The sequence below is a fragment of the Ascidiella aspersa genome, chromosome 4 (assembly GCF_963924565.1).
Source record: "Ascidiella aspersa chromosome 4, kaAscAspe10.2, whole genome shotgun sequence".
NCBI classification, from domain to species: domain Eukaryota; kingdom Metazoa; phylum Chordata; class Ascidiacea; order Phlebobranchia; family Ascidiidae; genus Ascidiella; species Ascidiella aspersa.
The window spans coordinates 21832095-21896080 of NC_139450.1; the positions used below are offsets into that span (position 1 = coordinate 21832095).

General features: G+C 36.7%; 1 protein-coding gene across 2 annotated transcripts; it reads left to right on the forward strand.

Moving 5' to 3' along the window:
* Positions 1 to 10851: 10851 nt before the first annotated feature.
* Positions 10852 to 45071, forward strand: LOC146148660 (uncharacterized). Of its 2 annotated transcripts, XM_083387143.1 has the most exons (38): positions 10852 to 12102; positions 12436 to 12570; positions 12780 to 12889; positions 15935 to 16039; positions 18788 to 18910; positions 21796 to 21918; positions 22305 to 22433; positions 23495 to 23617; positions 26204 to 26326; positions 26620 to 26757; positions 27255 to 27377; positions 28224 to 28343; positions 28855 to 29005; positions 29271 to 29398; positions 29528 to 29656; positions 31182 to 31307; positions 31552 to 31686; positions 31766 to 31900; positions 32264 to 32392; positions 32567 to 32695; positions 32765 to 32890; positions 33548 to 33676; positions 34553 to 34681; positions 35805 to 35933; positions 36275 to 36403; positions 36882 to 37010; positions 37153 to 37281; positions 37569 to 37709; positions 38042 to 38158; positions 38919 to 39047; positions 39315 to 39443; positions 39512 to 39652; positions 40086 to 40214; positions 40386 to 40514; positions 41552 to 41680; positions 41798 to 41929; positions 42032 to 42160; positions 43997 to 45071. In XM_083387143.1, the coding sequence occupies exons 1-38, from the start codon at positions 12011 to 12013 to the stop codon at positions 44179 to 44181; spliced, it is 4896 nt and encodes a 1631-aa protein (XP_083243269.1). In that variant the 5' UTR covers positions 10852 to 12010; the 3' UTR covers positions 44182 to 45071. The 2 variants fall into 2 exon arrangements, with proteins under 2 accessions (XP_083243269.1, XP_083243270.1); XM_083387144.1 differs by lacking the exons at positions 10852 to 12102; positions 12436 to 12570; positions 12780 to 12889; positions 15935 to 16039 and adding an exon at positions 12918 to 15728.
* Positions 45072 to 63986: the final 18915 nt, after the last annotated feature.

The following is a 63986-nucleotide window of genomic DNA, read 5'->3' on the forward strand; positions in this document are numbered from 1 at the left end:
TCGACAACTGTAGAGAATAATCTTTGAATTGTAAGTAATTTAATAAAAGTTACGTGACGTATTAAAAAAACAGCAACTTATTATTAAAATATCTAAAAAATCAAAAAAATTAACGTTTTATTTATTCAATATTTATATTTTTTCATGAAATTTCGAACATGGCGTAAGTTAACTCTGAAAAATACAAGTTGTCACGTCATGCTGGAGCGAACCGCTTTTATTTACAGGTTCGGGTTCGGTTAAGGTTCAGGTACTTTTAAAATATTCGGTTCATTTCCGGTTCGGCTCCTTAAGATCTTACAATAACCGGTTTGGTCCGGTTACGGTACGGAAAAAATTGAACCAAAACCAGTTCATAAAGTTCCGGTTCGGTTCCGGTTCGACTCCCTGGGAGCATGGGCTTAGATATTCAATTATTCATACTACAACTTCTAACCATTATGGTTCAAAATGAGAAATGATTGCTTGGAGTTTGAAACAGGGGGCAATATAGGGCTACATTTTAGGACGTTGTTTAAAATTCTGTTGCAAAGCTGTGAGTACAACAGACCGAAATAGAAGTTTTTCTCTTAGGTGTAATATTTATATGATATATGTTAGTGTAGTGTTGTGCAATCTTTAAGCCAGTGGTTCTACAACTTTCCTTAAAAAATTACGCAACGCCCCCCTAGAATTTTTTTAAATTGATCATAGCTTGTAATGACAAGTGCAAACACGTTGAATTACGTTAGCGTAATGTCACTTTGCGCGTATAGGTCGAGCCTGGATTTGGCTTTATTTTAACAAATTAGGCCTATGTACGGCATAGTTAATATTATTGTATTTGTTAAGCTTAGTTTAAAAAAGTAAGTTGAAAACGTTATTGCAAATTTATTTTTTCTTTAGAAGCGTCGTGTTGATTTTTGTTAGGTGCTTCGCGGTTCCAGAACTTTGTCTCGCGGACCCCAAAAAGACCGCGGACCCCAGTTTGAGAACCACTGCTTTATACTGACGGGCCAAGTATGTGTATCGTGATCAGACAATGGGCCAAATTCGACTACTGGGATTAGTGGGGTCACACGCTTCTTATCGACCAAGTTAACCTTAATTGGATAAATCCAAAAGTAATCCAAAGTCAATACTTCAGACATATATCCGGTAGTACTGATCGATAAAAAAGTTTCAAGAACCAACTAGTTTGCAAAAATAAATAGCTTACCAACGTACGTTAAACAAATGTAAATTGTACATCCACGATAGTTGGCATATACTTAACCAATAACAAAATAGTGTCAACATTGTCTAATGTGCCATAAACATGTTTTATTTAAATTGGGCATACAACTATACTCTTAAAAGTATTGTGTCGCGGGCCTAAAAGTAAACTGAATCGTGCCACGCGCAACTTATTTTCGATCTGTGTGGCACCGGTGGCAACAGGGGACGCGGCGTGTTTTGCACAATGTGCGCGAAAATTTGCACATTCAAGTGCACACATTTTTTGAGATGTACTCATACCAAGAAGTGCACGTTCAAATCATTTTTCTAGATGTTCTCAGGTCGAAATTCGAACTTTAAAAAAAAATATTTTCTCCTGTAACTATAATTGTTCTACAAAACTTTGAGATGTATGACATCATCGTTGCCATCAACAGTTCGTAATAAGGATTGATATTTAACTCTTAATTATTCACCAACACCAGCAATAATTTCTGGTTAAAAAATTCGGCCACCCCATGCCTTAAGGAATACGACGGTTTTTCGTTACAAGCATACCGTATTTGACAAAAATATCTTCCAACATAAAAATATGACTTTCCAACATAAATTTTTTTAGTGGAATCAGAATACGTCGTGCGCTTTGCACACGTATTGTGGGTGGTTAATTTATATAACAGTCCTATAAAAGTCGATTGTTGAGTTGGATTCGGCGCCGGACTCGGAACTCAACGGATTTGATTAACTTGTCTGGGGTTGGAACTAGGATTTTTGTTTCAAAGCCGATGTCGGACTTGACAATACTTTTTCGACCGAAGTGGTCGAATTCGAATTGATTTAAACTGATCAGTAATATTAGGGATTCTTAATCTTTTTTTCCTTCACGCCTTAAAAAATTTCCGACGACTTTCGACGCACCCAACAATAGGAATTTCAGTAATTTTTTAAACGATTAAAAGTTAAACGATTAAAAGTTTAATCTTACAGGTGGGCGTGGCAAACGTTTTACTGTGTGGAAAACGTTTAAGGCTGGAGAGATGAATTCCCCAAGTCTATTGTTAGAAGCTGTTTACGAAAAAAAATTGAAAAGCCTTTTAATCCGTCACCGACAACACAGTAATCAAAATAGCGTTCTGGTTAAAATGTAACGAGAATCCAATGACGGTGAACTTAACTTCATTATAACTCGGTCAAATTCTGTGGTATAATTGCTTGGAAAGGCCGTCCTCCAGGGAACATTAAGAGAGTCGGTCAATGCGCAGTTTCGATCGGTTTCTACAACTTGTTTTGTCTTTTACAATGCTTTACGTTTCAAATAGTATCCAAGGTTTACCAAGAAACAAAAACATATTTGTAAAATCAAATGGGTCATATGCATAAAAGTAATAAAAAAATAGTGGTACGATTTGTCATTATGATTTTCGTCGGTTTTGGATACTATAGTAAAGTTGTACCATAAAATATGCGTCTTACTGTAAATCTTATTGGCATTTTCGTAAACGCAAATGCGTTCAGTGAAGCGAATAACTAAGTACAAAAAACAATTTAATTTATAAAATTTGCACGTTAATGGGATGGATGCGCTTGACGATTTTTACATATGTCAAGCATTTGTGGCAAGTGCAGACTTTTTTCGATTAAGAACATGGCTGATTGGCCGGTTCATTTTCAGGTGCAATAGCCTTTGGATACTGCAACTTTTAAATAGCTACGAATATCTGAATGCATTACTCATCTTGTATATTTCGAATCATGGTCATTGCAAAGATTTGAAGAAAAATTGAGTTAAAAGCATTGCTTTTATAAAATTGAATATTTTGACAACGTCGCAAAGAACAATATTAAGCTCAGGTGATAATAATCGTTTTATAGATCGGAGGTCGGCAAACTGTGAGGCGCGGACCAAATGTGAGCCTTTTAACCATTTTGAGTGGGTCCGAGTTTTTTTTTTATTACTTTCGTTTTTTGTGTAGTTTTGGGTCTAGTGATAGCCGTACCGTACATTCATTGTACTGTATTTTTTGGTGTGGCTAAGAGTTTTCATTTTGGCTTCTTGTTGTTTCATGACCACTATAGGCTAAGGATTTACAATTTTTTCAGACAAGCAAAATAATATTACCCGCTTTTAAAGGTTATTCATCTTGTAGAAAAAGTTGCGTTGTAGTACCAGCTGTAACGGTCTAACAACTGGCAATGCTTGTTAGGTTTATCGGATAAGGGCAGTGCTGGATCAAAGGGAACGTAGCTATGCTCCCTACCAAACTGTATTTTTTTCATCTATTTCAACTACGTACATTTTTTTCGCGCTTGCACGAATCACATAATATGTTTCTAGTGCTTGTCTTTAGAAAACAGTTATAGCTTAAAAGCGTTGTTCGTCTCATCGCACCCTCGAAAATGATTTTTACAACTTAAACGACATAAATGCGATTTTGTCGATTTGCACGAAACAATAACATCTTTGCAATGTAGCTTTTGTAATAAAAGTAACACCTCTGTAACCCAACACTTTACCAAAATAAACGAATTATGTGGTGTTCTTGAAGTTTCTTAAGATGTAACTTTTTGAGGTTTCACTCTGGACGTCACGTTATGACGTAGCTTTTTGATGTAGTCTCTGAAAATTGAATAGCCATCTCTAAGCAACAAATCCTGTATTCGCGGGAGAAAGAAAATGGAGATAAATAGGGTTTAACGAAAGCTTGCGGAATATCACAGTGATTTGACAGGTTAGCAATTAAGGGCACCTTTTGTCTGCAAAGAAGCCCCCAAATTGCGTAAAACATTGGAGAAAGACAGATAAGCGTTACATATATATGTTTAAAACGAGTGATGTTCGTATATGTTTCAACCAAACATGTAAAAGGTCGCGTCTATTTTTACTTGTGTGCGTTACTGATTTCATAGTGAACATTTTTTTTAAACAATCGTACAGGGACAAACTTGGTTAAAGGCCTGTCGCTGTGGCGAAGCAATTACTGTTCTGCTTCATACGTAGCCATGTGCAGTGCGGCGTCAGCGGCCAATTATTATTTGCCGATACCCCTGCCTAATCATCAAATTTCCGACAAATCACCCCATTCGTCAGAAATTAGTGCAGTTATAAGCAAAAAGGTCTACGACAATTAGTTCATTCCAAGCATGAAAAAGTCCGACTTTTAGACTTTGAGGTCTTGGAAAATGTAACAATTTGACTTAACAAATGGGCAAAAGAAGCTTAAGTTTATTAATGCTTGACCCACCCTAACCCAAATAATTTGCGTTAATTTAATAACTATATGCTTCAGGTCCTAATACCTCAATTTGTGACGTAACAATCCTATATACAATGAACGAGAAACTATTTTATGCCCATCCAAGTTTGGGCTTTTTTTAGCGTTTCAATTAAATTAAAGCACATTATTTGGTTTAGGATTCGGGTTAGCGTTTGGGTTGAGGTGGGTCAAGTGTTAGTAATCCTATCTCACATTTTTGTTATCTTTTGTGAATTTTCAACAAATATTTTTAATTTATCTACGGCGGGAGTTTACCTAAAGGTCCAAATTAGTGCATTGCCACGACCTCAATGTCAAAAGTCAGACTTTTCTGTCTTGGGATGCCCTAATTGTCATAGACCTTTTTGCTTAGAAATGCACTAATTTTTAACGGATCGGGTGGACAAATGCTGTTAGGCGAGCCACTATAGTTAGCAATGCCACGGTACAACGGTTTTGCAATTTCCTTTAAGGGCGTTCTGTTGCAAAAGAAACTTTGCATCGTAAAACGCATAAAGTACGCTACAGGGTTATTCGAATATCCAAGGTCATTTTTAGGCCTACATTCAGCAGTTCATGCACAGCCTATTTGTCAAATAGGCTAATGGTATTAATAAAACGAAAATGGAGAAATCATCTCGATTGTAGTGACATCGCTTGGCTCAGTACAAAACAAAGCCGAATATAAAAAATACCTTGGCGGCGTCGAATATTTGTAATGACTAACTAAGTTATTTTAAATTAAAATGACTTATTTGCACAATTTTTAAAAGTAAGTGCATTTATTCGTTGATTAATGGCTGTTTTGTTATTAACGTGAAAGAAGTAAAACAAATAAAACACGTTAAACACAATGCTTGGTATTTTTATGAGCAGGGCTAAATCAGATTGTATGCTTCTCAATTTTCTAAGTTAAATGGTTGAACAACACCAACAAAAACTAAACAAGTAAAAAAAGTTAGTTTCTTACCTGAAATAAATGTTTTTGTCCACAACTTACGTTTGTACTGCACGTAGCCTGCTCAAACCTTCAATGGCGAAAATGAACCAAAAGACGCATGCGCATTATTTCCAGTGTGAGTTTTGTGCGTAAACTTGAAAATGCATGTAACAATTACAAAATAAAAAAATATAATAATACAAATAGAAAAAGGCAATGCAATAACAACGAGATAAAAAGATCACCGAGTGTTTCTTGGGTAATTGTTTGGAAAAATAAAAAGTAAAAATACCAAAATAAGCGTCGGGTTTATTTAGTTGAATTAAATATAACAGAAAAAACATTGGAAATAAAAACCGATCAAAAATCGGGGTTGTTGTAGATTATTTGCGATAAACGACGTTATGCCAAATTTTCGCGATACGTTTTTCGCGCATCGCCGCTCAACATCAGTTAACTTTAAGATTTTTCATGTTGCCCACACTACTTGACAAACACCCAATTGCTTTTTATGGTAATTACCTAATATCTGAGGGAGGTACAAGTCACAAAAAAGGTGCGATAGAAAAAGTTGTTAAAAAACACTGCTTTAGCATCTAAGGATAGTAAGGTTTGTAGTGGGTTGTTGCTTGTAGGAACCTTATTTCTCATTCCCTATATTCTTTTAATATTTTTAATCCTTAAAAATATATACCTTTAATTATCGTGAACTTGTTCTTTTCATTCGGAAATTGAATGTTATGTCTGATATCGAGCGTATTGAATTAAGCTATTGCTTTTTATAAATTATTTAAATAAGTTATATGCATCAAAAGTAGCAAAATTATACTTTATAAGGGGTAATATTTGTTAGAAATCGAAATAACTTTTAAATATAGTTGAAATTGGCAAAAAAAACAGGTTGTATCTGATCGGGCCGTGGCTATCGACATCGAGATAAGATAGGGAATTCTCAAGCCCGTGAAATGTTTATCAACATTTTTACTTTTTAAAACTTTGTGACGCTTCATCACGAAAAAATATCATTTGATACTGTTTTGTAACTATAATTATATAAAGCAGTGGTCGGCAACCGCCGGTTCGCGGACCGGTACCGTCCGCGAGGAGTTCCTTGTCGGTCCATAACAGGGTTGCCAAATAAAAGTTTTGATTTAAACTTGAACCGTACGTAAACTGGTCTTTTTGTGTCGGTGTATGCACGGATTATAGGTCAGCAGCAAACATCGTTTGTCTGTCTGGTTTGACAGTTGGACAAAGGAGGTCGCACTAGAGTACAAGGCCAATCATGGTGTCATACACAGAGAAATGCTTGCTAGCCGAAAATTATTACTGGAGCTTCATACTGTTTACGATGATATAGTTAAAATGCTCAACCTCAGCAAAGGACATGCACTTAACACCCGGCTGTTTGAGAAGCTATGTGAGGACAAAAATTAAAAACATACATATCATGCTACTAACACTTGCCTATTAAAGTTCTAACACTTGCCTATTAATGTGACATATTCTTTGCTCAACGAACTATAAATAGTTCACTTTAGGGCAAATACGACAACTGCATTTAAATTGACAGATAAAGTGTTTGCATTTTTTCATTTAAAGACAAACTTAAATTATGGCAGAAACGCGTAAACAAAGTGGTATTTGAAATGTTTCAAACTTTAGCAGTGACTTTGAAAGAAAACGAACCTGAGCAAGCGTTCTACGACCTTGTAAGCAGTCATGTGTTACATTAATAAAATTCAAGCGCTATTTCCCAAGGGCTAAAGACCCTATAGGACTGCCAATAAATGGATCCGTAATCCATTTATTTTCGAAACCGGTGAATCGACCCAAACTGTGCGACAAAAGGACCAAATGCTGGACTTGGACATTGCAAATAATGGTTGCCTGAAATGTACTTTTCATGCAACAACTCTACCAATGTTTTGGATTTCCTCCATTTCCAACATCTTACTTATGCGATTCTGGATTTTCTGTGCGGCAACAAAGACGAAACCGGGAAACAGATTGGATGTGAGGGACACATTCCGGGTTTCATTAGGTTCTCGGCCAAATTAAGCTCAAAGTTTTCTTAAAAAAATGTGCTAATAATTTCCTTTACTGTACATTTTTTTAAAGCCGTTCCGTGATAAAATCTTAGTTTTTGACTTGTTCGCATTGAAAAAACGGTTTCCGACCCCTCCTAAAAAGCATAGGCATAGAAGTTTATTCAACCAATCTATCAGTATTTTGTATCAAAATCTTAGTGTTTTCTTACAAATATACCGGTGTTGTTAGGGTTAACATTTGAAAACTGACGTACAGTAAGTAGTTTCTATGAGCAGGCTACTGTTTTTTTTTTTATAATTAATACCACCGTTGTTTGTCAAGAAAAATACTGGGGTCTTCCAATATTTCAGGAAAATAAATGAAAAAAAGGGTCCTTTTGATAGCACATCGATTAGTAGATATCAGGGTTTTAAGGCGTGTACGGCTAAAGTGACAGAACGCAACAAATGTAATCTAATTGCGAAATATTAAAACATATTCCGTTTAACGGCACCAATTTTGCACTTTTAATTCATCAGCATGAGCTATGCATATAGGTAAAAAATGAACACAACGGATAGTCATGCGATAGCTTAGAAATGTCTTTTGTTTTCAAGTACTAAAAACTAACGTTCACTACGGGTTTAAAATTAAAAAAAACACTGCCCAGAGCAAATTTATTATCGCAGACTCGACAACAGTTGGCATTGTATTTAAAATGGTAATTTAATGCCCTTCATTATAATTTCCTTAAAAAAACAAACAATTTATTCTGTTATGTATATCGTGATGTAAATTTGGCGGTAATAAATATCCTACGTTACCAAAAGACATAAACACCATTGTTTCAAACAAATGACCTGCTGTTCGTTTGACTTTGATCAGACGCGCTGTTCTTCGTGACGATCAACAATATTTACAAAAGAACACAGTAAACTAACGTGTCTGTGCGAATCTTTAACAAATCAGACGTTCAAATCCAATTCGTAGTAAACCTTTAACTGTTGTAAGATCTATAGGTAGAATTAGTCATGACGAGCATGGAAATTGTGGCAACACCTTGTGTTAATTAGGCAGTTAATATACAGCCTGCAGGCACAGAAGATTTCATAAAAGGCATATAGTTACTGTTTGTTTTCTTTATATAAAATAAGGGTCCATAATTTTTAGAGGGGGCTAAAAATCAGTAATGACGTTGCTAAGTTACGCAATGGCGTGACATAATGACACTAGTTAACTTAATAACTCATGCGCAAATATGTAACTAAAATCAAGTCTAAAAGCGGGGACGGTGGCAAAGCGAAAATTTTGCGTTTGTTTTGTAAAAATGGACCAAATTGAAGGAAATGAAGTACCTTACATAAAAATAGAAGCACAAAAAAATTTTGCACATTGTTGTATATATTGATTAAGATGTTAAGTTTGTGAGAACCACTGACTTAAAAACTGTATGGCTGCACTGCACAAAAAAGCCAAATGTTCGCGCAAAATAAGTACAATGGGTAAATATTTTTAAACTTCCACAAACATTTACAGCTGTATTGCTGAACTGCACAGAAAAAGTAAAAAGTTCAGGCAAAATAAATACATTACCTTAATCTTAATCTTCCTATACTTTAGTAAAGTTTTAAAAGTTTCGTTTGTCTTTGTTAAAGTCTGCACAACGTTGGGCTATGGACACATAAAGGACGAAGGTGCATAATTACATCAGACCTTTAGGCTGTAAAGATCCCTTAAAATTAAAATCGGGGAAAAATAATATAGAAAATCGAAAAAGATTTCAGCGAAACATAAACAATATTGCCTTTTAATAGTCGAAGTTGATAAAAAAAATGAGTGGTGAGCCATGGCCTCGGACCCTTTAATGGTTGTTTTGTGTCATTTTTTTGATTTACATGTCAAAAAGAATAATATGTTACATATCGAAAGGAAAAAACATTTATAGATGTTACAATTTTCGCTAATGTAGGCCTAACTTCTACCCACTGAATGGTCGCCACCAGCAGTTTTAAAGCCGCAATTACTGTTTCTCCTAGAATGTGTAATTCGTTTACAATGATATCGGAAGGCAACGCCAGGTTATGAAAATAAAACTTATAATCAAACAAAAGTTGAAAGTGGTATCCAACCCGGCAGATCTATGCGCTATAGCCAGAGCAATGTAGACGTCTCACCTTTTCTAAGGAGATAAAACATCGTCCAAAATAATAATAAAACATCGTCCGAGCCACACCGCAAGATAAACCAAACTAGATTGTTATCAACTTGCTGTTCTTGTGCGAATGTGCGTATCACACAAATGTTTAACGTTCGCTTACTGGAGTAAGCGTAAAAAGTTGTGCATGACGTAGCCTACAGAGTTATACCAGCCTACATGGCTAAACGATTGGTACATCATTACGTTCAAATTTTGCGTAGGTCGTCTTAAAATCTTAAACACTATAGGTGTCATTCTATGAGTCTGCGCTGGCAAACATGTTATTATTATGCTAAATGGGCTCATTTTTTCAAATAAACAAGGAGAATCAAGAAGTTGGATAGTGAAGATATATTACCTTTGCCTTAAAGAAACATGACTGCGTCAAAAATTAAAATTACAAGTGTTATTAAAAAATGTCGTTGAGTTTGTCCTAGTTATGGAAAAATATTGCTACAAACATAGATTTATAAATAGCTAGAAACGTGATAGTTTGTTGGACAATGTAACAACTTTACAATTTTTAATCAAAGTGGTAGGCTACAAATTTACTCTACGTGACAATTCTCACTTTGCAGTAGCCTACACAGTAAAAGAAGGTTATTTTAGATTTATTGTTTATCCTACGCGTTTATACCAGTGGTTCACAAATTGTTTTAGCTTATTCGCGGCACACTTTTTTACGAGTGCATAACTTTGAAATCGCCCTTAATACAAGTCAAGGCAATATGGTAATGCCTTAATATTATCAGTTTTCTGGTGGATAGTGTGTTTTCAGGTCTTGCAAGCTTTATGCTTACCTGCTTTGTAAAACACAGGTTATTTTCCAAATTGACAAAATACATTCATCATTTCCTTAAACTATAATGTCAAAGATAGCAAGGAATCGCGTTCTTTGCTATGTTAGCAACAGAACCTATACGAAATAGATCACGTGTTATTTTTACAAACAGACTCATTTTATAGAAGTTTCCAACAAAAACCTTTGCGAAAACACCAGCAGCCCACCAACCAGCATCCTAATAATGAAACACACGACGCACTCAGACAATGAAACCTGTTGAAATATTTTTGACCGGTGTGCCTTTTTCTTTGCGTTTTAACGGTTTAATACGTTTGCGAACTTTGTAGCTCGTATTGTCAGCAATAGGTGTCCATTTTAGTAAAAGTTCATGTTAGTAAGTTTAGTTAAAACGTGAATAGGTTTGTAAGGTATAGCTAATCCACACGATCGAAAGGGACGTACCAAGCTATTCAATGTGATTTGGATTCAATAATCACAAGATGTGGTGACGCGAAACTACGGATATATGTCTATTTACCGCAACTATGTCATTGCAGTAGATTTCAATTGACGCCACTGATTGAAAACACCTTTTGCACCAGTTCGGGCACCACGTGATAAATGTGTCAATATGTTTTTAAGGCAAGCTATTGCCCCAATATGAATACATTGGATGTTCGCGTTTAAAGGTTTTTGTTTGTCCAATGCACTAACCGCAAAACTGCGTTATACTATTATTTTACATACTTAGTGTTTGTTTAGAGAAACTGCAAGCTACATGTTTAAAGGCTAAAAGAAGTCTGGACAGTTTGCTATGCTTTAATTTGGCATAGCGTAACAAGTAAAAATGATTACACTACAGGTGATACTATTATCTTTGATAAGGGTTTGCTGAAGTCCCGATGGGACAAGAGGTGTTTCACAGTGTCAGGCAATTACAGCATAGGCGGGAAGTGCCAGACTCAATTATTGTGATCGTGATGAAGCACTTTATTTAAAATTGGCTTTATACTGTAACCTCTTTGCTAGATTTTTGTTTCGCCCAAAGTTTGGCTACAACAAAAAAGTGGAACGTCGTTCAGGTTTCGCAAACACGTATATGCGTTTAACAGAAATGGATTTTATTAAAGTATCTAGATTCGACATTGTTTTTTGTTGATAGCAATTTACAGACTAAAAAGAAAATTACTATTTTTTCTAAAGCTTGAGCGCTTCGATTTTTTGTTTGCCTAGCCAATATTTGTTTATAACCTTGCACTTACATTGACTGGTGAACACCAGTGTTAGTCTAATCCAGTGGTTCTTAACCTTTTTTACTTTTGCTTTCTTGAATTAATGGAGGGGCATCATTTTTTTAATACAAGGATAAAAAATCACTGTAGACTACTTAAAGTAACTGTCAAGTGATGTATTACAAATTTATCATGTATGTCAATAGTTAATGAATTTGAAAGAGGTTTTACAAACTCATTAAAGCTTTCATACGAACCTCCAGTTTCGCAGACCCATTTTAAGAACCACTAGTAAATTTGCTAGTTGAAAATCAACGGTTACCGGGCAAAGCGCCGTTTATTGAAAAAATCTGTCCAAAGACAACAAAAGGAACTATGCGGAATATAGACTGTAATACCCTGGGTATTTTGTTTTTTGTGTTTTTTACCGATTTTGCATCATCATCTTCTAACCTTCAAATGGGAATGTAAGTAAAGCATATTAATACCTATAATTTATTCCTAAAATCATGTATATATTGTAATTTATTTATTTTTTTCACTTCATTTTATTTTTTTAGTATAATACTTAGGCTGCTTTAACTGTTTTCTACGTTTTGTACGTCTAACATAAATATCGTTAGTTGTATTGTGCGACATTTTAACTTCTTATACGCAGTTAATGTGATAATTTGTAAAAGCCTTCCGACATTAAAACCCTTCGTTTTTGTTTATGAAAACGTTATTTTAATTGTACTGTTTTACATTAAACTTTATTAATAAGCAAGGCTTAGTTCTTTAGAAATATGTATACTTTCCAGGCCTCATGTTTGTGAGGAAGAAGCCGTCAGAGTGGTGCGCTCAGTGCAGCCATGCGTTAAATCGTTTACACGGCTTGTAAAAGTGTGGAAACAAAGTTGTGAGAACAAAAGGTGGTGTGTTGGATATGAAAGAAGGTAAACGCTTTATAATTATAGAAAACGAGGATATGTTCCAATTAAGCCAAATGTGCCCTCTTTTGCGTCATGCGATCAAAATCTCCATTGTTTTTTGCGTAAAGGTCAACAAACATGTTTGTTCAAGAAAGGTTTTAGCGCTAAATCATTTCCTGCAGGTCTGGCGAATCTTGGGATTAACATGCTTAACTTAATTTCTGCTGTTTCAGGACGGCATACTACACAACCTATAAAACGTCTTACGAAACTAAGCGTTCAACGAAATCGAAGTGCTGTCCTGGCTGGGCGCAAATAAATGGCGAAGCTGGTTGTAATCATCGTGAGTTGAATACATATAGTAGCTTATTGCTTGATTGTTTTCAAATTATAAATGTAAAAGCAAAATTTAAAGTATTGTGTCCGATTGACAAACATTGGTTGCTCAAACTTTTAAATAAAAAGTTTAAACGCAATTTTAAATAAAAACGATTGCTCTCTCTAAAAAGCCGCTGTAGCCCACCCATTACATAAGCTTTTTAATTTCAATTTGCATTTTATCTTTAAGTTGTAAGAATCAATGAATTCAACTTGAATGCCATGAAATTTTTGATGTAAACCATTTGCCCCGAAGCTGTTTACGTGATGATTGTAAAACGTTCAATGTACGTACTTGTTGTTGAGAATGAGCCTACCCAACCAAGATTTAGACAAAGCGAGCGTTGTTTAACGCAACAATATCTGGTGATGACTCAAACGATCTGTTTCAAAACAAAGAGGCCATCTATGCCTTATTATAGTGTGGAACTTCTGCAACATCCATGTTGTTTTACCTTATCTGCGGTTTGTCAAAAGTCGCCATCTACATTTTCTATTTCGTTATCAAAATCAAAAACTTCCTGTGAAGATATCGTTAGGTTTATTATAATCCTTTGTTTGTTATGAGGCAACAGGTAAAATCGACGAATAGCCGCAGTTTGAAACGATCGGTTATGAGCATATATTGCAGGAAAGTAGGTACCACTTGCTTTTATACTTTTATTTTGTACAAGTTCAACAACAAAATATTTAGCAGCCCCTATTCAGCATTTTAGTTGTACGATACGGGTTAACTTACAAGTGTAATGAGAAAGAAGGCTCAAACTACGTTCAAGGTGGATGTCGGTGGTTTATGGCATCGAGGTTACTATTCCCCTGTTCAACTATCTCACGGTTTCCTGTCTCGTCTCTGGAGCACAAAGCCACTCCACTATTTCCCTATTTTACTTGTGTGCTTATCTCTATCTCGCTTGGCTATCTCGCTCGAGTTGGTGTAAATGCAGACATGGTTCAGTGTTTATTGTTCTCTTTGGCTAGCAAGACGCTTCTGTCCTTGATAAAAATAAAAGTTAAAAAAATGACACACAAAAAACTCGCAACGAAACCCAGTTTGAACTTTTAGCTACGAAATAATGCAACCACAAGACATTTAACTGTGCGGATATTTGTCTGGTTACAATGTTCGTTATGTACACAAAAATAAATATATTTCTTTACTTACATTAATTCCTTAAGATTTATAAGTCATGACGCATGTCATTATGCGTCATTGATCTTGTTGACGTATGGTAATGCATCTGTCTACACAGAAGCGAAGCTTAAACTGTAAACTTTTGGCATGCAAACACTCTACCTTACGTCAATAATTTCTGTAGACCCAAGGCTCCAATTTCAGCACATTGTCATACTCTAGGTCAGTGCTTTTTAAACTTTTTTAGTTTTGTTCACCCCTAGCATCGAGTCACCAAATTTTTGTACTTACACTCAGTGCAAACCAACTTAACTATTGCTACAAGCAAAAAAACACCAGCTCGGTAGTCGATTTACTGCAGAGTTATCATACATTTCTGACGGTTCACCCTTATTCACCCCTTTTGATTGGTTCACCCCTGCAAAAATTTTGTTCACCCTGGAGTGAACCATTCACCAGTTTAAGAAACACTGCTCTAGGTGTACTGCTTGAAAACAGTGTTAAGAAAAAGTATGAAAATTGTGTGATGTAACTTTTTTATACTTTCTTTTGGGGGGATTTTATAGAACATATATCACAATAACGATACATCTCTACTCAATAGCTTAAAGTTTAAACCTTTCTCGCACGACTACAATGCTGACATTATAGGTCATGGATGAACTTGTTTACCGGTATGTTTTCTCCCTTATGATGTCTATCGGTATTCTTAGTCTCTTGGTATTGGAATACCACGCTTATCCCAGCGGGAAATGTTCTCTTTATCAGCGGTGGCACCATGCAAGTCTAAGCAGACAGACTAAAGAAGATAGAAAGGAATGCCGCTGTATATCAGAAGCTACGTGAGCTCAAGGAGAGCATTTGAAACTCTGTGTTGCTAGTTGTTATTAGTTCTGTGTTTGCCTGATATATTGAAAGCATTGACTAGCAATATATTATTGTATTTTAATATATAATATATTCAAAATGTAACTTTTGTACCTAATAGTTTACAGTACCTCTTCATGTTAGAGTCGCATTGTGCGCTTTTGTGTCGTTGTTTTCACCCCACCGTAGCTCCATGGAGTTCCACTTCGCTTTACGAAAGAGCCCATCTATACAAAAGCTAACCCTTTTTACTTTGTGATTTTGGTGTATCTGCTCTGAACAACACTGGCTAAGTAGAAATCAAAATACAATCGGGTTAATCTTTTGTCTGCTTCAGCCTTAGAAAAGAGTACCAAATGTTTTTTAAAAGGCACCGTGTCAGCAAAAATCGCAACAAAAACTGTTAGCTTGGTTTGGTAATCACAGTACGAGTTAGAATATTTTAACAGAAAGTACTTAACGATGTAGACAACTAGGCTACTTTATGTGAACTACTGTTTTACTCTTTTTGTACAAAAGATATACAGAATAAGGAATATGTGGCATAAGGTCTACTGTTTAGCCATTTGTTCCGTTTTTGCTTGGCAAATCTCCATGCGGATGGTTGCTTCTCAAGGCCAACATTTACCGTCGTACGGCAACCTTCATCCGCTTAACTTTGGAGAAGAGCATTGTGGGCCGGACATGTCCAAGTATCATGAAAATGGCGAAGAAGATGCTTTGAAACTGTTAAGAAATGTTCAAGTATTTCGACAGCGAGCAACAGACTCCCACGTAGTTTCGCGATATAAACGCTGGGCTACAGGTTAGCAGAGAGAGTTATCGTATGCCAAAACCCTAATTGCCTCTGGGTTCCTATCGCTTTTCGTTAATACGAAAGGTGACGGCTGCTGTGTGGCAGAATACAGGCATTTTAACAATGCTAAAATTCTGTCAAAGAGCATGAAGAGTTTTTAAAATTGTGTTTATTTACGTTTATTGATGCTTGCTATTTGCGCGAACGATTTGCAGCCAAATGTTCGTATGGGGTTTGCTTCAACGGTGGACGATGCCAGGACTCGGTGACACAAATGTGCCAATGTTCAGGTGGATTCACCGGTGCTCGCTGCGAAAGGGGTAAGGCGCATAATGAAATCTACTAAAATCAAACTATGCGCTTCATCTATGCAACTTCGCAATCTAACTCGCATTTCACGAGGGCCAAATTCGACAAAGATAAAGGATAAAATCTACTTTACGGGTGCTTATTTGATCAATGTGGGTTGTGAATTGACAAAAAAAGTGTAGCGATTGTAATGTGATCTTTTTTACTCATGCAATTTGCAAAATCGGAAAATAATTTTCTATTGATATAATTAACGCATATTAATGTAATTGAGGAATTAGTTGCATATGAAGCCAGGGCGCATCTAGCAGTTATTTTTTATTATTAGGGTGGGAGGGGCATACAAAGTTTAACATACGATGTCACAGGTTACGTCATAATTGAAGTATTTTTTTACACGGCGCCTTCATGCTGTAAACAACGGCATGCCATAATGTATAACATACTGTAAAATGGAAAAAAGATTTTTTTTGCATTTAAATGGTTAAACTTGCAAAAAATAACTTCTTGTGCACTTATAGCAGGGAACTGAAAAGGCGTTTAAACCATAATTGTTTGGACGGTCGACTTGGTCGCTGGCTAATAAAAATATTTTTTAGATTTATTCGCTGGCCTATAAAAAGTTTCGTGGGTCGATAAACAGTTGAAAGGAAAACATTCGCTATTTCGCCGTATATACTTTTTTAGCTTTAGCTTTGCCAAATAGAATAGCGTACCTATCATCCAAGATGATTAATTTGTGGATTAAACTAGATGTTGAATATCCTATTCTATTTCAAAGGAAATAACAAAAAAGAAGCCAATGATGTTATACTCAATGCGAAGCTGGTAAAAAAGTCTATAATGTGGCCGTAATCAGTAGTATAAAGGACCACTTTGAGTGGCGCGAAACCTAATTTTCGCTTGTTAACTGACTAAAAGTCCCATTTCCACTTGCTGAAATGGAACAAAGGCCACCGCCTAGCGATTTTATCTGGCCCGCGGCTCTCTATCGAACCACCTTTTACGCTTACATTAAAATCATAAATAGGCACAAGGTAATCAGGTGGCACTATATAAAGAAATTGTATTCTCGACAAGCTTTCGCACGACCGTGCTTCATCAGGTCAAGTAGAAATGAAAGCAATTCAAATGCAGAAATGTGCTTCTCTTCTTGCATTTTAATTGCTTTCATTTCTACTTTGACCTGATGGAGCACGGTCGTGCGAAAGCTTGTCGAGGATGCAATACAACGTGTCTTTATATTGTGCCACCTGAAGACAAATACGGCCATTTACAATAATCATAGACGATTAACACGTAAAACTGCCAGCGTATGTATCCAACATGATTAACCTAACAATTTTTTTACAGTGGGTCAAAGGCCAAAAATAAAGTTAAGTGAATGTTCCTTTAATTTGTTTTTTAACCCATTGTAATCTGTGATGCCGGTTTAAAATAGGGTAGTCGCGGAAAAAACGAAACTTAACAAATTTAACTGACAATTATGTTGTTAAAACGTGTATTTTAAGCATATTATTGTAAAGAAAATTGTCAATCAGAGATGGACCTTGTTTTTGCAATTAAAAACGAAAATAACTACGTTTAAAGGACACGATCAGATTCACGAATAACCAACCTATATGTGTGGCAGGAAAAATTTCAGGGATGACTGATAAAACAATAATGGTTAAATAACCTGTTGTTCTCCAAGGAACTCGTGCACAAATATGAGGCTAAAATCCATTCTAAGGAGCGCGATATCATGTATTTCGTTTAAATTACAAAAATCTTTCAATTTAAGGGGATACGTGACGCATTCGGTAGATAAAAGAGCTTCACATTTTGCTTGAAATAACGGCATTTAAAGTCTGATTTACCAAAAAAAGGAGTTTAAAAATACCCGGCTGGACAAGGCCTAGCCTGCATAGCGCCTTGAGCTGAATTGATCCTTTAAACCAGTAGTTCCCAATCTTTTTATTGTGACGACCCCCTTTCCACATTTGAAAAGCCTACGCGACCCCCCAAATTTGGTGTTTAATCAGAAACCAGATTATAATCATATACAGCCTCTTGCCCAAATTTTTTGAGTGTTTCAAAATTTGGCTAAAATATTTTAATTTACACTACAAGCATGCACAAGAAGCGTCTTGGTTTAAGTTAAGGTTTATTTTCGCCTTTCCACTCGTAAGTTACTTGAACAAAACAACAATGATTGATTTACGTTGGTATTTTTAATGTCTAAGTCCAAATTTAAAGTTATCTGAATATAGATTAAAATTAAAGAGATATTTTATAGCGATATTTATTATGAATGTTGGTTTATATATTATCTCGTTTTTCTTTAAAATGTGAGGAAAATGTTGCTACAGAGAATTCAATCGTGTATAAATGTTGTTTAAATTTAAAAGAGTCTTATCAAGTGTCGCAAAACGGATCTTCTCTGCTTATATTAGACAAGACAGTAACTCTGCTTCGGTCTTTCATTGAACACAATAGTAATGCGTGACGTCATAAACACGGCTGGTTCACTGTAGCTAACTAATAATTATTTACCAAAGTTGATATTGTTGTTAGAGTAGAGACTGTTCTAACAGTTCCATTCTTTGTTTTTTGTCGATGTTTGGTTTACAACGAAGCACCAGGTGACCCCTTTGGGGTTACCCACGATAAGAATCACTGCTTTAAATGAACAAAACTTAGTATAAAAAAGTTCGAAAAGTGTTTTTAAAACAGTTAATTCGTCAATAAATATATTGTTGCCCGTTATTTTTCATAAGATATTAACGAATGTGCGACGAACAACGGCGGCTGCAACCACATTTGCTGCAACAGTTTTGGTGCATTCTCTTGTAAATGTCGAGAAGGATTTCACCTGGACTCGGACAAGTTAACTTGTATCGGTAAGTTGTTGCAAATTTAATCTTATTTGATTGTGGTTTATCTTGGTAAACCTAATAACGATATCAAAAGGAAAATGGAGGTTAGTTAATCCATAGCCAAAACTATAGTGTTGGATTCTCTTTTGTTTTTCTAGAAGTCAGCGAAACAAGTCAACTGTTTGTAAATCTGTCTACTCGATTTACATTTAAACATTTTTTCTAGACATTTTTTTTTTTTTTTCTAATATTTGAAAAACAATTCTCAAGTAAAAATTCAGTTCAGTTATATGTGTGAAAGGCATTAAATTAGTCTAAAACATTTTATTTTTTGCATTTTATTGCCTTCCATACATCTCTATAAATCAGCCAAAAAATGTTCCAACTCATCTGTCCTGGGGAAAGCCGCCATTTTGGATTTTTAAAATGGCCAGGACAATTCAATGTCAATTCACCAGGGTCCAGGTCATATAACCAGACTTGGACAACTATATTTATTTTAGCTTTTTAAAATTAGATTAGAATTAAAATTAGAGCATTTCATTTTTTTCCAATTAGATTAGAATTAGAATTAGACCATTTTGGGTTTTCTCAAATTAGATTAGAATTAGAATTACCGAATTCTTAAAAAAAAACGAATTTGAACTAGAATTGGAACTAAAATTATTTGAATATTCACAATAATTTTCCGTAAATCGCAAATTATTCTAATAAGAAAGTGAATGGTAAATATGTGTGTGCTAATTTTGATGCCTTTTAGCATAGCATATGCTTTTCAGACTGTGAAAATTACGTTCCAACCAAAGAGTTGGAATTCAAATTTTTGTTTTGACTAAGAGACTAAAAATGCCGTTGGATAAAGTAGCATTGTTTGGTAAAATCCGAATTAGATTAGAACTTAGAGCGCACAAGCAATTTACAAGTTAGATTAGAATTAGAATTAGCCGCACCCCTGTTCTATGATAAGAAAATTATTCTACTTTCACCCCTAATTATAACGTATGACATTATCTAATGAAACAATGGCACAGTTGTACGAGCTATTTATTTTGTGGTCGAACAGTCCCACTTGATTTTTTTATTTTTTGATCTTTCTAATATTTCATTGCAATCCAGCATTACGAACGAAATTGGAGAAACATAACTTATATGCACACCATTTAGATCAGTGTTTTCCAAACATGCAGTACCGCCACCTGTGGGCGTTAGAGGGTTACAACGGTGCATTGTGCATCTGTACTTTATTTGGGTGGCGCCAAAGTCACATTTGGTGGCGGTTTATAAAAAAATTATCGCATTACAAAATGCTCTATGTTAAACACGCCAATCCACACAGTTTTAATTTACATACCACCCGTAACAATATTATTATAAAATGTACTGTTTATTCTTACATTTAAGGGAAGCCAATCAATGAGAGACCAATAGCCTTATTTCCACGTTAAATGTACTTTGTTAACTGCCAAAACCACACATAAAAACATGGCGATAATTTAGACAAGCTTTACATTGTGCCTTGATCTCTATACATAAAAAGCTGCACTGTGTTGTAACAAGTTATACATGGGAGGGCTTTACGAGAATCTGTCGAGACCAAGTGGTTCTAGTACAAAAAAGGGTTGGGAAACACTTTAAGATCCAATAACTTTTTCTAAACATAAACAACTGTAAAAACGCTTAAGCATAAACTAACATAACGTCACGCTCATAACCAAAGTGCCCTTTTTTTCAGATTTTGAGAGTTTTTGCCTAAGTCACTCCTTGTTACCATCCCCATCTATAGAAAAAGTGTCTAAGTCATTTTTTTGCACAGGCGCATGGAAAATGACCTTAAAATGACCTAAGCACTTTTTTATGGATGGGGATTGGGGATGGTAACAAGGAGTGGCTGAAGCAAAAACTTTAAAAATGTGTAAAAAATTACTTAGGCAATTTGGTAATGAGCGTGACGATATTAGTATTTAAAACAGATGTGCTTTCATGCAAGACAATTATTTGACACAGAAAATGCAAGAAATTGATATAACCTACTTAACAAAAAACTGATGCCTGTTGAATATAACATTTTTGTCGTTAAACAAGTTTTTCAGGTTATTGTACAAGTTCTCCTTAAAAAGTTTTATTAAAAAAATATTTTTAATTTTTTTTTCTACATCGTTGCATATTACACATTACAACAAAAGTACCACAAACACAATAAGAACAATTTGGTGTCTCTCCAACTTGCCTTTGAAGTTAAATACCGTAAAAAGACAACTGAGGTAATGCTTTAAAACTAATATGGCGGAAAGTTCCAGATATGACTTCTACCCATTCCGACATCAATGTTTCGTTTTTTACAGATTCAAGCAATTTCGATTAGCCGCTGTGGGCGATGCGAGTTTGTATAAGAAATTTTAGCAAATCCTAAGTTTAAAAAAAATGTTATACAAATAAATTTAAAATGTTTATACAAATAAAACCGGTAAAATAACACTTTAATTATCATGATTGACCAAAAGATATAGCCTTACATTAGGCCCGCCATAGTTTCATCACCCTAAACGAGGACTTTAATGCAAGTAAAAGTTTTTATTATAACATCTTGTTTTCCCCTAAATTTTCCAATATGAATAATAAATGAGGGAAAGGAGAATAAATCACACTGTCGCCGTAAAAAAATTCGCGGGAAAAAATTATGTGGGGTTATTAAAATTAAATAGTTATTATGAAAATTAAATGTTTGATTTACGGAATGCTCCATTTTGCAAGTTTGTAAACAGAGCTAATTGTGTTGGATTACACTAGTATTGATTTTGGTTTGGGACACTGCCTCTTCAAGCAAGTGTTTTTAAATAAGGTTTTATTATGAAGAACCTTTTTAACTTGTAATATTTGTTCGTATAGTTATATACAACATTTTTCAACAGACGACGACGAATGTGCTATCCTTAATGGAGGTTGTGCGCACAAATGCGTTAACATCAAGGGTGGATATTTTTGTCAATGCAATGAAACCCATCGACTACACACCGATGAAAAGACCTGTGTTCGTAAGTGTTTAATAACAATATCAATTGTTTGTCACTTCAAAATGTATTGTATTACAATTACGAATGTTAGAATACTAAATTCGTATTTTCTATGAAGACCCTTTGATATTAAAACACCAAATCTCTGAAAAAAATATGAGCTCATATTTTATTGATATTACAGCCTATAGGCTACCATTTGATAATATAGCAAGTTAGCATATTGTGTTAATTACATGCCATGGCATACAAACCAAATGCTATTTTTTTATTTAGGGGCTTTTCTTTAAATTGTAGTAAAACTCATGTATAAAACGTATAGATTTAACTTTTATAACTTCATTATGTGGTTGACTTTGCAAACTTTGAATTGTGTTTTTGCAAATGTAACTTTTGTTTTTATACAGCGACTAATATGTGTGAGTACAAAAATGGTGGATGTGAGCAGATTTGTGTACCCCAAGGAAATAATGGAAGATATGTATGTAGGTGCACTGAAGGTTACGTGATCAATTCAAATGGACGGACTTGTGACAGTACGTTTATTTTAGATGTTATTTCAGCATATATCTCCGTTCACCACTCAGGGCTTTCAGAATACCATATTTTTGGGTGAACATTCCAATAATAAAAAAAAATAAAAATTGTACCCTGAGTTTGTCAGTTTAGTGGTTAAAAATTACATAATTCTTGCGATTGTAAGAATTAAGTTTACATCACAACGAATCATAATTTTTGTCGAATATGCTATACGAAAAATACAAATGGCCGAACTTTAACCTATTCGAAATATAGCACTGTCATTGTTATCCTGTTTCATACAAAAATTTTCATCAATTTTTTGCAGATTAATGAAATAAGCTGGTTCGCCCCAGGCCTAACCGCGAAACATTGTTTCGTTCAGAAAATGTAAAAATACGTTAAAATAAAAGCTAAGAGGCTGAACAAAATAAACCAATAATATATATTTTTATTTTTTTATTTTTTTTTTATCGTCAGCACGGGAACCCATTTCCTACTGTGGGCAGCCCGCAAAAAATATGCCACTATAATGTTAGGATTATAAATAAATGATGGAACTTTTGGACCACGCTAAATTAACTAAATAGGCGGCGGCCCCTAATATTGATTAACCTATTAATAAAATTTAAATGTATACATCATCTCCGAATGTTGATATTTAAAAGCCTTTTACTTACGTTTCCTATATGTAACCTCTACTTAAACATTCTACGATTTATCCGCTTGTTTAATAACCATTTTGGGAGGATTACGAAACTCCAAAGGCCGTAAGTGTTGTTTTTTCGAAAATCATTGGTGGAAAACTTTTAGTTGTTAAAATTTTTTGCCTTTAAAAAGAATAATAAGTTAATAACCATTCGACATAGGTGTGGCCAACCCCGTCTGGTTAGATTATTATTTTTTTCGACCAGAGAACATATACATGCAGCTGTCGTCGTGCATAAAAAAGGCTCTTTTTACGGTACATAAAAAATATAAATCACCAGTATTTTATTTGAGTTGTTTTAAATCATTCTATAGATATACACAATATTAATTTTTCTTAAATCAAACTAACCAACTAAATTAAACGCAGTTGCTGATCCGTGTGAGGAAAATAATGGTGGATGTACAGGAAACTGTCTTGCAGTTGGCTTCGAAGCGCAGTGTTCGTGCTACGAAGGTTACATGCTTGACTTAGACAACAAAACTTGCATAGGTAATTGCAATAAATTTTGTTCTATGTAAAACAAAAAAGAATATTGTAAACAACATTTTGATGACTATTTGCATCAAAATTTTTACGACCAATATATACATTGTCGATATAACCCTAAAATATAATTAATACATATTTTGCATTTATGACCGTTGCAAATATAAGCAAGGGTGAAAGTAGAGTAACTTTCTTACCGGAACGCATGAAAAATAATTATAACTCACAAAGTTACGTCATAGTGTAAAAACAGGCAACCTCACGAAACCTGCTGTTATCAGACCCCGTCACAAATACGATTGCTCAATTAACCTAAATCGCTGGTCTCTTTACCACGTACGTGACCCTTCAACCACCATGGGTAAGCCCGTTAGCCTAAAAAAACAGCCAGTCTCCCCTGATTCGCTTATTGTGATATTCATCTAAATCAGGGATTCCTAACCTTTTTCCAATACCGTACCACTTTAACGTTTTCTTACGCCACGCGTACCACTTCTTCTATAACAGTGGTTCTTCACCTTTTTTCTACCGCGCCCCCCTGTGGTAATTGTTCTGTGCCTTGCGCCCCCCTTAGATATTAAACAACAATAATAAAGAAAATTTGTAGTGTGAAGCGCGAAAGAAATTGAGTTTATTTGGTTTGTATTGGCCAAACCTTAATTTTCGAGACACACAAAAGCTGCTCGTGCTCGATATATTGGTTTTCATCGAGCTAATTTTGACAAACATGTTGTAAAAATTGAAACATTGCGTTAATCGTGTTTTGAAAGGGGCCATGGCACACAATGCAAACGCTATATACTGCAAATAACATTACAAATTGGCGCAATAAAGTCGAAGTTCCCCCCAATTAGTGATGCGCAAAAAGTTGTTCGTAGTTTGCGCTAAGCGCAAAATTTTTTGTAGTTTTGTTGTAAAAATTGGCAAAACACAGTATGTGGAGAGGGTGGCATGCTGCACAACTTAGATCTTTTTCAACCATATCATACTGTTCTGAATAGGCACAGCCCCAAAGTTCGCAAATCGCTAAATTATGATCGTGTTTCTTCAGTTTCTTTTCTAAACATGTTTAATTTTGATGTTATGCATAAGACAGCTAACAAGCAGATTTAGTAACTAAAGCAACATGGAATTCTGATAAAACACTATAAAAAGTTAAATATTGGAATAGAGCTTGCACACCCCTAAGATTTGCTTGGCGTCCCCGGTTAAGAACCACTGTTGTAGAAAACTATTTTGATGGAATCATATTTTTGCCTATTTTTAGCTTACAACTAGCAATTCAATGCTATTTGTAAATTAAGCTATAAATCAGTAGATGATATCTATCAAGAGCAATCGTTTGACATAATTAACGCCCACTGTTCAACAGCGTTGTACGCTTTACAAAGCAACTGTGCTCCTTGTCGACAATTAATATGACCTATCTTTGAAGATCGTAATGGTACGAAACAACAGGAATAATTACGTAACAATGAATAGGCTAATTTTTTTGTAAAAAAACAGACCAACAAAATATAAAGTTGTGAATCCAGGTTTTTGTGAAAAAAACGGAAGGTACTCGCGTACCACCTGGAAAACCTTCGCGTACCACTAGTGGTACGCGTACCACAGGTTGGGAATCCCTGATCTAAATCCTAAAGACCTGCCACAGGGATGTGTGGTTTTACAATTTGAAAAAAGTGTCTTACATACCTATACCGGTAGGCTTTTATTCCCCTATAACAACCTTTAAAGAACATTTTTGTGTGTTGATGACTATAGTCACTAAGGCAACTATTTTTTAAATAACGAGATATTTTACTTAAAAAAATAAAAGTTTTGGAATTTGTTTAAAGGACTATATGTTTTTTTGCCTAAATTTTGTCGTACCAGGGTTTATATTCAAGTAAAATATACACTCGCTGGTCGGGCGAGTGTCTACCCATCAGCACTTGCCTGGACCAAAAAAAAAACGCCAAAAAAGTTACGCGCCTTCTGTCAATTTCCGTATCACTTCATTGTTTTTCACAATTTGTTTAACATGCCTTTCTATTTCCAGCGTTTAAAAAGTTCTAGTATTGCCTCGATTGTTAAGTGGAGTATTGAATGCGCTGGACGTTTTGCAACGTTTGGTGCATTATAGTTCAATTTGTTTTTTGTAGTTGCGCAATCGTTTAGCGTTAGCGATTCACGCAATATTTTCCTACAGCTATGGTGATTCAAATATTTGTCGCAAATCAACAAATTGAGTTCAGTTGGTATGAACAAAAAAATAATTGAGTTCACTTTTGTGTGTCAATCAGCAGCTGCCCGGAGCGAATTGCACTTGCGTTAGCGATCATGCGATTCAAGATCTCAATCCTGTGTGTTAAAACTACAATTATTTAAGCCACGCATTGTTGTCTGGTGTGCCTAAGATTGTGTCGTTAGTCAGTACGACTTTACAAAAGCCAAATTAGTTCTATACACATGCACATTTATGGTCCAGGATACCATACAGAGACCTTATATATTCAGATTGGCTTATAGAAATTTAAAAACAGCACATGGACCATGGATTTATGAAAGTACAATTTCATTTCGGTCTAAAACGTTACATGCATGTAGATATTGATGAATGCGAAAACAATCAACCTGGTTGTTTGTATGATTGCATCAATACATTGGGATCTTTCACTTGTGTATGTCGAGCTGGCTATGAGCTTGGAACAGATGAACGGACCTGTTATAGTAAGTTTTATTAACATTTCTGTGGCTAGAGAATATGTTATTGATGTGTTGTGCGAAGTTTAACGTTTTTGGTAACACAAGATAAAGACGCTTTGTAAAAAAAAAATCTCTTTAGTGACATTAATTGTTATGCAGCTTTTTTTTCACAGGTCCACCACATTTTAAATACATAGATTATATTTAGGTTGTTTAAACATTCTTGTATTTAAAACTTGATATGTTATATCAACTATTTCTCCTACTTAAGCGTAAACACGATAAATGAAAAAAACAATCGAACGACATACTTTCAGGAATTGAAATGGAGGTTATAAGGTCGTGCTCTGCGATGAATGGTGGCTGCATGCATCTTTGTAACGATGAAATCGGAAGAATAACGTGCGAATGTAACCCCGGTTATCAGCTGCAAGCGGACCAATTGAGTTGTTTAGGTACAACTTCAGTAAGATTTATACTAAGTCATGAAAACACCTCAATATTTTGCCAGAACAAATAATATTGTGCCAAAACACTTTGGTTAAATTCGCCTGATTTATCATTTTTTAATACTTGTGTGGTGGGTATCGTGTAACGGTAACGTACATCCTTTTCATGCTCATTCAAATAAATGTAAGTTATATTTTAAGTATTGACCTTACCAAATAAATGGGATGTGTGACACTTGATCACCATCGATATACGCAGGCTAAAAATATCCTTAGTATATCGTTAACATTTGAGTTTGAATTGGCATTTGTTTAAACCAGGTTAAAGAGTATTATTTGAATTGTACTATTTAAAAAACTCTTTATCTCATAGCCATATAGAGTATGTTCCCCAGTATGTCATCTAGTTCCTTTGCATTCCCTATATCGCCTAACTCAGTATCGAACAATTTATGACCTCTTCACATACTTTTAATTCCTTATAATTTCATTCTTTTTCACAGATGTGGATGAATGCAATGATGGGTCTAATTGTTGTGACCAAGGTTGTGCCAATTCACCTGGCGGATACGAATGCAATTGTAGAACAGGTTTTACAAGAAGAAGTGATGGATGTCGCTGTGATGGTAGCGCATTTTTTTTTTATTGATAGAATTTTTGTTATATCGATTATTGTAGTCGCTTAGTAGAGTTGTGTGAAACATTCACCATATAAAATTAGTAAAAAAATATAGAGATATTATGTTTGACCTATAATGGTATCTATAGAATTCCAAACATTTCCACGTTTATGGCAGTAAAAAACGTAAATATGTTTAGAGAAAATCCTGTGTTAAAACAAGATAACACAGCAAAAAGACCGTAACCCTTAGCTTGTGCCCTTCAGAAAAATACTTTTCTTACATGGACACATCATATTGTTATCTTTTAATATACATATGCAAAAGTTTCTCAAAGGTAACGAACTTGTTAGGATAATAGTCCGTATATATCTTTTAAAGTTGAAAGTTGGCAGCCAACACAAAACAAAATCAATTATCTAAATTTATGGGTATATCGGCGAACACTATATCATACAAGAACTGCAAAACTTGCTAAATGTACAATGGTTTTGAGGGTTGATTTAGGCCTAGAACATTTCTTCCCGAAATAACATTTCTTTCCGAAATAGAGTCACCTCATATTTACCCCTTTAAAAAATTATAATAAAACAATTATTAAACCATGTAAGTTATTTAGTAAACTCCGTTATGCTTTAATGCACTGCTGGCTAAAGAAACAAAAAGAAAAAACTAAATATTTTGCTGCGCCATAATTATATATTGTTATGTCATGCTAGAGTAAACCGCTTTTTTTAACCGATTACGGTTCGGTTACGGTTCAAGTAAAACTAGCCCAAAACCGGTTGATAAAACTCCGATTCGGGTTCGGTTCGACTCCCTGGTTAAGATCTAATAACTTGGAATGTGCAGATGTGAACGAGTGTTTGGACAACAACGGAGGCTGTGATCATCGATGTGTTAACAGTGTTGGATCGTTCGAGTGTGCGTGCGACGGTGGCTTTATGCTTGGCGACCAGGGCCGGTGTATAGGTATGTCTTATTACTTATGAACTTTATCTCAATATTTGCATTTTTTGTTGCGTATATGCGCAACTATTTTATTATTTTAATATTTTACGTGGTTTCACTGTGTTCATACAGCTGTGTTCTCCAGTGGCTCTCCTAACTTTAACGTTTTGCCTATTAAATAGACCGCGCAGTTAGCAGTTTTAACTCCGTTTCTCATCTAAACTAAATAGCGATAACAAAAACTTTTTCAATATATATTATTATTACCGACTTGCATGTTCATTCGAAGTCATTGGTATGAATTTTGTGTCACGAACAAACAAATAATCAAAATTAGTAAAATTCCTATAGCTTGATGCGTCGCAAAGATTTTTCTAAAGCCGTCGCTAAAACGAATCTTTTTTCCGCATATTTTTTACTCGTTATTATAATATCACGATATGTCGTAACTCATAAAGCTTTCTAAAACTTTTATGCCCCAAGACAAAACTCCACAATCGTCTCCGATATTACCACTAAATCGTTTTTACAGCTATCATTAACGGAATAAACGGAATTAACGGAATTAACGGAATTAACGGAAGTCCATTAGTTCAACATCGACCAGCACCAGTTATTCGTTTTCAACCTGAAATTCGACTTCTTGATGGTTCCGATTTGGCAGCATTATCAATTGTCACAAGGTTCATCTAAAAAACTACTTTATTATTTTTTGTTGATATTTTTTGTAATTGTGCACATGTACGCCATGTGAGCATCGTGTAAGATATAGTTTATGCTTGTCCTTTTTTCTATAAAGCGTTAAAAAGTGTTAAAGCAAAATGTCATTTGTCGCCATGTCATAAGTAAGTGAATACTACTGTTACGACCTCATATAGCTGTATAACGACGGTTTAAAGAAACAGGATTTTTCTTTGCAACTTCTTTGCATTAAACATTTTTTACCAGATGTGAACCGGGACGGTTTGGTTATGGCTGCCAGTATCAATGCTCGGACTGTGTTAGCGGTCATTGTAATGAAGAACAAAACGGATGTATTTGTGATCCTGGCAAATCCGGGTTGATTTGTAACGAAAGTAAGTTTTACAATATATTGTCAGTATAAACTAATATTCTTGAAATAACTGTTTTTTTATTAATAATAGGCTACACAGAGTAATACTAATTACAAGTATTTTTAATATATATATATATATTTTTTAAAGCTTGTCCAGAAGGATATTACGGCCAAGATTGTCGCAATCTTTGTTCCTGTCAGAACGATGGTTCATGCGATGCTAAAAGTGGTCACTGCAGATGCCCTCCTGGCGTAACTGGAGTTCATTGCGAAAATGGTATGGCATACAAAGAAAACAATAATTGCTTTCTTGTTTTATTTTGTATTTTTTTAACCTTTTTTTTTATAAACTTAGGTAATTTTTTTAATAAAACACATTTTAATTTTACTGAAACACATTGTAGTTTGAATATGCTACATTTATTGTTTAAATTTAAAAAAAAGAAACGCTGCGTAGGAAGTTTAAAATCTAAGTTTCAATAAATCTTAGTGATTCATCTACATTTTATAGTTATCTACCCTTGTACCCATATGCGTGGCGTACCCATTAAAGAATTGAACCAAACTGCACTTGATTAATTATTCGAAAATCAAAAGTATGTGTTTTTTGTTTTATTGTTGTGACTAAGGTTGGTCTTTGTTCAGAAGTAAATCATTGCTTGGAAGTGTTTTAGAAACACACTTATGTTCAAACTTACATATAAAGTTCAAAAACTTTGCTTGCATCTTTTAATCCAGTGGTTGGGAAGAGCGACCACCTTAAAATCTTCACCTATTTTAGTTGCAATTAACATAAGCAGATATATTTCACACGAATTGTATTTAACTGTTTTTTATGCAGTTAGATACAATTTGTTAACAGTGAAACTTGTGAACAGTTTTTGAATATGACAAATACGGCTATCAAAGATATTGCCTTTGATAGACATAAACAGGGGCGTATCCAAAAATCCCAAAAGTGGGGTCCTGAATTAAACTTAGGGAATTTCCCCATTTCCGTCTATCGTTATTAAATAATGACGTCATAAATTAGTTACAGGTATAGCGTCATAAAATAGTGTTTATAAAGAACGTCATAAATAGGAAAAAATAATTCGAAACAGCCAATTACCGTCCAGCAAAAGCGAACCTTTAGGCGCAAAGCGAACACGTACGTCGTCGACACTACTGCTAGCTGCGAAACCGCTTAGTCAATATCACACTAAACACGTGGTCTTAGAATATGCTTATAGAAAATAATTTGCGGAAACATTTTATTATATAAATATTGCGACTTGACACGCCCACGACAGTCACAGTTAGACCACACCTTTTTAGGTAATCTTGAGAAAAAAAGGCCGTTGTAGCGCCAACATCGGATATCAGCGCAGACAGCGAACAGCGCGGAAAATTAGCTGCGCCTAGCTCGACGTTTTCAGCGAGGAAAAACGAAGGAGGCTGGACTTAGCCTTGTTAATTGTGTAATACACACTTGTCAATCAATCAACCTGAACGAATAACGGCGAAAAAGAAAAAATATCCTGCGTTAACGCTCGACCCTTGAAAAGAGAAGAGAGATCTTTATTTAACGTCCTAAAAACTAGGAATGTGTTGATCTCGAACCCCAGTTGTTTGTAAACCTCTCGTCTACCTAAAAATCTGATGTGTTTTACATCACGTTGTTACATAAGCAAATTAAGCATACATTTTCCCGACATTACATTTTTCTGGCCTTTTAAAACTGGATTCCTGTCCACAACGTATAATAGTAGTTATCAACTTTCATCAAATATAGCTAATACATAATTTTTTTTCTGTTATAGGTTGCGAAAAGGGAAAATTCGGTTCGAACTGTCGAAAAACATGTGATTGCAAAGGAGTGAGATGCCACAAAAAGTTCGGCACTTGTTTCTGCGTCCCTGGTCGCTATGGCAAGCAGTGTAGTAAAGGTATAGTAAACAAATGTTGTACAACTTTTTTATTTAAAAACAATATTTCAACGAGAAATTTGGCTAGTTGAAAGCATCGTAAATAATCCAAAAACTTCAGTTATGTATTATTCGCAGTTTGGTTGCCGAATCTAGTGTGATTGTGTGAAAAAATGATTAGACTTGTAAAACTACAATGTCCCATAAGTGTTATTTATAATAATCTTCGTGTATATTACTTTATTATGTTTAACGTACAACGCAGTATGTCCTTTATGGTCATATGGGATCACTTGCATAAAATCATGCAATTGTCACAAGCGACACACCGCCAGCTGCAACAAAGTAGATGGAACCTGCACTTGTAAGCCAGGTTACACTGGAGAAACGTGTGTATCAGGTACAAACGTGTTGCTGAAATATGACTATTGGACAAGTAAAATGGGGTTTTAATTTATCACCTTTTTCCGTTTCCCAAGAATGTGCACAAGGAACCTACGGAGCTGGATGCGCCATGCAGTGCCGGTGCGAGACTGGTGTGGAGTGTGACCATATTACTGGTTCTTGTCAACATGACTGCCCAGCAGGCTTTAGAGGGCCTGCTTGTGACAAAGGTAACAGACGTAGTTATTTTTATTTCCCGCTTATACCCAGATGTATCTAAGATGGAACACTTTAGGAAGTAACGCCGACAATAAAATGTAAAAGAAAGATTCTTGTTGTCGTATCTTAGATCTTTTTGAAATGATTTTATCTTTTATATCTGTTTTTATAAAAATGCCTTAAGATCAGGTGTATCTACGATAGATAGATATTGATATAATTACTAATTTAAAAGAAATATTGGGCGATGTTTTCCATAACAAAAAAATTTAGCCGTCGAACCTGGTTTGTATTTCAAAGCCACTGGTTCCCACCCATATTCATGTATGATGATTTACTGAGTTTGTGGAGATAAAATGTAATGTACTTTGCAGAGTGCAGTTCCGGAACGTGGGGAGTCAGTTGCCTGGAAATGTGCTCATGCGCGGAGGGAAGTCAGTGTGATCGAGTTACCGGAACCTGCTTGTGCAGACCAGGAAAGACGGGTACTACATGTGAAGAGGGTAAGCGCGACTTTTTGATTACCATAATTATTAGCCAACTTTCATTTCAATTTGATAAACGTGCACCGAAACGCTCTTTAAAAAGTATTTATATATATTTTTTTATTACAGTGAAATGTATATTATGTAAAATGTGAGACAATAGCAGTAAAATGTATATATTTTTGTACATAGATTGTCCAGGAAATTCATGGGGTCAAGATTGTGCCGAAAGTTGTCACTGTTTGAACAACGGAACGTGCAACAAACAAAGCGGGGTTTGCGAATGCGTGGCGGGATTTGCTGGAACTTTTTGTGCTGACCGTATGTCTACCTACAAAACTACTGTTTTTTGGTCATAGAAACCTTGTCATTGTTAACTCCTAATTCAAGGTTGCCGAAAGGGGAAGTACGGAATTCAGTGTCGTAACATCTGTAATTGTGGCTACGGTGAGTGTGATCCAGTGGATGGAAGTTGTCGATGCAAACCTGGTTATGCTGGACGAAACTGTCAAAAAAGTAAGTTTGAAAGCGATACCAGATTGGGAAAAAATAAGACCCTTGCTATATAAAACTTGCTGACAAACCATCACATTTTTGTCCGATATTTATCTATTTTATGCACGAAACAAAATGTGTTTACACTTAAAGACACGCAAAATATTTCAATTATACAATCGCCAAATGTTTAACATGTTAAGATGTAGTTCGTATTACCATACCCCAAAATATCTAATTTGTATAGATGGGCTAAAAGCACAGTTCAGTAGATGCATGGTTTTACTGTAAACATCCTATAGGATATGTGTTAATCTAGTTTAGGGGCAACATTACAAATCCTACGAAGTTTAATCTAGTTTTTACTTTCCTAAAAAAAACGCCCCAAAACATATCGACTCTATTATTTAATTTACTTATCATACGTTAAGAATATTAAATTTCATTTCGACAAAAAATAAGGCCTTTAGAAGACAAGGTACCATCTATTGTAACGAATAATACCAAATCCGGTTGGTTACTGCTTCGAAAAGATGTATTTACTGCAAAAATCTCGTTTGTCTTGTATAATGTAGCCCTTTATCGGTCTGTTTTATGTGCTTGAGTTGCCTAGTATATTTATTAAATACAAGCGTGTAACTGTGTATTAAACCTAATCAAACCTATGTCACCACCAAGCTTGTACGCTCGGACGCTGGGGACAAAATTGCGATCAACGATGCGATTGCGAAAATGGTGAACCATGTGACCCAGTTGATGGAAATTGCAACTGTGCATCTGGATGGAGGGGAAAAAGATGTGATAAGGGTAAACTACTTTTTTGGTAAAGTTTCTTAGCATAATAACTTCTGTCGATCTCGTTTGACTTTGACAATGCCACAATTTAAACGATATAATTTTTTAAATACGGTAATACCTATATACATATTTGTGAATGAGTGTCGTTCTGTTTGTTGGATGAAAAGGGGCACAATAAAATCAACGAATCGGGTGGCCCATTAACTCTCAACAATTGAAGAAAAATGCAGTTTTACACAAATTGTAAAACGAAGTCTTATAAATAATACTAAACGTGGTGAAGCGAGTAAGCCCACGAACGTTTTTTCCTTTTAATCTCCTACCGACCTATATAGTGGTGTATAAAATAGGCTACGTCATAAATGCCTAAACAACATTAGGAAAAAAGGTATTATAGAGATAAAATAAATCTATATTAGGTCACAACTCGAAATGGTTAGGCGGCAAATAACAATCGGAAGACAAGAGTCTTGAGTTTTATACCATTAGATAATATATTGTAAGCGCGTTCCAGTTAAGGCACCTTTTTCAAAATAAGTTGTTTGTAAAAATGTACTGATAGTATTTTCCAAAGAATTTATTTTCATTGGGCTTGTTTGCGTTGCCGGCTGTTCGAGCAATTTTTTTTACATCTTTATCCCCTGTGAAGAAGACTTATCTTGGGATGCCCGCACAAGGGGATGCTACTTGGCGCACGGAATATCACAGTCTTGACAATGGAAGTCAATATGATTAATTTTTTCGCGTTGGTACATCAAATTTTGCCTCTTCGCCCACACATTTTGCCCAATTTTCATGCTTATGACAAAAAGTTACGATTTTTTTTTTGTTTGGCAATATTAATTTTTATACCAATGACAAGGTGATTGCATGTCGTCCCTTTAGCTTGTATACCAGGAACATATGGGCCACAATGCCAGCAAGAGTGTTTGTGTGCGAATGGAGCCCTTTGTGACCACGAGAGCGGTGCTTGCACTTGTACTGCAGGATGGAGAAACACATTTTGTGACAGACGTAAGTGGACTACTGAAACGTTAAAATATCTTCAGAATCTAAATAATTTAAGGTAAAATATCTTCGTTTCGCCAACGTATAGTCAATATAAATGTATTGTTTCGAGCTTTGCGTGAATACTTTCCTGATTTTTCACATAACATCGAGTATATCGAACCTGTTTAAAAAAATCCAAAAACCAGACAAACAATTAAATTTATGGCACTTCGCGCAAGTATTATTATTCTCTTTGTGGCCATGAATTATTTTCTTTGTGGCCATGGATCCTCTTAGATCCAAACTTTTTAAACATGCAATTTCTGTGAAATTTAGCATTTATGCAATCCAAACGTATTTATAATATGAGTCTACGACCATAGGAACGTAGGTAACATTCATTTGAGTAATGTTCTTGGCAACGCGCAAATTTAATATATTTAAAAAAAAGTGAACTTACAGGCGTTGATCAAGCCATGGTTGGTTTACAAAAAGGATAACAACACTTGTTCATAAATAAATTACTCGCTTCCTTACTGCAGATAAATTTTTTCTTGTATTTTTTTAAAACAAAACTCGTGTACAAAGTTACCTTAGCTCAGTAAGGTAGCTGTTACCTTAGCTCAGTGTTTTATCAAAAACCAGACTAAAAGTCGCCTGTTTAAAACTGATCATGTCAAAATAGATAATTCCTTGCAGTACTGCGAGGTTTCCTGGTTAAGTTGGAGTGACATTCCAACTCGTGTTTATTTACTACTAAACGAATTCGGCCTGTTCATGAACATGCGGGGATACCCTGTCGTTAAATTTGTTGTCCTACGGTTATGTGACCCCCCTATTCATGGTAGACATCAACAAGCATCATTCCGTGCTTAATATGAACTAAAGGGACCTAACCAACGTATTATAGCTTAAAAACAAAAAGTTACTCTTTACACTTTTTTTTGCCTATCAAGATTTTGACAACTATCGACTTTCGCAAGTAAATTCTAGGTCTGAGTATATTTCCAATCTTTCATAAGGAGAACTGTGAACGTAATAACTGATGCATAGACAGTAGACACGCATCCGAAGTTTTAAATATTTTCAGTATTGTGCAATTATCTGTTTGTATGCGGTCTATTTACAAATGATGAATTATTTGTAGCTTGTCCTGATGGTTACTACGGACTGGAATGTGCTAACACTTGTGCTTGTGGCAATGGTGCCACATGCAATCATGTAACGGGCGCATGTTCCTGTCCACCTGGCTGGGTAGGAGAAAATTGTATTCAAAGTAAGTTAAAGTTTAAATAAATATTTCTTATTGGAATAGGATTTAATTATTACGGTGTTTAGCTCTCCAATTAAATTTATATTTGTGATTAAAGCTTGAGCACTTATACATCGCAATTTTTTTGTTTGGTATACTTTACTTTTTTTACAGTAAATATTTAAAATTGCTTATGGCTTGTTATATATTTTCACATATTTTAAAGGTCTACTTAACATATAATGGAATATGTAGCTATTACTCGGACCATCAATAAATCAATACTTTACATACAATATAAACCATAACTAACATATCGGTTAACAAATTTGTGTCCTATATTTTTACTTTGTTTTAAATTTAAGGCTGCGAAGAGCAAATGTGGGGCCCAGATTGTTTAAACCGATGTGAGTGTAGCAATGGCGCTAAGTGCGACCACGCTACTGGCAGATGTATCTGCGGCCTCGGATACACAGGACCAAGGTGTGATAGAGGTAAGTTCTTAAACTGGTTTACATTGTGTTCCTAGTATAAGGAAAGCTTGTGCTCCATTCAGGTACCGTTTTAACCATATTTGGTAATTGCGTTATGTGGTAGCCTATAACTAGGGGCGGATCCAGGGGGGTCATTATACCATGGCGCCCAAAATTATTTTGTTTACCAGCTTTTACTATACAAATACAACTTTTTTTTCGCTCTTTACTTTAAAGTAACTACAATTGCTGTTATTTCGAGCAATATGCAGATCTCTTTTATGTGCTTATGGTGTCACATACCCTTTTAAATCAAAGGTTTTGCCAATTTAACCAAAAAAACGCATTTCTTTAAAAATAAAAAAATAAAATAAACGTGATCCCAAAAAACTTCATGCCCCCCACCACAAAAAATCCTGGATCCGTCCCTGACAATAACCTATTTAATTGCTATAGGCAGTTTTATGTTGTTCGTTATGATCATACTTTTTACTTTCAGTGTGTCCGTCTGGAAAATTCGGTGCTAACTGTCTACAAACTTGTACCTGCCGGAATTCAAAAGGTTGTGATCCTATCACCGGTCGTTGTGATTGTAATCCAGGCTGGATGGGAGCAGCTTGTGAGTTAGGTAAATGCAGCAGTTGCAGTAAGATAGGATCTAATAAACACGAGACATAATCCACGGCCAAACTTTTTCACCTTTATTGCTGTAATAAACTATTAGTCAGAGTAAATATGATATTAAAACAAAAATTTTCCGTTGTGTTCAGAATGTGCTGTTGGCACATTCGGTCAAGGTTGCCAGGCTTCTTGCTCTTGTCACAACGGTGGACTCTGTAATTTTGCTTCTGGAGAATGCACTTGTTCAGCCGGTTATGTCGGACATGACTGCAGGGAATGTAAGACTTATAAGATTGTTAAATCTATTACAGTTTATTATATAAAAGTTAGATATAAAGCCGCCGACATTAGAAGAGAAGGACATGTTCATGTCTTGTCTAGTGGTATACTTACGTATTTAGCTGACGCATGTTCAGTTAGTTTTCCTAATAAAAAAAATGTTTTGATCAAAAAATGTAACTTCAAACCTTATGTTCTTATAGTTGTGTTTAAATTATAAAAAAAATATGAAGAGAATAACTGTTTAACTTATGGACCAATAGTAAAATGGAAATATATTTTGCAGCGTGTGAATCTGGATACTTTGGCATGCAGTGCTCGGAAAGGTGTAATTGCGTGAATGCAAACGGCTGTAATCACGTCACGGGAAGCTGTTTGTGCTTGCCTGGTTGGCGAGGAAGAAACTGTGACCGCCCTTGTCACTCAGGTAGTTGATTCCAGCGTTTTTGTGGTTCTGGATTCCCACTGCCTTAAGAGAACAATTCAAAGGAAACAAATCAAAGATTTTACTGCTAAATAGTTGCTGCTATACCAGTAGCAAGTATTTTGTTTTTCCGAAACACCAATTAGTAAATGTCGAACGAACATATTCTGAGCAAACAGTATAAAAACATATATAAATATTATGTCCATACCCTATTTTAGCCACAGGCGAAAATGGTTTATAAAGTTAAATCTAAGGTCGCCCATATGTCGTCTCTTTCTTTTCAAACCCTATTGCTTTGGTTTCTACTAGACTATTTCATAAAATTGTTGCAGGTTACTTTGGAGAAAACTGTGACAGCATTTGCACATGCACATCTGGGCAACCGTGCCACCACATCACAGGGCAGTGTTCCTGTCCACCGGGTTTAACTGGGTCAGGATGTCAACATGGTAAGTTGTATGAACCTTGATTTTGCTTTAATAAGTTGCAAAAAAACACAGTGATTTATTTCCAAGGTAGTATTTTAGTTTTGAATAATAGTAAATAAAAAAGGTTGAAAAACGCTTGAAATAAAAAAGGTTGAAAAACGCAGAACAAATAAAAAATATGTTTCACTATCGGGAATCTTATTATGTTTTTGACCAGATCAACAAAATCTATTAGCGAAAAGGTGCCTTTTTTATCCCCTCTCAACGGAAAGTTAGCCAACCTAACTTATTCAAAGCTATTTTCTGCTTTATAAATTTAAACATAAAATCTGGTTTCTAACGGCCTTATTTGAATTGCTACTTTTGCCTAACGAAGCTGGATGTTCTCTAAATTTAAAGCACCTTTAGAAACTATTTTCGTTTGACTATTTCTACGTGAGAATTAAGGTTAACGCCGTGTAACTAAGACTCATTCTGAAATTTGAGTAAGATTTGGAAATTTTAATTAATTAAACGCAATTTTTGTACGAACGGTTTACCGCTAGATCGTTGGATAAAATTATACTCGGTTTTAGTTGCACATTCACGCACGAGTTCCACTTAGAAAAGCAGGTTGATTAAAATTACTTCTTTCATAAAGTTATAAGGTAAATGTGTTACGTTATCTCTAAAGAGTGGTGAATGCCTCCTATACCCCACGCAAAACGTTTATGTCGGCTAAACGGTGATCAATATTATAATAACGTATGTATGAGGTTTTAACATTTACCGTACTGTTTAGTTTGCTTACCTGGTCGATTTGGAAGAAATTGCGAAGAAACCTGCTCTTGTGGAATGAATACTTTGTGCCACCCGAGGACTGGCGAGTGCTCGTGTGCACCTGGTTTCACCGGTGACACTTGCCGGGAAAGTAAGTTGAGCAAGATATATCGATTGTAAATTAACTTTTACATTACTAACACAGTTAGTCAAGGGAGTAGTAAAGTAGTGCAACCAACTAGTATAAGATCCAAATTAATAATAACAAGAAACTATACTTTTAAATATGTCTTTTGCAGGTATATCCATGGTTGCGGTTGCTCACGAGGGTCATAAACCAAACAATGCTTATTGTTGTTAACCTACTTGTTTTCGTTTTGTTGATAAAAGTTTAAATTGACACCAAATATTTTTTCAGCTTGCTCTTCGGGAACGTACGGAGTCAATTGTCAATTACAGTGTACGTGCGAAAACGGTGGAAGATGCCACGCTACGTCAGGTGCCTGCCTCTGCACGGCTGGGTACACCGGTCCAACCTGTATTGAACGTAAGTTACTTGTTTAATTGCCAAAAATAGGTTTAGACATCTGTCAATATGTTCTACTTTGTCTGTAGCATGTCCTTATGGATTTTACGGCGAAGGCTGTCAGATGGCCTGTAATTGTAGATCCTACAATGGATGCGACCCTGTGAATGGCGTTTGTGTCTCACTTTCTGATTGCCCACCCGGAAAAACAGGAAGTAACTGCGAGTCAAGTAAGTTAAAATAAAAAAACAATTTTGTTCACCTATCGCCCTATAGTTATCACTAAAGCTTCGAGGAATTCTACAGACAAATACCTTAAATAATATTAGCCTACTTGGCGTAAAAAAAATAGTCAACTTGAGTTTTTTAAACCTTGTTTGACAACTAACAATTGCATACACTTACTACTAGTTAAATGCGCGTATAACTAATAAATAATTATCTATTTTCGCCTTTCTCACTTGATAAGTGATAACGGCACGATAACTAAATGTTAACAATACAGCGTTTTGCAATTACGCGTGCCTATCCTGAAAACTCATTGTTTAAGATGCAGTAGATCTGGTGTCGATGATTCCTGAAAAGTACGTGAGGAATGGGATCATGGTCAAAATTAAGTGACTGTTAAATTTTGAAAAATAATGCAGTTTTGTTTTTGTGTAGCGTGTCCTGCCAACACATGGGGTAACATGTGCGCAAACCAATGCGATTGTAACGACAACGGTGTATGTGATGTTGTGAGCGGTCAATGTTCTTGTGGCTTAGGATGGAGCGGAAGCAGATGCGATCAAGGTACGTATCTAATACTATTTATTTGTAACTTAAACTATTATTTTTAAGATAAACGCTTTTTTATTTTTGCTTTGCTATTGGATGCAATAAAAAGTTACTAATATGCTCCAAAATAGCAATTATGTAAAACATTTGTGTTTATATATTAAAAGGTATTATTTTATTTGGCAGAATGTCCCACACATAAATGGGGGCCCAACTGTGAGATGGATTGTGGTTGCAACCTTAATGCAACTTGTGATCGCTTTAACGGTTGGTGCCACTGCCCCCCAGGTTACTACGGTACCGCTTGTCAAACAGGTAAACTATTTACTGTATTTTATATGGCCACTGCAGTAAAGTAAGTTTTACAATCGAACTTGTCAATTTTCGTTATTAAAGACAAATAATTTAGGACTTAAGGCAGGACCAAGTTTTACCATCGTTATCACAGTAAACTAAGCGTATATGGTATGGTAATTACCATGACAACTTTATTCATATTTTTAATTATTTTATCAAACGCAATTTTTTTTTTACTTTTTTAACATGCCCAGAGTTTTGGTTTTAACGTGGTGCATGCGTAATTATAGACACAAATTTCATTTATTCCTTTTGGTTAATTTATTTGCCAAACATGTTCAGTTAGCAAAAAAATAAGATGGGCAAGGACATTCCGAAATGTAGTCTTTTTTAAAACACAAGACTTGACTTGACTTTAACTGCTGAAAACAATGTTAACAGTTTAAAACATTTTTGATACTATGACCTGACTCGTGATTGACTTGCTTTGGCAATGATTTGAATGAAGACATGACCTGGTAAGGAATGACTTGTAATGGCACTTGGTTTGTAAATGTTGAAAATGACTTGACTTACATTTGGGTTATTTTGTAAACGATTTAACCTGGACTGATTTCATTCTACATACCTTGTTTACAATAGTGATTCTTATTCGCCGGTTCTCGATTCGGTGCCGATCAATTTTTGCCCATCAAAAGCTTTTTTTATTGGTGCAGCTAGAAATTATGTCTTTATCAAAGTCACATAAATGCGAAAAACTTTGGCGCCAATTTCACCTCCTTTTTCAGTATGTTAGGCCCTCTTAAGATAATCTGTTTAACACAAAAACGCCCCGAGTAATTAATGGCACTCTGGCTCTAAATAAACTTTATGCTTAGTGTTCACGACTACAAGTTTGTCAAAATTAGTTCTAGTTTGTCTATTTGCCTTACTTGTGGTGCCTGAAAATACTGGATCATACTACTGATATAATTAATATAAGCGAGGCTAGTCAGTAAGCCAATTGGTTTAGCCTATACCAAAACGTCATTGCATCTAATGTTTTCTTTTCTTAGCTTGCCCGTCAGGTTTCTACGGTGATGCATGCCTTAGGAAATGCGATTGTCAGAATTCCATAGATTGTGATGTTGCAACCGGAAGATGCCGATGTTCACCAGGGTGGCACGGACCTCAGTGCGAGAACGGTAGGCTTATGATGTTATATATTCACACGATCAAGTCTAAATAGTACAACATATAATTTTCCAGTACACGGTACGACACGTGTTCAGTTTGTAACTTATGTTTCATATTTTCTTTAGAATGCCCGGAAGGAAAACACGGAGCAAATTGCTTACAGACGTGTCAGTGTGGCAACTCAAGTCAAACGTGTGACCGCACTAATGGAAAGTGTTTGTGTCCACCAGGACGTGGCGGCACCAACTGCCAACAAGGTCTGGCAACATTCTTTATCACGATAGTTATGATGACAAACTATGACCACTTTTAGTTACAATTTATAATATAAACACTACAGCAACGTCGTTCCATTTTAGTTTGCAGTGTCGGCAAATACGGACCTGGCTGCAGTTTCGAATGTCTCTGTGAACATGGTGGAACTTGTGACCCTATAAGTGGTTCATGTAGCTGTAAAGAGGGATGGTATGGTCCAACGTGCGACAAAGGTAAACTATGGTAAACTTCGTTTTTAAATTTTAGTATTTTAGCTGGTTTCGTTTATTGGCAAAAAATTATAACGTCAGACGGAGAAAGGGAAATTTCCGCCACCTTTAGCGTTGTTTGCGAAGTTGGTCATGGTACGGTCTAACAATATAGTCTGTCAGCGGGTCCAGGTCTATAATGGCAAATTTCGTACATTTTTTTCTTACGAATGTCCGTAGCTTTTGCCTTTTGTGTCTTGAAGAGGAACCCATATAATCGCAAACAACCAATCAAACCATATCAGAGAGATGAATCAACACGCGATCTGTTCTGAACTGGTGATTACGTCATTCATTACTTTCAAGAGTAAAAGCTGTATAAACTAAACTTGAGAGTTCTGTAATTGTACTATCACAGCGTTCAAACTGTTCATAATACTAAAAATAGGCATACAAGTCAGTATATCTCCTTCTCGCAGAACTTCTTTGGTTTGATTTCTTAAGTTTAGTCAAAGTTTGTAGCTGGTAGGTAGACCTTATTCGGAGTTTTTGGCCACATAGGAACGCGGAAATTCTGTAATTCTAAAACTTTAAAACGATAGTAGGCTACTGTTGAAAACAAACTCTACTTGGAATTTCATTGGCTCATCTTAGGTTACAAAGGGTTGCACAAGTATCAATAAATTTACTGATTGTAGAAGTCTTTTATTGTGTTGACCATCGCATTTATCCTGTTTAGTATTTAAATTCTATGTAAAACCAGCCGAGTTATCCAATTTAAGGTCTTTTTCAAAACCTTTAAATTTTCTTTAAAATACTCTGACTGTTTTCGAATTTATTTCATGAAAAATGTGTGTCAATTTTTAGTGGGTAAGCATTGTCAATTCAGATCAGGTTTTAAACAGCCTAAAACTTGACTGGGAGAAGATTTCAAAAATTTTACCAAGATCTCAAAAAACACTTCTTGAAGATGATTTTAAACTGCTGCGATTCACCACAGAAACATACTGTGAGGCACTGCTCTGTAATCTCGAAGAACGTTTCCCTGAGCCTGAGGTACTCTCTGCTTTTCGAATCTCTGATGGTAATGAGATTCCTCTTGATACCCCTCAGCGCCAGCTTTATGGGAACGATGATCTTCGCTGCTTATCAGAAGATTTGACATTGTTCCTGCTGAACAAACCTTGAAAGTACTAAATGACTATCAAACGTTGAAAGATAGAATGACAATGCCAGAATTTGAGTTCTGCCAAGATCCCGGTGATGTCTGCATCAAAATTGCTCGAGACAACGTATTCCAGCAAATGTTTCCAGAGCTGCATCGACTTTGTTGCATTGCATTGTCAATTCCTCTAGCAACCGCCTGGCCAGAGCGAGGATTTTCGACTCTATGTCGTGTTAAAACCAAGCAACGAAATAGGCTACTAGATATCACCCTGAATGCTCTAATCAACACTTCGATGAACGGTCCGGAGCAGCTCACTGACGAGGATGCACAAAAGATAGCTGAGAAGTGGCAAAAAACAAAGGACCGACGAATAGTGACAGTGCGAGCATTGTAGGCGTTGGAATCTGCAAACAACGAAGAAATGGAAGCTGGCGGATGGGAACGGGATTGTGAATCTGTTTTGTTGCATGAGATAGAACCTGAAAAATTTGTTCTGTGATTGTGCACTGCCTAATGAATAATTCGTTTAAGCAAATATGGCTATTTTTTGGTATTTAAATGAAACACTTGCGGTCTCTTAAAACTACTTAGCGGTCACCCAAACCAAACCTTAAAAAAACCCTGCCCGTGTGTATAAAATTTCATTTGTTAGTAACGGTCATTTTAATTGTTTAAATAATTCGATTTTACAGCCGAAATGTTGGCTTCTTTTCGTAACGCCATCACCCGGGTATCTGCGTCGCATGGAGCAAGATCTGGTGGAATGCAAGCCTCCATGAAAGTGGTCAGACGAAAGCATTATTCTCGTTATAGGACGCGCACCGTTTCTCACAGAAAGACCAGTGTAAGACAAGGAGTGCTTCGGCAATCCACTTAAAGGACTGGTTTATTGAAACAGCCATCAAGTAAAAACATTTTTTTAGTTGAAAGCGTTACTGTAGTTGATTTGTTGTGTGTTTTTCTACTTGAGTTGGATTGTTGTTTATCTTGCCGGTTATGATTTTGTAAGTAATCATCACACCAGTTCATTTTAATGGTTTCTTGACATAAAAAAACACGATTTATTAGTCTTGTATTTGCCATGTATTTTCTACATTACAAAAACCAGTAGGCTATATTTTATAGCGAATTGATCAATGATCACTAACAAGTCAAAGCGTTAGATTGTTCATAAAATTCTTGGTCCGGTGCGGTTCGACACCCTCTACTCAAAAAAACAAAAAAAATTGTTGCCAACCCATAAATTTATTTGTTTGGTTCTTTAAAAGTTGTAATTAAGCTTTTGTGTTCCACGTTTATTAGTTAATTTTTTACAGCTTAAAAGTTCAACATTATCTCGAAGTAGTCGAAATTAATCACGTGCCATCATACTATAGATATCATTTCGTACAAATACTATATATTGGTCAGCCCAGTGTTGAAAATCGTTACGAAAGTTTGCGTATGCAAATCTATGAACTTATTGTTGGAGTACAATGTTTCAATTATCAACATTGACAAACCACCTGAACAAAGCTTTGTTATTTTGTTGTACATAATTTGGTTAACTTTTAGTGTTTAAGTGTGTTTATGCTTTTGATTATTTTTCGGATGTATTTCTGCTATTGCCAGTTATCAGCATAAACTTAATCGGTCACACAACCTTTTTTCACTGAACTCACACTTGTCTTAACTTGTAAGATTTTCGTTTTGCTGTGCATCCCTGTTTCCGTATGTATGAGTTGCCTGCATGTAACAAGAAAAACATAATAAATTCACTTCATGTGATATTTTGTGTAAAGTATTTTAGATTAAATTAATTATTATTGTAGCGATTTTAGCAATGATACTATACTTAATTCATAGTGGTTTATAACGGGGGAATCCCCACTAAGAGTTTTTTTTTGGTATTTGTGTGGGAAATTTTTTAATTGTTACTCATTAGTATGGCGATTATTTTTTGACCTAAAAAATGAGAAATTTTGACCTGAAAAATTGGAATTTTGACAAATTTTGACCTATTAAAAATACATTGATTTAAACATCATATTGTTGATTGAAATACTGCATTAGAAAAGTTTTTGCGGCCACGTCCTCTAGATTGGCTTAAAATGGTCCCAAAAATGTTTTAACAAATGTCAACCATGTCATTTTACAAATTTTTTTGTAGCTCAAGCCCTACTCCTGTCGGCCCTGTGGACTAGTAAAAGTTACTTGAATTTTCTAATTTTTCTATTTTTAAGTTAAACAATTTTCCGTCGCATAATATTTAACGTTGTGAAAGCAATATATCATTTTGCATGAAAAGGGCACTTTTGCCCCACCCCCTTGTCCCCCTTAGCAAAGGGCAGGAGGGGCGCTTGCCCCACCCCCCTGCGCCTTTCGTTTTTTTTTTCGCCATTAAAAGTTGAGTAGGCTACGTGCAGTACAAACGGGACAAAGGTACAACACCTGTGCAAGAACTTGCAAGAGCTGCCAACGATATGAAAAAACAGGGAAAATCTATTCCATCAGTAGAAAAAGTATATTTCTATTTTCATGTCACATTGTCTAGAAAATAGTTCCTCAAACAAAAAAAAAAGTCAACAAAATTTTTGCAGGGGTAAACCAACCAAAAGGGGTGAATAAGGGTGAACCGTCAAACATGTATGTTAGCTCTGCAGTAAATTGACTACTGAACTGGTGCTTTTGTTTTTGTTTTTTTGTTTATTGTAATAGTGAAGTTGGTTTGCACTGAGTGTGTAAGTACAAAAATTTGGTGACTGTGTTTTGTGCTTTTGTAGCTTTGTATTTCTGGTCTCGAGAAATTGTACATTTTCAATGGTAAAACGTAGCTTAAGTTGATCTTAACAAAAATCGAAACAACCTAAATCATTTTCTGCTGTTATATATAGACGAGATAGTTTGATCATATCATTAGTCAAGGGTGAATGAAATCTGGAGATCGATGCTAGGGGTAAACAAAACTAAAAAACGTTTAAGAAACACTGGTCTAGAACTCTAGATCAGCGGATGCTTATTACGGATCGTCTCCAAATATGTAAGATATTACACTTACTATATTGCTTTTTGTTTTTGTATAATCGATGATATCATTTTTAAATCGCATAAATTAATTTATAAGTAGATTGTACTTAAAAGTTTGGAAATAAAGTTTAATTTTTTTTAACTTATGACCGAGAATTCGCATACGAACTTGCAGTTAAATACAGGTGCAGTAATCCCAAGATTTGGGAAGAGAATGGTAAAGCCGGAGCGGATTGGTTTGCTCACTTTACTGGGTAGGCTACATCAAAAGAAACTCAACGCTATCAATGCGAAGTGCAGAAGCAACAAGTCTGTAAAGGGTTACTAGTTTTCAAAACGTCGCTGTGTTTTCTCCAAACTAGATGGCGTTATATCAGGTGTGGGCAACATACGGCCCGATAAGATTTTGAGCGGCCCGCAGACAGTTTCCGGTTCTACATGATAATGTGGCCCGCGGCCACAGTCTACCGCAATCCCCAATTACTTTCTTACTACGTCAAATAATAGTGATTGTTAGTTATTCTTTAGCTTTTGTTTTGGGTTAAAATTCCAGCCATAACATCGAAATAAGAACAACATCAACATCACACAGTTCGGAAATAAAACTAACACACAGTACCGGTACGGAATAAGACAAAAATAGGACTAATATCAAATAGTCGTATAATCGTCTAAATCGGAATAAGTCATAAACCCGTCGGAATAAGACCTAAATGACCACAACCAGACCTATAAAACATTTTACCTAACCCCAAACCTCACGTACATCAGTAACTCCACTAATAATTTCAACCCTAACCCATTTTCTAACCCCACTCATTACCCACCAGCCACCAATAACCCAAAACAGGGCCAGAAAACCAGGTGCCAAATCAGGGGCTTCAAACCAGGGCGCCCAAAAAAAACCAAAGCGGCCAATGCCATGGCCCCCAACATCCCATACCTTCTCCCCACAGTTTCAAGCGTGACTTTGGTCATAGACGCCTTATTCCAAAGAATTTAGGACTTATTTCGACATATTGTTGTCTTATTTACACGGTGTAGTTATTATTCACACGGTGTAGTTATTATATAGATCTTATTGTGTGTTCCAAATTTAGATTTATAGTTAACATCAATATTATTCCTTGGATTTTGCCGAGAAACGTAAAGTTTAACAAAGATTGGATGCCGAAGTACTATTTCAAGCAGGGAGTCGAACCGGAACCGAACCGGAACTTTATGAACCGGTTTTGGGTCAATTTTATCCGAACCGTAACCGAACCTGAACCGTTTTTTATAAGATTTTAAGGAGCCGAACCGGAACTGAACCGAAAAATTTGAAAGTACCTGAACCTTAACCGAACCCGAACCTGTAAATAAAAGCGGTTCGCTCCTGTATGACGTCACAACTTCTATTTTACAGAGTCAAGTTACGTCATATTCGAAATTTTTTGAAAAACATATGAATAATGAATGAAAAAATCGTTGATTTTTATTTTTTAGGATATTTCAATAACGAGTTACTGTTTTCTTAATACGTCACGTAACTTAGATTAAATGACTTGCAATTCAAAGATTATTCTCTACATTTATCGACCCACATTTTGAGATTTAACGCAAATTACATTGTATCTGAACCGGAACTTTATGAACCGGTTTTGAAATAGCGATGGTCGAACCGGAGCTGAACCGGAACTTTTAAATTCCTCCGAACTGAAACCGGAACTGAACCGGATTCCGAAAAAAATCCTTCAACCCGAACCGAAGCTGAACCGGAAAAATCAAACGGTTCGACTCCCTGATTTCAAGTCAGCAATAAAAAAAACAGTTGTTTACAGGGCAATGAAAGTGTTGCCGTGTTTAAAGAGTAGAACATTAGCCGCCATTATGCGACAAAACAGGTAGGCCATGGCAGTACAATTAATATATCGATCAGGAATCCGGCCCGCCAAGTACTTCAGTTTTCCATACCAGGCCCGCCGACTGGAGAAGTTGCCCGCCCCTGCGTTATATCAAAGCATAAGTTGAATGGTACGATATTTTGAATGTCGAAGTTCCTAACCGTGTTATACCAGATGGATGCAACAGGACGACTTCCTTATTTTCCTTGAACACTTTGTTATCTACACTAAAGTCACAGTAAAACGAAAGGTTTTGATTTTCCTCGACAATCATAGCTCCCACCGTACAATTGCAGCCATAGATTTCTGTAAGCAAAATGGCATATATCATACTTCTTTCGTTTTCTTCTCACGCAGCCACAAACTTCAGCCGCTCGATCGTAGTGTTTATGGGCCTCTGAAAAAAATGGTTGATGGTGCCAGGGCCGCGTGGAATAAAATGAACCCCGGAAAAACCATGACCATTTATAATGTTCCTGGGCTTGTTAAAACCTCTCTTCCAATGGCAACAACGCCAAATAACATTCAGTCAGGATTCCGCTGCACAGGAATCTGGCCCTTTACTCCGATATATTTGAAGAACACGAATTTTCTTCTTGCCAGGTGAATCGGCCAGACCCAGCTATTCTTAACGCATCTTTGCAGGCTCAACGTGAAGAAGAATCTTTCATCGTCTGAAATCTGCCTCCAGCTCCTCATAGGACATATTTTTTTACTCAAGATGCTGAAGAAGCTTTATCGTCTGGCGATTTGTCTCCAGCTCCCATTGGGAATTCTTACGTTAAACTCCATCAACTTCTGCTGCATGCGAGCCTCATTCTAACTTTAGTCCTGAAGAACTTCATTACCAAAACCACCACCGTCTATTACCAAAATCACCACCAAGACAAATAGCTGGATCCAAACGAAAAAAGATACAAGCAAAAATTTTAACGGATACGCCAGTCAAGAAAAAAATGGAAGCAAAATAAATCTAAACAACCCGAGAAAAGCACGCTAACTGATTCTTTGAACGACGAAGAAAATTACTGTTTGGTGTTTATGCAACATTTCCCAAAATTCTAAAACAAAAGATTTTTGGATTCAAATGTGTCAAATGTTACTTGTGGGCTCACAAAGCGTGCACCCCCGACATAAATTATTTGCGATGTTGTCTCATGTGTATGCGCAATGCGCATGCTACGTACAATGTACAGTAGGTTTACGATACGTTTAGAGTACGTATTATTTTTGCTACTTTTTTCTTTACCTTCGAGTTGCTCAAGTTGTTGTCAGCACCAAAAACAACCAATTTTGTTTAAGATAGTTTAGTAATTTATGTCCATCCAAGCCTTCAGTTTGAGCTATAGGCTCATTGAATTTAACAGTAATCAAAATTTGTTTGAGTAGTAATCCTGTCCTTATGCAACTCTTGGTTACACTCGGCCTGAGACCTACAGCCTCATAGTAGCCCTTTTGGTCTATCGTATATGGCTAACACTTTCTGTTACATTTACCTTTGAGTTTAACATTTCGTTGATATATAACAATAAAATGCATTTCCAATGTGTTTATGCGGTTGTTTTCATTTGTTACGATTCGCCCTGTCATGTGTTACAACCGACCCGTGCGAGGGGCAAGTTGTACCACATTTTTATCTTTTTAAAGGGTCATAACGTTTGCTATGAACAAGATATTTTTATAGAACCTGCGGCAACTTATTACTGAAAGATTGCATTTTTGTATGGCGAAGGTTTTATTTTATTTATTCAAAAGATAAACAAGTTATTAGATAATATGTCAAATTGTATCAACACACCCCGGTCTTCCTTATTTACCTTTCATTGAATAAATATGGTACTGCAGAACCCCTTCATGATGAAATTGTAAGTAGCCTACTAACACGATGCAGCAAGCTCGAGTTCGAACCTCACCGCAGGCCACAGGGGAAGGCGGGACAAAACAGACCACTTAAGGCAATGTTTCTCAAGTTTTTTCTCCCCGAACCAAATACTAAGCGTCAATATAACAGCAAAGCTTTGGCGATCCGACAAAATATACAAAAAAACAAATTAGGACTATGCGTAAGTAGCATTGCATGAATATAAAAGTTAAATGGTTATAAATAGGCCGTACACAAACTGCCTTGTATTTCTTATATACCATACCAACTTATAGGTATTAAAACAATTATCAAACCAACTTTTTTACAACAGATATTTTCCGATTGTTTGGCCCTTCTGCAAAACTGATCTAAACATAAAATATTGATATATTAACTAATTTTACTCTTGTTCCAAAATGTCTTACTGAAAGGCTAATCAACAAAAAACATGTAGAGAGCGAGCGTAACGCGTTTGTTTTTCCTGGACCTTGGTCGTATCGACACGTGATTTTACTGCGCTGTAAGTTAATTCATTGAAAGCGAACTATGCTGAATTCTTTAAATGTACAGTATATTTATGAACGACCTAACAGAATGTACTTTGAAATGCAATGACGGTTTGTTTTAGTTTCGATATAGTGAAGTTAAGATAGTACGGTGGTCATGATTAAAATATACAAACAAAAGAGGAAAGTTTTAATTTGAGTTACACTAGTATTAGCGGACTACCTTGTGGCGTAGCTGTTTGGCCCCAAAACTGTGCATCGCATAAAAACCTGATTTCATTAAAGTCTCTAAACTTACAGACCCTCGTCCATAAATTATTTAGCAAAAAAGTAACTTCCCCCTATTGAACTTCAGTAGCAAAAACAGATAAGTTTGCTGTAGGCCTACATACCATTCTTATATCAACATTTCCCAAACACATTTCCTCCCCTACCTGGTTTGTCAAAAATCAAATCAGCCAGATTTTCCACAAACATTTTTTCGACAAAAGTCACCATTCAGTTACAAAATATTAACGCTGGCAATTTTTATTTACGAGAAAAGTGAGGGGTCCGTTTTGCCCCGGGGGTACGTTTTGCCCAGCCTTCCACTAGTTGCTTGCTTCCCTGATAGACTGATTCGGCTGAGATAGTGTTTCAAAAGATTCTGGTGAATTATGATTTAAAACCATTATCGTTTATCAAAACGCTATACAAGCATGTCGCATGTGTACATATCTTTCGTTGAATGAGTGTGGTACTGTAGATCCACTCTTTTTAAAGTTGTTTGTACCAACAAGGTGCAGCAAGCATTGGTGTCATGGTTGCTATCGACTCGATCCCTTCTGAGATCGAGAGAGTCGGCAAATCTGTAAGGGCTTTCGGTGTACCAATATTTTAAACTTCAACAATTTTATTCTTGACGGCGGGGTCAGTAAAACGATTTTTTTAGGTGTGGCCACAAAATCATAAAAATACAGTACCAACTATTTGATCTGATTAACATAATACAATAGAACGGTGATAAGTGGGATATCCAATCAGATTTGTCCAGCGCACTGATCGGCAAACGTTTTTTGTCGCAGCCCAGAATACTCTTCCAAAAGCTATTAAAGGCCGACTGCATAAAACCACGACAACAGGGGCGGAGCCAAGAGTTTTGTTTGGAGTTGCCATAAAAAATTGTTATAATGACGAGAGAAAGTTACGTTGTCATAATGCAATTAATCTTACTGATCGTTCTCGAGCGAAGTCGTGCGCTTCTCATCAGCTATAACACGAGGCTAGCAGTGCAAACCAAAAACGCTACTATTTCAAGCAATATTCGAGTATCTGTTCTTAATTGCGTCACCTAATGTTTAAAATTGAAAAGTTTTGCCAATTTTGCCAAATAAACGCAACTTTTCTCGCGGTTAGCCCAATTAGATTGCATTTAATATATCTACATTTTGCGCACGACTATGAAATACAAGTTTTTAGGATTGATCGTTTTATGATGTTACGTTATAAGTTATAACGTAACTTTGTGAAGTTATGCCAGAAAATGTCATTCTACCATATACAAAAATCCTGGATCTGTAGAGGTGATTGTTGATGAGTACTCATTTAATTGCCTTTTGTAGCTCGATGTATCAAACTTACAACTACAATGTAGATACTGCATTCAAATTAAATGCTTCTAACATACGGGCACTCCAATTGGTTCCTTAAGTAACAGACAAGACTTTATTCGATACTGATCTTCATAATAATATTTTACAATACTAATAATAAAGAGTCTTGTAACGCAAGCTTATAAAGGCGTTAGAAGAGATCTGTATAAAGGAAGGCAAGACGTAATATGCAATAATATGGTTATTTGTTACATTATAATACGTAGGCGTCACGTGATAATTGGGCGGTTTCAGCTAAGCTTTTTCTCTCGACTCTCTTATACGCGGAAATAACATTTTTGTCCCAATATGGCTAAAACAAAAGTCCTTCGATCGACAAGCCACGTAACTGGCCAAGCGCATATTCGATTCTAAAAATACCAAATTGTTGACAATATTGCGAATTTCAAAACATGCGTTAACTTTAAACGGATGTTCGTATGAGCCGGCGAGGCCTGACTCAGTGAAAAATGATGTCTTTGCAAAATCTTGCTAGATCGGCATTTGATGTTTTTTACAGAAAAATTTCCATGACGAAATATTAAAACGGTGATACAGCGATAAAACAAAAATTCTCTGTGTAAACAACAATATGACGAAGTGCTGCTATAGATCCGCCCGTCGTCAGTGGAACGTTATTAAACCATTTTAAACTGTTTGCTAGAATTAACTAAATTCACTAACAACAAATACATTTAATATTATAGTTGGCAGTGTCTTGGGTCGTAGGATGTTAACAAAACTTAAATTTGGTTCGCACTAAAAGTTTAACCACCGCTTGATTACATGTTCGCCTATCGTTTGGTTTTCATCTTATTCAGTTTCTTTATCATAAAGTTTTTGTACATGACGTAACTACATGTCGTGTAGTTACTTAATTTCGGAACTAAAAGAAAACAAGCTTAAGGTTCTCCTTGATTCAAATTTGGAATCAATTTTTAATCCTGGGTATTTTTTTCAGTTGTAAACCGGTCCGCACAATGCAAAAAATGTTACCGGACTCCTGCGGCAACGCCGGGCATTTCGCCTAGTTTGTTTTAAATTGGCAAAACTTTCTCATTTGAACACGTGACGAATAAGGTACATAAAAGGTATTTAAATTGAGATCAAAACAACGGTTGGATATTTATTTAACAGAAATTAAACATTCTAGGTAATTCACACGGCGCAACATGCGGTAATATTCAGAGCGCCCATACAGGATGTAGGCCTATAGATTTAATTAAAACGGCAAAAAAAACAGAAACGGGCTGAAAACCAAAATGTGCACATTGTGCGCACAATGTGCAACACTTGTCATATGTGCACCGCATTCGAACATTGTGTACTTGCGATATTTGCACCAAATGTGCACTAAATCTGCATCTAATGTGCACCTCACTTTTTTTTGAGGTTGTAGCAACTTTTTTTATTATATAGCGACACAACAAAGCGAGTGCAAAGGAAAAAAAAAGAGGCGAGATAAAACACATGTCAGAAAGCGACGAATTAGCAGGAAGGCATTAAAATACAGTTGGGGATTCGGGGTAACATGTAGTGAGCTTTAAAATAGCCCTTGCCACTTACAAAGAAAGTCGTTAATTATAAAATTCCGAATGGCGATAAGATGTTCCGATTTCTGAACCGATTTAACCATACTTCGAAACATATTGAAATTCGGCACGGATTCGGCGTACTTACAGCGGTAAATTACAAAACGCGCACACAACAACAAACAATTCAAAAGGGTTTCAGATTGATCTGCCACAATACCAAACAACATATGAACAGGGTTAGGGTGTAAATCAATCAGAAGTTTCGCCGAGATCCAGGCAGTTACTTCTTCCCAGAAAGTTACTACTTTGGTACAAAAATAAAACACGTGCGCAACAGTTTCTAATGCACCGCCGCAGAAAACACATTTATCTGAGTCTTTAATTCCAAAAGAGCACAGGGCGTCATTGGTCACGATGGCCCTAAGGTTTAATTTTATCTGAAAACTCCTAAGTTTGTTTTCCACGGTACAGTCGTAGTTAATTTGGTAAAGTTTGTCCCAAGGGATTCGGTTTGGTAAAACTTGTAACATCTGTTCCAACTTGATTTGCTGTTTGACTGGGGGGACAAGCCAGCATCTTTAATATATGAATAAATTTCTTTAACTGTATCAAGTTTTAAAAGAAATTTGGTACAAGTCTGCAACTTGTTGTCAATCATGGATATGTTACTAGGTTCATTCAAGTCCCATTGTCCAGGGATAGCCGAAATTAGTTTTAGATGTTCTAAATAATCCTTATTGTTGGTGTTAAAGCTGTAATATTGGGCGAGGTTATCGTAAGACATATAATGACCAGTATTGTTCATAAGATGCGCGTAATCCAATATTCCAGCATTATTCATAGTCTTTATAAAAAAAGGTTTGTTTACGGTATCGAACCTGGTCGTTAATCCACAACGGTCTGCCGTTCCTTAGATTTGTAAATATTATGTTAATCAACTGTTTGCAGTCCGCAATTGTTTTTCTGATAGTTTGCAAAGGAATTAGTTTCGAGCTTTTTGAGATAGGGCAGACTGGCTTCCGCGAAGCCAACATTCTATTTCATTCTTGCTTATACTACTTGTTTCCATTTTTTTCCAAGGCGCCTTAAAACTGTCATCGAATAGTTTTGTTACCCATTTCATACCCAGCGCGAGGATGTAGGCATCCACATCGATCATATTTGCGCCACCTTGAGCAACGCTAGCGCATAATTTTATTCGTTTTATCCTCTCCTATTTAGAGCCCCAAATAAATTGAAAAAGTTTTGTTTTAAGTTTGCGCAGGAAGTTTTCTGGAAGGTTGATCGGGATGACGCTGTCCTTATAAATTAGTGATGGGATAAACAGGCTTTTGAGAATACATATTCTTCCTAGAAGGGTGAGCCCTTGTGACGACCATACATTAAGTATTGTACCTATATTGCTTAAGAAGTTACCGAAATTAAGTTTAAAAAGATCATCTCGTGACATGATTGGAACTTCTATGCCTAAATACCTAAATGATTCTGCAGGCCAAGCTAACCCTTTATCTAAAAAGGGACGCTCCGTCCTAACCTGTCGCCCGGGGCCGACGTAAAAAGCAAGTGATTTATTCATGTTAATTTTACAACCTGACAAGGCCGAATTCATCGAGAGCATTAAATACTCTGTCGAAGTCCACCTGATCACCTTTAAGGAAAACTAAGGTGTCATCTGCAAGTAGAGATACCTTAAATTCGTTATTAAAAAGCTTAATACCAACAAATTCATCAGCGCGTAGTGCTGAGGCCTGGCACTCTATGCACAGTACAAAAAGGGTAGGGGAGAGTGGGTCGCCTTGCCTCACACCACGTCCAATTACGAATGCCCGGGATAGAAAGTTATTGTTTGTGATTTTACATGACGGGTTGTTGTAGCAGCACCGCAGCCAGTGTAAAATGTTGTTTCCAAAACCAAAGCTTTGCATAGCTTCATATATAAAGTCCCACTCTACAGTGTCAAACGCCTTATATATGTCTAGGGATAGCACGGCTCGCGGGATCTCGCAAGAGTCAGTTAGATCAGTGGTCGGCAACCGCCGGTCCGCGAGGAGTTCGTTACCGGTGGCCATATAGAGCAGTGTTTGTCAACCTTTTTCGAAAAGGTACTGTAGCGGCCCTGTAATTTCCCACATACGTGTACACGAAGTGAACCTTTTTCTTATTTTCTCTTCTCTCGTTTTTTATGCGCGCTGTCACCGCTCGTTTGCCTTTTCGTTTTGATCGCTGAATAAACTGGTTGTCGCCTTATTGGTGACCCCGCAAGTTCGTTTGCTAACGGAAGCATGAGCATAGAATCGCAACACGCAGTCGCTCTCAAGTTGCCGACATTCTGGACTGCTCAGCCGAAAGTATGGTTCCAGCAAACCGAGGCGCAGTTCGCCTTACGAAAGATTACAACGGACATCACAAAGTACTACCACGTGGTCTCCGCTTTGGACCAAGATACTGCTGGCCGATTAATAGACATTTTTGACAATCCGCCGGACGACAACAAATACACAAGTCTGAAGGAGCGTTTACTCCAAATGTTCACTCAAACAAAGTCGCAGAGAGCGCAGCGTCTCCTTCAGATGCCCCCTTTAGGCGACAAAATGCCATCAGCACTAATGGACGAAATGCTGATTTTGTTGGGCGAGGAAGAAGCAGGTTTCTTATTCGAAGAACTTTTTCTACAACTCATGCCAACGTATGTACGCACAGGGCTTGCTGCACAGACTTTTACTGATTACCGTGCTATGGCTCGGACAGCCGATGTTTTATTGCACGCTGGACGCCATGATGCCCAGAATGCTTTTTCTGCCAGCGTTAAATCAAAGCTGCCGCAAAACAAGTTCAAAACGTCAAGTAATAGTGGCTTGTGTTTTTATCACGAACGATTTGGAAATAAAGCTAAGTGTTGTCGACCTCCCTGTTCTTGGGAAGCGGGAAACGAGGAAGCCGATCGGCGCTAGCTGCTGCGACGGTCGGTACAACAGGTAGCCTTTTCCACGTGTTTGACCGTACTTCAGGTTACAGTTTTCTGGTCGATACTGGCGCCGAGGTCAGCGTTTTTCCTTCCACTGGACGCGAACGCCGATTAAACCCTCCAGGCAAAACCCTGATTGCTGCAAACGGAAGCGAAATACGTACATGTGGAACGCGCCAGATTGCCTTGGATTTACCTTTGGGCAGGTTTCAATGGGTGTTCATTCTTGCCGATGTCTCGAAACCTCTGTTGGGCGCTGATTTCCTGCGGGCACACGCGCTTTTGGTTGACATCAAACGCTGACGCCTAATCAACGCCCATACGTTCTCTAGTAATTCTATTGGCAAGATTGGGCAATCAGCACCACAGTTAAATGCCCTCGCGAGCAGTGCGTCAAAGTATACGCGTCTACTCGGCAAATTTCCGAGGATTACCACTCCCCATTTTTCAGAATCATTTCCTACACATTACATTCCCACAAGCGGCCCACCGGTGCACTCCAAGGTTCGGAGACTGCCCCCTGAGAAACTGATGATTGCTAAGAAGGAGTTCAACCAAATGTTGAAACTTGGTATTATCCGAAGATCATCTAGCCCATGGGCATCTCCATTGCACATGGTCCCAAAAACGTCCGGATATTGGAGACCTTGTGGGGATTATCGACGATTGAACGCTGCGACACAGCCCGACAGATTCAGATTCAGATTCAATTTATTTTTGTGCATGTTTGCAAACATCGAAAAAAACAAAATAACATAAATAATAACACAAGGACAGCGAAAGGACCATTCGGTCATCGAGTCGAGCTGCCGACAGATACGCAATACCCCACATCCAGGACTTTTCTGCTCGTTTAGCGAGAAGCAACGTTTTCTCCAAAATCGACCTTGTGCGTGGGTATCATCAAGTACCTGTGGCACCGGTCGACATTCCAAAGACGGCCGTCGTAACGCCTTTTGGATTGTTCGAGTTTATCCGGATGCCCTTTGGTCTTAAAAACGCCGCCCAAGCTTTCCAGCGACTGATGGACACTGTCTGTCAACCTTTGGATTTCGTGTTCGTCTACTTGGACGATATCCTGGTGGCCAGCAACTCGGTTGAAGAGCATCTAATGCATTTAAGGAAACTTTTCATACAGCTTACAAGCCATGGTTTGGTCATCAACGTGGGCAAATGTCAATTCGGCGTTTCCGAAATTGATTTTCTGGGGCACAAAATAACGAAAGATGGCGCACGGCCGCTCCCCGACAAAGTTGAGGCTGTACAGAAGTTTCCACGACCAACGACCATCAAGGGCCTCCAGCAGTTCGCAGGTATGATAAACTTTTATCATCGGTTTATTCCCAACTCTGCCAAAATTATGTCCCCGATATATTCCGCTTTTTCGGGAAAACCTAAAAACCTTGTTTGGAACAAATCTCTAGATTTAGCTTTTCGACATGCAAAACAGGCTCTAGCCAATGCAACTCTTCTGCACCACCCGTTACCTTAGGCCCCGACTGCCCTCACCACGGATGCATCGGAATATGCCGCTGGCGCCGTTTTACAGCAATTTATAGACGGCGGGTGGCGCCCACTGGCTTTTTTCAGTAAAAGGTTTCGGCTACCGGAAACCAAATATAGCGCATTTGACCGAGAATTACTTGCATTGTATCTTTCTGTGCGGCATTTCAGGTATTTTCTTAAAGGTCGTCCTTTTGTTGCTTATACCGACCACAAGCCATTGACTTTTGCGTTTACTAAAGTTTCATCACCATGGTCTGCCCTTCAACAACGACACCTAAGCGCCGTTTCGGAATTCTCCACTGATGTACGTCACGTAGCCGGTAAGAAAAATTGTGTGGCTGATACCTTATCTCGTGGAGCGCTTAACGTTGTTCATTTTCCGCTCGACATGGATTACTTCGTGTTTGCCAAAGCTCAGCTTGACCCGGAGGTTCAAGCTTATCGTACAGCAGTAACCAACCTTCAGCTTGAAGACATTGAGGTGGGACGCTCAGGTACAAAACTTCTCTGCGATACGTCTCAAGGCTCGCCACGCCCGATAGTACCAAAATCGTGGCAGCGTAAAGTGTTTGACATGATACATGGTCTTTCCCACCCATCCATACGAACAACGAGGAAGCTAATGTCTACGAAGTTCGTATGGCACGGGCTTCTGAAGCAAGTTGGTTCATGGGCTAAACAATGTGTTCATTGTCAACGTTCGAAGATCCAGAGACATGTTCGCGCACCCTTGTCAAATTATCCGATGTGTAGCGGTCGTTTCACCCACGTCAACATTGACATCGTCGGACCACTTCCGCCCTCACAAGGTAATATGTATCTTCTTACAATGGTTGACCGTTTTACACGTTGGCCAGAGGCAATACCAATGCCTGAAGCAACGACAATCACGTGTGCGCGCGCTTTTGTTTCTAATTGGATTTCGCGTTTTGGAGTTCCGCAGGATATTTCGTCCGACAGAGGCGCTCAATTCACCTCAGCCATGTGGACATCGTTTAATGATTTACTGGGCATTAAGGTGCATCGGACAACAAGTTTCTCCATCCACAAGCGAATGGCCTCGTGGAGCGTTTTCACCGGCATCTCAAAACGTCGCTGATGGCTCGTTTACAAGGTCCTAACTGGATGGACGAGTTACCGTGGGTAATGCTAGGAATTCGCACTAGTCCTAAGGAAGATTTACTAACATCTTCAGCGGAACTAGTTTATGGTTCCACCTTGTCTGTTCCAGGTGATTTTTTCTCATCCAGGCCTGACAGCCCACAGCAGCGTTTACCAGCTTTGCGAGATTCCTTTCGACACCTGGCGCCAACCCCGATGTCGCGTCACGGTAGAGCAAAGACGGACGTTCCTAGATCACTTGGCACGAGTAATTACGTTTTCGTACGAGTTGACAAGCATCGCCCGCCCCTTACGCCGCCGTACAACGGGCCATTTCGGGTAATTCGGCGCAGTGACAAGACGTTCACAGTGGATATAGGTGGGCGAAACCAAACGATTTCCATTGATCGCTTGAAGCCAGCATACATCGACGAGACACAACCGATCGAGGTACCTCAAGCACCCCGCCGAGGAAGACCTCCTTCGCGCAACATCTCGACACCAGCTTTGCCCAACGAATTGGAGCAAACATTCGTACAAACGCGCGCTGGTCGTGTGATTCACCCCCCTGATCGTTTTTGATAGGTTCACTTCTGGGAGGGGGTCATGTAGCGGCCCTGTAATTTCCCACATACGTGTACACGAAGTGAACCTTTTTCTTATTTTCTCTTCTCTCGTTTTTTATGCGCGCTGTCACCGCTCGTTTGCCTTTTCGTTTTGATCGCTGAATAAACTGGTTGTCGCCTTAGTACACCCTTTTTACGTTTACTCAAAACTTATACACCTAATCTGTAGTAATCCTAATCGGAATAAATATAAGCAGGGCTGCAAAACCTAATGCGGAGACGGGGATGTGAACATTTTTTGCACAATGTGCGCAAAAAATGTGCGCACATTTTAAAATAGCTTCAAAAAAGTGCGCACTTTTCTTTAATAATGTGCGCACATTTAGAACTGTCTTCAAAAATGTGCGCACTTTTTTTAACAATGTGCGCACATTTTAAGCTGGCTTCAAAAAGGTGCGCACATTTTTTAACAATATGCGCACATTTTTAACTGCCTTCCAAAATGTTGAACTGCCTTCAAAATTTATTTTATTCTGATTAGTGGTAAACACTAATCCTTCCAATGTGGGAAAAATTTATTCTGCTTAATAATCGTCTTTTAAAACAGCTGGATTATGTGTGCTTAGACATAGAAGTATATCCACCACAAAGCAAATATCAAATTGTGTTTTATTTAGAGGCAACTTGGATACCGGGCAAGAAATCCGGATATTCACCAGGTGTCATATGGTGTAAAGCATGTAATAGAAAGAAAAATAATAAAAAAGCAAAGGCGGTAATACAACATTTGAGATCAGAAATGTCTGTGAAGATAATACTCTGTGAAGACAGAGGTTCAACTTCAAGTTGAGATAACATTTATGTGCAAATAAACTGTTATAATAAAGATTCAAATATATTTTTTTTTTATTTATATTGTTTTACATGCCTCTTTCTTATTTTGTTGGCATATCTCTTGTAAACCTGTAGATTTCTTATTAACCTTTTCAAAAAGCTTTTTACTAAAACTGTGTCTCAAAACTCTTGTAAACAGCATAACCATAAAAAACAGTCACCGTTTCGCTCTGTTCATAATCACATTTAGCCATTTCACTCAGAGTTTCATTGAACTTGCTAAAACGACTACTAGAAAGTATGTCAATTATTACTTCATTAAAATTAATTTTATCAGCTTTTTTGTTGCATTCTATGCTAAAAGTAAAATACATATAATCAAAAAATATGAGCACCACTAAGCAGGCATCTTTAGATGGCAATTTTCTTTTTCCAACCTGAAAAGAAAGGCAGAATTCGATGTTCTTTCATTTTCAGGTGCACATAAAACTTGAATAATTGGATGCAAGTTTTTGTACTTTTTGGAGACCTTGTGTATACAGCATCCAGCAACATATATACTAACATTTCACTTTCAGCTTTATTTATAAAATAGGATTGTAAAGCTGTACCTTCTTCTTTGTTTTACACAATTTCATTGAATAAATGTAAAAGTTGCTTTGCAGCTTCCAATTATGGTAAATTAAAAAATAACTTATCAGCATTACGGCAAAATTTCGGATATTGTGATATTATACAACCCGGTTGATATTTTTCTAAAAATAACTGCAACCAATCCGTAATTACTTCATAGGCTAGAAGGGAAGCTGAATCTCTGCCAGCAGGGACACTAAACTGATGGTTGCTTCTGCTGTTGGCTTGATTATTGGTTGTAATTCCACTTCTTGGGGAACATTAGCAGTTCGGCTATTACCTTACTTGTCAGTCCAATACTTGGCATGTTAAATTATATTAAACTGACAAAATAAACATGGATATAATTAGAAAAGTTCGTGCATTAACTGAAACGCTGAATAAAATACGCGAAAACGCGAAAATAATACGCAGGTCAACAAACGACATGAATACTCTACCTATAATTGCCGCCGAAAATCGTGTCAGTGTTACTCATGCGTGACGAGACCCAGTGAGCCTTCTATGTAATTAGTATTCTATGGTCGCACGATAACGTAATGTGATTATTACCTCACAATAGTCATTGAGAGGCGGAAGAGTAACGCAACTGCTATCAGATATATATTCATCGGCTGATTGTCATGCGTTATCTGGTACACCTCTGTACACCCCATCAAAGCGGTACACCCTTAAAAATTATGGTACACCCTGGGGTGTACGATACACCCGGTTGAAAAGCACTGCTATAGAGCAGTGTGTCGCAGACTAGATCGGGACACAATCCCCAAAGTAGCTGCTAAGGATAGGAATGACTTTACTTTCTCGAGCAAGACGTTTATTGGACAGAACGATAATCACTATACGGCAAAAGCATAAGGCTACATCTTGTCTCTAACCAACGAGATTGCAAACTGTGCTCAAAATGCGTCCGATTCTCTCGGTATCCACCCGACGAATAATACCAAAACGACACCACGCAATAGCGAACGAAATCGACACAAAGATATCACGCAGCGCTGAGAAAAGGGAGGCTACGAAACTCACACAAAGTTCTACCCCCGAGGGGAAACCGTGGCGGCGGGTAGCCGACCCGGACGGCAGTTCCCGCGGCCTAACACATTAGTTATGCTTCAAAGGGCTACAATAAATAAATTTGTGACACAGTGGTTTCCAACTCATGGGTCGCGACCCAAAGTTGGGTCACCTGAATAATTTTTTGGGTCGCTTGTTTTTTAGGCATAACATATGTTGGGCGAAAAAATTACAATAAAAAAGTTTAAAACATGAAGAGATCACAAAACTGAAAATTGAAATATAAGTCATAAAGCGTTTCATGTCGAGGCACCGGAAAGCTTTATAGCATGTTCGTAGTGCAAGAACATTTAACAGTTTTCCTTTTAATTATTGTTATTATGGTTATTAATATAATTGTTATTGCTAAGTGAACTATACTTCAATTAAATTAAGCTTACGAAAAATGACAAAACAATCATACAATAAAGTGTTTTTAAAACTTGGTTTCACAGAACTAGACGTAAAATCAAAATGTGTGGTATGTCTGAAATTTGCTCGACAGAACCAATAAAAAAGGGCAAATTGCCACGCCGCTTAGAGGAAAATCGACTAAACAGTGCTAATAGGCCTGTTGAATTTTTGAGAGCAAGTTAAAATAGATTCAAGGACAAATAAATATTATTACCGAATTTACAGCAATAAATAAATTAGCTGTTTACTCTTCCTGTGTTGCGTCCAAACAGATTATCTCTTTGGTTGCGTGCTATCAAATTGCTAAGCAGAAAAAAAGAAAGCTAAAAGTTAAATGCAATCTCTTTGTCAAACAACACAGTGAAAAGACGCATAGTAGACAAGGCTGATGATGTTCTCGAGCAGTTTCTTATCCAAGTGAAGGAGTCTTTAATTCCATTTAATTGGATGAACCACCGATACTGAAGACTTCCCGTCTTTATTCCCTTTATCAAAAAGAAGGTTGTATCAGAAAATTTGTTATTTTGTAAACCGCTGAAACTACACGCCAAGGGTAAAGATATATTTCAACTGTTGGATGATTTCTTGACGGAGTATCCAATTCCTCGGTTTAAATGTACTGGCATTTGCTCCGATGGTGCAGTAGCTTTATCGGCATCAAGTCCGGCGTGGTAAAACGCATCAAACACAAAGCTCCAAATGTTGTATGGACTCCTTTGGAGGACAACACACCCTAACGATTCTGGAAACATCCACTTTTGGGCTTCCGTATAGAAAGTGTATCCTCACAGTTTCAAAATAAGTGATTGAACTGACTCAATTTGCAACAACTTGGCTTTGTGAGGCTGGATTTAGCGACATGTGTGTATTGAAAACTAAACAGCGAACCAGGCTGGAAGTTGAAGCCGACATGAGGCTATATCCCAAAAACTCATTGACAGCAAGCGAGCACAACTATTTCATTAGTGATTTGATAAACATATTTATTACGGAAAAATTTACTGCTTTTGTAGAGCTGTTTGTTTGCAACGCAGTCTTGAATGGCTTTTAAAATATTACGACAATTTGTTTGGGTCGCAACATTTTACCGAACTGAATTTTTGTTATAAAATGGGTCGCCTTAAAAACGTGTAGGGAACGACTGATATAGAGCACTTTCACAACATCCTAAAATGCGTTTTTTTA

Excerpts from the sequence above, each read along its gene's own strand:
- LOC146148660 (XM_083387143.1), top strand. The coding sequence starts at position 12,011 with ATGCGGAATATAGACTGTAATACCCTGGGTATTTTGTTTTTTGTGTTT. Across the intron at positions 23,618-26,203 it reads AGACAACAAAACTTGCATAG|ATATTGATGAATGCGAAAAC; the intron begins GTAATTGCAATA and ends ACATGCATGTAG. Across the intron at positions 37,710-38,041 it reads TGACCGCCCTTGTCACTCAG|GTTACTTTGGAGAAAACTGT; the intron begins GTAGTTGATTCC and ends AAATTGTTGCAG.